Genomic DNA, 70140 nt, shown 5'->3' with positions numbered 1-70140 from the left:
TACAATTCAAAAGTGAGTCCAGCCCTGGGTGTGGCTGCACACACACGGGTCTGACCTGCCTTGCAGCATTTAGGGAACAGTGAGAAAGGATGGAGAGTTTGAGGCCAGCCTGGGCTACATAGTGAGATCCTGTCTTCAAAAAGAAGAAAAAAAAAAAAAAAAAAAAGAATCCAGAGTCTGAGGATGTAGCCTAGTAATAGTGTTTGTGTAGTATTTATAAGCCCTGGGTTTAATCCCATTGTTGTACAACAAAAGATCAAGGAAAACCACAATTACTGACATACTAAAATAAGAGTAACTTCTACAAAGTTAATAACGTAAGTTTTATTTTATTCTCTACAGAGATAAATCACAGCATGCTATAATAATGTATCTTTACATCTGCCTCCTTTGCTAAACTATGAATCTCTTTTAACTACAGTTCCAACTCCTAGTATCTCTATGGTAAGCAGTAAATAGTCGACAAATGTTTAATGAGTAAACTGAATAGATAAAAATATAGAAGCAGACATCAGTAATTCAAATTATTATATTAAAACATTATATTAATATACTGGAAAGCCAAAACACACCAGGAGCAATGGCATATGCCAGTAATCTTAACATTAAGAAAACTGAGGCAGGAGAACTATAATGATCAAGGTCATTTTAGACTCAAGTTCCAGGTCAACCAGAGCTACATAAAATACTGCTTTCTCAAAAAGGGGCTATGTGTAAAAGCAAATTATTGGCATTTCAAGACTACATGTTCGCTCAGTTTAGCAGTACCTCCTAGAGAGGTGTGTTGAAGTCCTGGCTCTGGTACACACTAATTGTGTGATCTGAGATTCATTTTACCCCCCCACCCCCACAACACCTTGGTTTTTCGAGACAGGGTTTCTCTGTGTAGCTCTGGCTGTCCCAGAACTCAGAAATACTCCTGCTTCTGCCTCCCTAGTGCTGGAAATAAAGGTGTGTTGCCACCACCATCCAGCAAGACATCTTTCCTTGAAGGTTCCTATTCCTTCTAGAATTCAAAGTTACTAAATTTAGGCAAAAATGTTTATATTGGGAGATAAAAATAGTTTCATTAAGCTGGGCAGTGGTGTTTGCTTTTATTCTCAGCACTCAGGAGGCAGATCTCTGATTCAAGAGGCCAGCCTGGTCTACATTTGTAGCCAGAGCTACACAGAGAAACCCTGTCTCAAAAAACAAACAAAAGTTTTATTATTTTTGAAAGTTTTAAATTGGAAACTGCAAAATAGAATTCAATGCTAGCCCTGTAATGGCCCAAGAAAAAAAAATATGGGCAATATCTTATTAATGGTAGGCAATTAGAGCTTGCAGAAGAGAACAAAAGCATAATCACAGCACCAATTGCTCAGAGAAGAATTCCAGGCATGACTTGGCAACAAGCAAGTGCCCTGTACAGGACTAATTAAAACATTCTCCACCCCACCCCACCCCTTTTGAGACAGGGTCTCTTTACAGAACCTTGGCTGTCATGAACTTGAAATATAGACCAGGCTGCCAGGCTGACATCTACCTTACAGATGCCTGTGCTTCCAGAATTTGGGGATGTAAAGGGCATATGCAAATGCCCTTAGTAAAGCATTCTTTTTCTTTCTCTCTTCCTTCCTTCTTTCTCTCTCTCTTTCTCTTTGTATAGCCCTGGCTGTCCTGTAACTCACTCTGTAGGCCAGGCTGGCCTTATTACTCAAGAGATCTGGCTGAGTGCTGCCTCCCAAGTGCTGGGATTGAAGGCATGTGCCATCACAGTTGGGCATTAATAATGCATTCTTAAATAACAAGCACCATTCCTGAATATGACAAGAAGCAGAAATCCATTTCCCCTAGTTAAACATCTTACTAACACCAGGGGCTCAGGCAGATGCAGCTCATTTATTAATAAGAGTGCTTGTCCAGCATGCAGATACTCTGGGGGTACAAACAGAATACGATGTTCAAGGTTTACCCACATAGTAAGTTCAAAGCCAGTTACAACACCCAGTACACATGTACTATTGAAAAAGCACAATATAAATGATGGAGGAGGACTTGGCCATTACTGTCCCTGAAGGAGTTCAACTTCTAAATGCTAGTAAGACTGACAAAGCACACAAGAGCATAAACAATATCACAAACAGCACGTGGAAAATGGAAACACCTCTCTCCTACAGTGTCTAATCTAGTTGAAACAGGATAAGTGTCTAAATCTTCCCATCTAAGAAGACTTAGTAAGAGAGAAAAGGGCAAAAGAGATTATTCCTGAAATAGTAACAAAATCAGCTGATTAGATTAGTACAAGGATGAAGGGGAGACAGTCTCTGCTTTCCTTTCCCCAAAACGGTATTTGAGAGAGGCATGTACTGAAGAAACTAAAGACACACAATGAAAACAGGGTAAGCATGCCAACATGGGACTCAGCCAAGGTGCTGCACTTACCATGGAATGTGATCCAGGCTTCAAAATAATTCTGGTAAGGCCATCCCCAGCAAGTGGTGCAAACAACAACTGCTTCACCTAACCAAATCTCCTCAAATTCCACACTACTGTCCAAACTAGGGAATTTTGGCTGGGAATAGTGAAGCATGCGTTTAATCCCAGGATTTAGAGGAGTCAGAGGCAGGTGAATCTCTCTGATTTCAAGAACACACTGGTCTACATAGTGAATTCCAGGACAGCTAGAGCTATAGAGTGAGAATCTGTCTCAGAATAAAATTAAATTTAAAAACAATAACCAACCAACCAAACAAAAGTAACTACTACTGATTTGAGACATATCCTGAAATAAGACATAAATTAGTTCATGGCATCTTTGGAGTAGCTAGTTAATGGTAAAATAACAAAAACAAATCCAACAAATCTCAAGTCCCTTTTATGTTGTTTTGATAACCTAAGGCTTTGCCTGTAAGAGACACCAAAGTGACTGTGGCTATTAAGTTCCTTTAAGCCAGACAGATTTTTCATTAGTTAGTAAAACAATGAAAAGTTTAATGTATTCTAAATGCTTACCCCACCCCCCAAAAAAAAAACAGAAAAGGGGAAACAGCCAATTGTCCTTGTGAAAATTTACTAGAACTAATTTTTCATTAAATAGAATCACTCAAACTTTCAGAGCAGTAAACTTTAACTTTTTTTTAAAATGAGGTCAATGGAACATTTCCCCCTATATTTTCATATTTCCTAACATCCTTCCTCTTTTTGTTTCTGTAACTTACACACACACAGAGAGAGAGAGAGAGCTGTATTTTTCCATGTGATTTTTCCCAGTCTCACAGAACACCAGCTAGCACCAGTAATAACAGGTAATAAATAGTCAGCAAAATTATTTTGCTTAAGAAGCCAACTGGATAAAAATACTAGACAAGTATTGAGAGATTTGATTTCAGTACCAGAGAGATGTTGAGGGGAGAGGAGAGAACCACCTCACACTTGCCCCTAAGCCTGAAGAGCTGCGTTTGATCCCAGGTTTCCACATAGCAGAAGAAATAACTATGTATTGTTCTTTGACCTCCACACAAAGGTTGTAGTGTTCAAAAGTAATACTCCCCACATGAATAAATAAATAAATAAATGTAATAAAAATATAAACTGAGAAAGATCTAATTTCACTTGGGCAAGGTAGCTCATGCCTGTAATCTCAGCACTCACTCAGGAGGAGTGTTCCTAGTTTGAGGCTAGTGTAGGTTATATAGGGAGTTTCCAGCCAGCCTAAGCTATAGAGTAAGAACCTGACTTGTGTTTGTGTGTGTGTACGATCCTAACAAAATTATTTCTATAGCTGATGCACCAATGATTCAGAGTTATTTCATAAGGTTAAATAAGATTACTTAGATTGTACTTGATAAGATGTACACTCATATGCTCTTTTCTTTTGAGACATACAGTCTAAGCAGTCCTAGCTTTCCTAGACCTTACTATGTAGACCAGGTTGGCTCAAACTCAGCGATCCTCCTGCCTCTGCCTTCTGAGTGTTTGGTTAAAGGCAAGCACCACCATACCTAGTCTGTAAAATATTCTTTGGCCGGGCAGTGGTGGCGCACGCCTTTAATCCCGGCACTTGGGAGGCAGAGGCAGGCGGATTTCTGAGTTCGAGGCCAGCCTGGTCTACAGAGTGAGTTCCAGGACAGCCAGGGCTACACAGAGAAACCCTGTCTCAAAACAAAACAAAACAAAAAAAATTCTTAAGCACCAAAAGGCTAGAAAGCAAAACTATAATCTTCTCACTATATAGAATCCGAAGCATGTAAGAAAAGCACACTCTGCGGCTCCAAATTGACTCCACACACCTGCATCCTCGTTTTCTCTCCAACAAGAAACTAAAGTATACACCTGAAATCCCAACACTGGGGAGGCCAAAGCAGGAGAACTACAAGTTCAAGGCTAACCTGGGCAAATAATGGACAGGTCCTACCTCAAAAATCTGAGGGGAACACAAAAGACCGAACAGAAGAGAACACTAAGAATTACCAAAACAGCTTTCATGCTTTAATGTTTGCATAAACAGGACTGCTTGTGATTATGTCTTTAAACCGTGTTTAAGAAAGTCTTCTTTTGTCTACAACCAACCCTCAACACCCTCGACCTTGTTAAAAGCCATCTTTCTTGCTAGGAAGATAGTTCTTAAGAGAGACTAGCATTTTCCCCAGTTCTTAAGAGAGACTAGTTTTCAAATCAGTATTGCACAATTTGCAACTTAGCATATGGGTATTACATAGCAAATAGGTTACAATATAAACATTACTCTTTTCTCAGTTTTTGTTTGTTTTTCAATAGTGTTTCTCTGTGTAGTCCTGAAACTCTTTGTAGACCAGGTTGGCCTTGAACTCTGGCCCCTTCTACTTCCCAAAGTGCTGGGATTTGAGTGTGAGCCACCATGCTCAACTCTACTCTCATTTTTAATGTAAGATCAAAAACAAAAAATGTAAAACAGGTTCTCTCCTTGTTTAAGAAATATCTAGAATAAACTAGTCTTGGTTCCTGAAATCACGGTTTATAATGGGGGGTGTGAGGTGGAGAGGTAAGGAGCACAATTTGAGACTATCTGTTTAGAAGGAATATAGAAACACTGTAATGTAAAAGCATTTTCCTTCTAAGATTGTCTAATATTTATCAAGTCTCAGAACTACAGGTTAACAAAAATAAATCAATGCCAATGGGCTTTTCCACAGACAAAGCCTAATGGTACAGTATTCGAAGAGTTCTAAAGCAGTAAAAATCTAAACTAACTCTTACAGGTTAGAATATCCAGGCCACTGCTTTGTGCACACAGACAAAATCCCTCCCAGCTTCTTGAATGTGCCAAGACACAAGTCACAATGACAGTGGGCTGTCCGCGCAAAGCCCGAGTCCCATCTGGATTGCAGTCATTTTATAAATGGCATGCTACATCTCTCTCTCTCTCTCTCTCTCTCTCTCACACACACACACACACACACACACACAAGCTTATTTTAAACCCTGTTTTGAATTTGCATTTTTCTGGGTACATTGATTGCCCGAAAAAATGGCCTGTATACCTCAGAGATCTAATTTGTTTTTGGAATATTTTCTTTAGTGCCCTACTACCCATTCGAAGTCGTCTCTCTTGTGGTTATTTTTAACCTGACAAATGGATTTAACAGGCATGGGGGCAATAACGTGGGTTGCTAAAATGGGTTCAATCTATTGCATCGTCACTCAAAAGACCACTGGGCAAACGGGGCACTGACAACAGGTCGGGCCACAAGGTGCCCACCAACCTCCCGCCCAGGCCCACTCCTCTCTACCGAACAGGAACGCCACTGCAGCCAAGAGGCTCACCTCTGCAACTCCTCCTCCTGGATCCTCTCTTCCTCCCAGACGAAAACACCGGAGAGCGCCGCCATCAAGGCAGAGGCATGGCCGGGGCGGCCGCGCAGCCGGCGCCAGAAGCGTCCGAGTAGGGCGCAGCGCGAGCTCTCCGAATACAGGCGGCCGTAGAGCTGCGCGATCTGCTGCGCTCGCCGCACGCGCAGGCCCGTCACGAAGCGGCACTGATTGGCCAGCGCGGCCAGCAGGCCCCCGCCCCGCGCGCCCGCCAGCCAGGCGGCCAGGGTGGCCGGCGGCCTCCTCGGGAACATGTCGGCCTCTGTGGATTCCCGCGCCCGCCGCTAGGCCCCGGAGTAGAAGAGATGGGGGAGGTTGACCGGGCCGTCCGCGTAGTCTCCTTAACTGGTTGACCCCGAGCCCACCTCACGCTCCAGAAGCCAGGAGCCGCCCCTCATGCCTCTCTGCAGAAGCTGCTGAAGAAGAGTGGATTCTGAGGAGAGCGCCTCTGCACGAGGCCTTCTCGGTCCTGGCGGCCCGCCGGTCTGTGTATACGGCGGAAACTCGCGGCCCCCGCGTCCGGTGCGCGGGAAGCAGAGCGGTGGACGTCCCGGGCCGCAGCAGGAGAGGTCCCGTGCACCCGCGTCCGCCTCTCGCGCCGAGTGCGCGCAACCTAACATGTTTGTTCTACCCGCACTCTGATTGGACGCATCTCAGAACCCTGGGCGCTCATTGGCTAAGACAAAGTGCTCCTCCGCCCTTGCTCTGCCTATTAGCAAGCTAGGTGGCATGGTGCGAGGGCCTGTCAAGGGCGCCTGGAGAGTGACCCTCGGACCCCGGCGTTGCAGCCATTTAGGGACGTCCCACCCCGTCCGGAGGAGAGGCATGATCAGGTGCAGTGTTCCGTTGTGCTGAGAGGTCCGGCCTGTTTTACTATTCTCTACACTTCACGGAGGGGCGGGTTTGAGCTGGGTGGAGGGCGGTGCACGCCCTGTGTGAACCCGCACCTATCGCAGGCAAGGGGTCAGCTGTCGGGCCCTTCCTTGGTCCCCTTGCCCTGATTTCCTGCGCCCTCCTGAGTATCTGCAGCAGGGAGGCGGTTCTGGGTTCCGGCTCCGAGAGAGGACCGGTGGCCCATCCTTAGAGACGAGGAACACCTTGTAGAGAACTCCACAAGGGCGGGTGACCCATTGCAATCTGAAAATGCGTTAGGCCTGAGCAGTCTCTGTTTGACTCGAAGGAAGCAGCAGGGTAGGAGAGTAAACAGGGTTCCCAAAACCTATCTTGCCATGTGTAACCTAATGGTTGCTAAATGGAGTCTTAGGATAAATCACTATTCTAAACCAGGGCCTGGTGGCTCATGCCTGTAATCCCAGCGCTCCGGAGACTGAGACCGGAGCATTGCTTCGAGGAGCAACAGTGTGTCTCAAAAATATATGAATAGATAAAAATTCTCTGTCATAAGGTGGAAATAATAGCTGCCCCTCAAGTGAAGAATCAGCCTGCCTCCATTTTAGTCTTAAAAGTCATCTTATAGTAAAGACAAGCTAGGTTCATTCCTTTTTATGATTAAACCTGTTTCTCAAGGATTGAGCTATGCCCCACCTGTAACCTTAACTACACATAGTTCTGTACTGTCTGTTCCTAGAATGGTAATCATTTCTTTGTTTCAAAAAGTTGTTTATAACCATCTTGCAACCCTACCTTTGTTTCGAAAGGTTACACACCCACACATGACTGCCTTGCTATGCCCACCTTGCAACCATGTTTTGTTTCAAGGGGCCTTGTAGAACTAACGTGTTATACTTACAGTGTGCTCCTGTAACCCGGCCCCACCAAGTCTCCCATTTGGAAACTCCCTGCCCCTGAGCTATAAAAGCCTTGTCTTCCTTCCTTAGAGGCAGGCAGCCCAGGTACATGAATTAATTTGACCATGATGATTTGGGTCAGTGGTCTCCTCCCATGTTTGCTATTAACACAAGAAACTTTAAATTGTTTCTGTATCTTTTTTTTATTTATTTAAACTTAAGAATCTTAGCAGGGCATGTTGGCACACGTCTTTAATATCAGCACTCCAGGGGCAGAGGCAGACTGGATCTGTGAGTACATGAGGCCAGTCTGGTCCTTTACTCACTGCTCTATTATGTGGGCGACTCCTTTTCCCCTTCCTCTATTTCCTGTGTCCCAGTTCTTTTCCATTAGTCAGTTGCACAAGATCGTGAGGTTGGCCCCCAGCCAATGGGGAAAAGACACAGCCACCATCTGAGTTAGAAGAAAAACCAAGTGCACCTCCTAGGTTGCCTTGTTTAGACACTTCAATTTGAGTGGCAGTCATTTTCTTTTCGACCCTAAGCATTTCTAACAAGGAGAACCTGCAGACAGCTTCCAAAGCAGTTTTCTTCAAACAAGGAAATTGGGGGTGGGGGAGGGAGACTTATGCATAATTATACTGGAGAGTCTTGCCATTCCCTCTGTAGATGGGCAAGTTCTCAAAGTGCCCATTCATGCCTTTTCACACAGAACAAGTTTTAAAATGTCAGAGAGGTCTGGTGTGGTGGCTTCTGCCTGTAATCAACCCCCGGCACTCAGAAGGACTGCTTCCAGTCCTAGGCCATCCTGGGCTAGGATGTGAGACCCTGTTGCAAAAGATGCAAAACAAAGCTGTTGGAGAGCACAGCCTAGAAGCAGAGAATCTAATGGGACAAGGAACAAAATTTACTGTAAGTTGCCTAGGACCAAGCACCTTTCTAGTCTACTCTGCTGCCAGTAGGAGGCAGCGGTTTCTCCCTGTCAACAATAAAGTTCCTTGCATGGGATTTAGACTTTTACGTATACCTTCACTAGTGTCTGCCATCTTAGATACTTGTACTAAGATAAAATTTTCTCTAAAGGTTCATGGTGGAGGATAAATTTTTCTCCAAAGATTCAAAGGAAAGGGTAATTTCTGACTGAAATTTAGGTTTCTCCTGCCCTATCTAGGCTGAATTTATTGTAGAAATCGGTAATGTGTTTATTTTTCTTGAGAGAAAATTACAGAGAAATTTGTAAGCAATAGAAAATAGTACTGATCTCTTTAGCAATGAGAGGATTGTACTTTGCTGGTAACTGCTTCCTGAACCATTGAGGTCTGTGCCAACCTGAAACCTAGCTATGATTTGAAGTTGCTATCTGCCTTATCAAACAGAGTAGAGGAATTGTCCTCTGGAAAGACAGAGTTGTCTTCACCTCTGAAAACCTCCCACATCATCAGCTTTGATGTTTTCCAGGAAAATGAGGCGTTATGAGGAGTCAGGGTTTTTACAGTTGAGGTCGGGAGAACACAACAACCACAACTAGCAAATCCTGAGTATACTCACCTCCTAAACATAGCACTGAGGGCTTCACTGAGACTGGATAATCTATCCCAGCGGTCCTAGAACTAAAAATTGAGGGGCCTGGAAAGAGCCGAGTGGTTAAGAATGTTTCCTGGTCTTCCGGAGTTCATTTCACCATATTGGGCAGCTTACAACCTGTAACTCCAGCTCCAGGAGATCTGATGCCATCTTATGGTTTCTGGGGCATTCACACACACGTGGCATATTATCATACACTCACACGTATGAAATAGTAGTGAATCAAGAGGCTTGCTGGGCAGGCAGAACTTTTGAGTTCTTCTGTTTGGGGACCCACTCAGAACCATAACTTGTTGGAGTGTTCAGAAAATGAATCAAAGAATCCAATGAACTGTATGCTGCCTCCAAATCCAAACTTACTAGGCAATGTGCTTAGGAGTGGGCCACAGTAACCTGCCCTTCACCTTGAAAGGGATAGCTTAGGTCATCAAGATGACTTGGAGAGGCCAGGTGTGGTGGTGCACAACAACTTTAGTCCCAACACTTGGAAGGCAGAAGCCAGCCTGGTTGACAAAGCGAGTTCCAGGACAACCAGGGTTACACAGAGAAACCCTTGAAAAACAAAACAAAACAAAACAGATGTCTTGGACACCTCCTACCAAGGCCAGTGATATGAATTCAATGCCCAGGACCCAAATGGTGAAAGGAGAAAACTGACTCCTAAAAGTTGTCCTCTAACGGCACATGCCATGGTGTGTGTACCCCCCCCCCACACACACACACAAAAATAAAAATGTAAAAGAAAGGGATAGCTTACTACACTCTAGGATCAGTGGCTCTCAACCTGTGGGCCGAATGGCCCTTTCACAGGGCTCACTAAGACCACAGGAAAACATAGAAATTTACATTACAATTCATAACAGTAGCAAAACTACAGCTATGAAGTAACAACAAAAGTAATTTTATGATTGGGGGTCACCACAACCTGAGGAACTGTATTAAAAGGGTCACAACATTCGGAAGGTTGAGGACCACTGCTCTACCTGGACCATTAGGACCCTAGAAGACTTGTGGAGGAAGTTCCCCTTTCAACATTTTCTATCAAGATAGCTGGAATAGTTGCTAATTCCAATCAGCCTGCTAGCAGTGTGATAGACCAGTGTGGGACAAAGAACAAGGTATCTTGGAGACAAGGCTGTGACAGGTACCGGGGTTGATAAGAGTTGAGAATGAACCTTTCTAGTAGTCCTGACAGTTGCAAGGAGCAAACTGGGTGTTTTTTTTTCCATTTTTATTTTATGTGTTTTGCCTACATTATTTGTGTGTGAGAGTATCAATCCCCTAGAACTAGAGTTACAGACAGTTGTGAGCTGCCACGTGGGTGCTGGGAATTGAACTCAAATCTTTTGGGACAGCAACCAGTGCTCTTAACTTCTGAGCCAGGAGGTAGAGGCAGGAGGATCATGAATAAACAGTTCTTGATGGTCTTGACTGGAAGTTGTGGAGGGCAAAGACATTTACATCGCTAATTACACATTCATTAGAGAATACACTGACTTGCTCCAGCAACCAAACCACATCCGGAACAACTGCTGCAATTAGATTGTGACCTAATTAACTGACTGATAATCTACTCCATTTCTGAGATCTGGGCCAGCTAGCAGAAGCAAAGGGGCACATGGAAGGAGCCATAAGTTCCAACTTAAACAGTGCTTGCCAGGCATGGCAGTGCCGGTCTTGGTTTCCTGACTGCATGGAGAAAGGACAGAGATTTGATGGAGGATCTTCTTCCATCCTTTAGTTTATATCCCTTCTCTAAGAACTGCAGTTAAAGCCTAAACACAGCTAAGGATGCAGCTCTACCTGTGTTTGTGGGTTGTGAGGCACAGATGAGATTATATAAGCTAAAGTGCCTTGAGGGCAGCAGAGATGGCTCAGAGGTTAAACACTTGATGTTTGTAGTGACATTTCTGAGAATTCTGAGATTTTGGTTTCATTAAAAATACAGAATTAATATAAGGTTTTTTCATTGTAATCCCAGGTGTAGGGATTAGGGCTGCTTTAGATTGCCCACAGCAGCTGACTATGATTTGCCTCATGCTCTACCAGATGCATGGTTTTGCCAACAGCAGATGATTTCTGCAATTGTGTGACATTTGGAATTCTGGGAACTTTCAGCAGGTACATAAATTGGAGGGCCTTGAGAGATGTGGTAGGTGGTGGTTGTCATTTAGGAAGGTTTATTGCTGCTTGTTAGTAGCTATGTTCAAAGAAGAAATGAAAGAAATTAGATTCAGGGATCCCTTTGTCTCTCCCTTCCCTTCTATTTTTGTTTCTCTCCTATTTTAGGGGGTAAAACCTAGGGGATAAAGGGTGGGAAACAGAAGAACCCACAAAATAGCAAAGACCAGCTACAGATGTTTTTTCAGAGGACCCAGGTTCAATTCCCAGCACCCATATCAGGCCACTCACAACCTTCAGTAATTCCAGCTCCAGGGAATATGACTTCAGGCCCTTAAGGGCACCTGCACTTACATGGCATATACTTGCACACAGACACATATACTTTAAAATACATTTTAAAATACATTGTAAAGAGGATATAAGGAATAATGGCTACCTTTACCCACCTCCTTCTCTCCCTTTTTAAAAAAATGTATTTATTTAATGTATGAGTGTTCTGCTTCATATATATCTATATCTATATTTATATCTATATCTGCAGGCCAGAAAAGGGCATCAGATCCCCTTATTGGTGGTTGTGAGCCACCATGTAGTTGCTGGGAATTGAACTCAGGACCTCTGAAAGAGCAGCCAATGCTCTTAACTACTGAGCCATCTCACTGGTCCTTTCTCTCTCTTAAGTAGAAAAAAAAGAGAGGACCAGAAGGATGGCTCAGTGTTAACAGCACTTGCTGTTCTTTCAGAGGACCAGAGTTCAGTTTCAGCACCTAAATGATGCTCTCAACTGTCCTCCAGCCTGTCATCTCTCACCAAGCTTAATCATTCTTCCAAACCTGAAGCTCCCTTTCCATCAAGAAGCCTTCCCTTTTTGAGACTGCCTCATCCTATAGCCTAGATTTTATTGGACACCTATGTAGCCCAGGCTGCTTTCAAACTTACGGCATTCCTCCTACCTCAGCCTCCTGAGTGCTGGGGTCACAGGACTGAGTCACTACACTGGGTAGAGCTTTCCTTGACTGCCAGGTTTCAGTCTCATCAGGTTTTTGCTTTCCTGGCTGCTGGTCTAGAAAGCCTTCAGGGCAAGAACTGTATGGATTAACACTTTTGTTTGTGGCACTGTAGCTTAAAGCCAAGGCTTTGTCCATGCAAAGGAAAGCATTCTACCAACTATATACCTAGCCTATGTGTTAGTATTTTAGTATCCTCCACAAAACACTTTGGGTTCAAATATTTGCTGATGTTAATGTTAACAAAAATTAAAGAGCCAAGCATGGGTAGGCTTGGGTGGGTGGATCTCGGTGAGTCTAAAGTCAGTCTGGTCTACAAAGTGATTTCTAGCCAGAGTTTAATAGCAAAATCCTGTCTAAAGAAAGAAAGAAAGAAAAAAAAAAAGGTTGAGAATGTAGCTTAGTTGGTAGAGTGCTTGCTTAGCATTCACAACGTCCTGGATTTGATCTCAGTACTACCCACGTAAATAGCCTATAATCCCGGCACTCAGAACCGGAGGTAGGTGGATCAGGAGTTTACGATCATCCCTTCTATAGCCAGTAGGACTGCCTGGACTACATGAAATACTCTCAAAAACAGTAATAAACAACAGAACAGAAAAATACATGGAACCCTTCCCAAAAGCCAGGTGGTGGTGGTGCATGCCTTTAGCACACAGCACTCAAGAGGTAAAGGCAGAGAGATTTCTGAATTTAAAACCTACTTGGTCTACATAGTTCCAGGATAGCCAGGGCAGTTATACATCAAAACCCTGTATCAAAAACAAACCAAACAAACAAATAAACAAACAAGAAGTATGACTTTCTGGCCTAGTGAAATTAACTCTTAAGCCTGTCAACAAAATAGAAATACGTCTGTATGCATGTGCAAATTTTCTTTGCCCTTATTTAAGACTGTAAGGAGACAAATTATGGGAATAAGGGGCATTCATTATTGTTCATACAAAAACCCATCCCCCACCCTGACGTTTTTACAAAAGAAAATCCCAACAAAAATAGTGCAGTTAAAGATGCCATTTCCAAGAAGGCAGCAGAACAGACCAACACATGGGGTACACTGTCTACCTCACCACAGGGTGTTCTCTTAGGAAGCAGGTTGCCATTGTCTAGAGATAGGTGCAAGATGGTTCAAATGAAGACAACTGCAGATCCTGCACTCTGAGAGAGCCATGTAAAGAGTGGACTGGAAACAGCCTCTTTAGAAGTTCTTTTATTATCTAACTCCTCAGACACATGGTTGGGCAGAGAAGGCCTCTACCTCCCCTTCAGCATCTTTGGAAAAGGCACCTCACCAGGCACTGGGTTTTCCCACCTCAGTATAGCAGACAAGCCAGTCCACTATGACTCTGTCCTGAAGAAAGAGCCTTCTTTCCCAGTGTTGAAGTCAAGTGTTTTCCCCACAGCTCATAAGGAACTGATATCCCTAAAGAGTTTGTCTCACTTTAGGCAGACTCATCCTGCCTGAGCTAGTCACAATGGCACTCCCACAAGAAAGGCACAGGAAGACTGCAGGCTATTTGAAAACAAAGGCTATAAAGTTTATTAGTTCTTTTTTGTCTTCCCACAGAACCTTGTATTTTATACTATCCTGGCCCTGGGCACAGGCACCTCTGAGTGAGAAACCAGCTAAAGATTTTGGGGTTATCTAGAGACAATGAATGGCCTTTCCTCCAGGTATAACAGCCACTGTGTGTTTTCAAAGGCCTCTTTTTGCTGTCCTTACCCAACACAGCTCTCTTGCGGCACACTTGAGCCTACAAGGCTGATCCCATCTTCTAGTGCATATGACAAGGATGGAGTTCCTAGGCTCCCTACCCCAGCACCTACCTGGCTGTGATCATTCTCTCCACCTCCTACCAGGCCTGAGGGTCCTCTACACAAGGTATATCTGTCCCCCAATTCTCACACTCTCAGGTGCTTTACTTAACATCAACAGCCCCTCCACATTACCATAAAACTGGATCCCTTTCTTTTAGTGTTCTCCCATGGCTTCCCATATCAGATGGGCCTTGGCCATCCCACTTCACACTACATCCTGACCACTACTGCCATTCCCTCATAGGGAATGGCCCCTCCCTGGAATGCTCTCCCATACCAACCAAACTCCATCTGCTCCCCACCTGAAAGATGTTGGTAATTATTCTAGTTAGATCCAGCTTCCCATTTCCAGCATTTCCCAAGGTGTCCAGGAGACTACTCATTTCACCGTTTCTTTGTGGTTGAGTCCATCTCCTGAGCTAAGGAAAGACAATCCTAGAAGGTTCTGTCAGGCATCCTATTTCTTGCACGGGCTCAGTGTTTTGTGCATAATCCAATAGACCCTTCCTAGAAATGTGTGAATGGAAACGTAATGAGATTATCAGTTTCCAGGAAAGACATGCATCCTGCTAGGAATGGGACATTTCCCAAAGAGAGCCCTAGATGTCGTCACACATGTGGGGTCCAGTGCGTGAGCTGAGAATGAATGAACGAAGAGTATGGGTAGCATCAAAGTCTCACCCGTCAACTGCCTGGAAGAGTTTTGCTCCCAGAGTCATTTTTATTTTCAGGCTTCTCCCAGGAAGTACCAGTAGAGGTCTGAAACAGCTCTTCTGCAGCTAATCAGGACATGCAGAGAGAGGCAGCTCAAGGTCTCTAGTTGAGATTTGGGGTACTGCCACCTACTGTTTCTAGCTGTAGGCTTTGAGAACTTCCTCTGTGAAAGGTGTCAGGAATGGGAGGTCCCAAGGATCAAAATGTCGTGTGTGGTGCAGGTGCATGCCAACTCTCTCCTAACTGTGCTCCATATTACAAGCTCCATCAGTGAATGCCTTCTGCTTCTCTGGGAGAAAAAGAACAAACATCTGGAAAGTTGTGACAAAAATGATAGGCAGCCACTGGCATTTGTGTTCTCATTTGTAGTTCCTGGGTTTTGTTTTGCCTTTTAATTTTTTCCCTAGAAAAGAAAAACAGAACCAGGGACATTTATATGACAACTAACAGTGTCAGAATGGCAGGGAAAAGAGAAAGAAAGGTCCCAGGAACGGGAAGCTAGTAAAAAGTGGGTTCCAAATCACAAGGAACTGTCCACAGGGTCAAGTCCTCATTCACTTTGGCATGCATGGTTGGTGCTTGGTCTTCTGGCCTGCTCCCTCAGGTGCCATGTTAGAGAGAGCTGGCTACACTCTTCAGAAACCTGTCAATGATGAGCTCAGAACCTCACAGAAAGGTAGTCTTAATTTAGCTCCTTGACTTTGTGCTCCAGCATCACCTGGCAGCCTTTCTTGCCTCAGAGACACGTCTGGAACAATGGGAGAGTCATACTGGGGCACACTTTGGCATCACAGCAGGGAAGTCCAAGCAGATGCTTTCTTATGGGCACACTTGGTCTTCATCTGCATAGGCATTTGTCCACTCTTTCTAGCCAAAGAATGGGGAGTTGACAGTCTTCTTGTAGACACAGTTCTACAACTGTATTCATTCTCCATTCTTGTGCAAAATGTCTGTTGCCTTATGGGTGGGAGGAGATTGGAATTCATCTTCCCTTCAGCTAGCACTAGACTCTTACTCCAGAGAAGCTCATAACTGAACAAGAACAGCTTGCCTACCTGGATCCATGCTGCAGGCCTCTCAGGTCTCACCTACCTTATGCCCCAGATCTCCAAGGGGGGAAAAAAAAAACAACCCTGTTCCCCCCCCCGCCCCCCCCCCAAAAAAAAAACTGGACCCAAGGGCAAACAGAATAGCTAGAGTAACAGCCCAGTAGCACACCACAAGACTAGCATACATTCCAGAATGGAAGGGGGCATGCAGCAAGCTGTAGCCCCAAGTCACAGTCTAGGGCCACATTGACTCTGAAGGCTACAGCCAGGCCTGCACATCTTACAGGGTCCTGACACCAACCTGGTGGGCCTCTGCGTGGAGTACCTATGTGGAGAGTGGAGGGTCCTGCCCTGCTTAGCCCATGTCCCTGAACTGAGGCCAGGTTACATCTCAGTGCCACAGTTCTGAGGAGCACCATGCTGGCCAGCCAGCCAGGCCATAGTTCTCAGCCCCGTGGGGGCCATGTGGCCCTAGTTCCACAGAAAGGCCCCAGGGAGCCACAGCTGCCTGGAAGAAGGGGCCAGGACAGAAAGCCTGCATTCTGTTGGAGATTGGGAGGCGTGACTATAGGCTCAAAGGGTGCTATGGTCCAAAATATTGCAGAGCCATTAGGGATGAGCTACATTTCTGAACAACAACAGCCTTATCCCTGTTTTAGAAAGACAGTATGGCTGCTATTGCTTGGTTTTGTTTCCTTTCAAAACCACTCACATTAAAAGGTGAAGGGGCTAGGGCACTCAGTCCCCTTCACTGGGGTCCTCGATAAGATCAGTCTCCTGTCTGGTTCTGCTTCCTTGCCTGGTTCTAACCACAGGAAGTCAGGGCAGGGCAGGAGAACAGCTGTATTGCTCCCCAGCAGCTTTTCCTTCTCTCCAGAAATCCAGAACACATATGAGGAGTGCCTGGAGACTAAAGTGCAGAGAATCCACAACGTGGATGGCTGGGCCTGGGGCACTCTAGAAGGAATAAGGGTCAGCCCAGAGATACACAAGTGGCATAAATGCTGGGCCTGGCAAAGTGAACTTGCATGGCACAGTCCCTTCCCTTGTGCTCTGCTGGTACCTCCCTCAGGGACTGACCACTACCAGCAACAACCCAAGGAAAGTCCCAGTCCCAAAGACAGTGGCCCACAGAGAGAGGAAACTTATCTGACCATCCCTGGTTGGAAGGAGCTAGTGAATAGGAAAGGAGCAGAGGATGCTGGGAGGGGAAAGAGTACATTATATGAAATCAGAGTCCCGGCTCTGCAGAGCAGGACACATGGACAAACCTAAAGGCATAGTGTCTCCTGGGGAAGGTTTGGTGAAGATGGTCAGGGTCCTACTGGTGAGACCTGCTGGGGGAAGTGGCTCCTCTGGGTGTAAGAGGAGCTGTGGCACTGGGGGAAGGGCTGCTGAGGAAAAGAGCCCCGTCTAGCATTAGGGTGTATACGCCGGGGGTGGCTGGAATTGGTTGATGACCTCATACTCTGCTGGGTAGGGGTCATTCTCCTCCATCTCAGATAGTAGCTCCAGTGCTTGTTCTTCTTCCTCTGTTGGATAGTGGCGCAGGAGGTTGGCTGCTGTAGCCAGGATTGAGGCTCCGCCAGCTCCTGCCACCAGGTAGAAGCTAACAGCAAAGGTGACATAAACTTGGGAGCCGTGGAACTTCTTATGCTGTTGCTGCTGGGCCAGGATGAGCTCAGAAGCCCAGTAGGAAAAGCCAATGACGGTAGCACACTGTAGGACTGGGAGACAGAGGGACAGCACAGAAGAGGATCAGCAGATAGGATGCTTAAGGAGCTAATCACAGCTTCTCACCCAGGTCTCAAAGGACTTGCCCAGCCAAGGCCCTCAGAACTTTAGTGGCTATATGACTCTTGCCTTGAGGCTGACCCATCCAGAGTAGATGGGGTCTATCTTAAGGATTACTGTTCATTGGTAGACAGCTTGCTTAACACATACAAGGCCCTACGTTCAATCTCTAGCACTACCACATGACCCCAAAAAAGGAAAAGAAAAGAAAGAACACAACCATATAATAAGGCTCTTGGATGGTTCTGGGCCTGAGAAGGAACAGACAAGATTGTGAAGATTTAGAAATTGAGCTAGGACTGAAGTCAGTCACTAACAAAAGACAAATCAACACATCAGCCCAGGCCTGGCTGAGGAAAGTGGCTGGACATAGCACAGGAAGCAGGCCTGGCAAGAGATTGGGGAGAAACTGACTGTGCACACCAGGCGTACTCTGATGGCGTACACACTCCAGGCAAGACGGCCTGGCTCTTTCCATGATTACACCAAGCCCTGAATGTCTATGAACTTAAATTATCATTTTTACAGAGTCATGAGATTCCTGTGGAATTCTAACATTCCCTCTAATACTGGGCAAATTACTCACAAATGACAGACACCAACACTAAGGCACCCCAGGCCCTGAAAAGCTAAAGCTTATCACACAAGCTTTCCACAGAGAAACAGTCCCATGTACCACCATTCTTCAGAACAGGGCCTCTCCCATGTGAGTAGACCCTGGGCTTACCAGTGAGGATATGAGCGAAGGCATATCGACGAGTAATCTTCAGAGCTGGATGCTTGGGCCCAAAGACATCCAAAAGGAATGCAGAGAGACTACACAGGATGCCCAGGAAGCAGAAGGCAGCAATGACCCTCAGGAGCAGCACTGTCTGGGGGTTCATGCAGAAATCTGTGGACAGAGAATGGTGGCTTCATCCCCAAGAAACACCCTGAGGCAAGCAGTGTACCCAAAAGGATCTTGGTTCCCCTTCCCCGGGGGTCTCTGGGAGACAGAAGTCCTGGAGTACACAGTATGTGCTCCTGCCACCCTGCTGCAAACTGGAGTTTATCTGTACACCTCAAGTTCATTTCCAGCGAGACTAGTCTAGGCTGACTGTGTTTCACTGCACTTGTCATGTTCTTCAGTTTTAATTTCTTTGTGAGACAGGATCTCATGTATCTCAGGCTGACCTCAAATTTGCTGAGCAGGGATGGAAGCTGACCTTGAACTTGTGACCTTCCTATCTCCACCTCTGGAGGGCTAGAGTCACAGGCATGCACCACCACACATAATTTTATGGCACCAACCAAAAACCTTCCTGTATGCCAGGCACTCTACAGACTGACAGTGCCCACTCCCACAGCCCTTTTGCTTTTGGTATAGTCTCATTGTGTAGCTCAGGCTGGCTCCAAACTCTTTGCTTCAGTCTCCTGAGTACTAGAAGTACAGGTGTGTGCCACCAGACCTAGCTTCAAACTGTGTTTCAATATCCTGACAATGAATTAAGCTGGCACATTAAGCTATTTTGCTAAAGGATGCTTTGGGCCAGACAGGAAAGACCATTGATTTCGAAACAGCCAGAGAGAGCAAGGCCAGAGGTCAGTAAATGCTCATCCTCCACTTACTCACTCATTCCTTCTTTTTCATTCCAAAATAGACATAGAACTTGGAGACACTGAGGTAGTGAAGTAAGTTAAGTCAAACACAGAAGGCCAAAAACTATATGATTATTTATGTTCATGAGATGCCAAGAAGTCAGTCATTGACACAGAGAGATGACAGCTGCCAGAAGCTGGAGAAAGAGAGGCAGTGTGTTAGTGAATTTTGAGTTTTCAGCTTGGGATCATAAAATGGTTCTGGAATAGACAGCGGTCGAGACTAACAAGGATATGAATCCATGCTGCTGAGCTGGCCAGTAGCGCTCACCCTTGTAATCACAGCAGTTGGGAGGTGTTGCCAGGAGGTTCAGGAGTTCAAAGCCAGTTTTTTTACTCAGAAATCTGAGGCCAGCCTGAGCTTCACAAGATCCTGACTCAATCCCCACTCCCAGAAGCAACACCACAAAAAAAGGGAGAGAAAACTCGGTTAGTACTAGACAGCTGAAATGTAAGCCAGCAAAGAAAAATCTAGGAAGTCGTACCACAAGGCCCTGGAAGATTCAGAAATGACAGCATGTATATGCTACCAAAATAGGGGAGTAAACCAAGGAAAAGTGCTAAAACAGGAGAGACAACATTCGGGAGTCCCCAGGATGACAAACACGTACCAAAACAGAACAACTTTATTTCCTTACAGAATTTAAATATCTTTCTAAAATTTTTTCAATTAAATAATACAGTCAATCTCCTTTGAAAGGTAGGCAAACTGTGATGGCCCTAGGAGAGAATAAAGGCTGATAGAAAAAGGACCCAAAGGCAGGGTTTGTTTTATTGCCAAGTGTAAGTTTGAGCTGGTCAAACTTACAGGCTACAGACTGCTTTCTTGAGCTTTATTATCAAATGCAGAATCTGAAAGAAACAATTTCAGTTTCTAGTACATCCTAACCAAGGTGCTGCTGCCATTGTGTACCAAGCTCCTAGAGGTCTGGAAGCCTAGAAATTCCCCATACAAGTAGTCCAAGTCTCCAGTCCCAAGGAACACCAGTACCAAACACAAGAATGTAGACAGATGGAAGAAAGACCGAGAAGCTAAGTGGTACACTCACTGCCAACAAAAAAGAATCAGTCCAGCAGATGCAGGCCATCATGGATCTTGGGCAGTGGGAGATGCCAAGCATTTTATGACTGACACATATATACAACCTCACACTCAGAATTCTCCAGGTCGATGCTGGCTGGGCCCAGACAAGACTCAAATGGCTCCACCTGGCTGCCTTCAGAGCTATCTCTCATGATCTTAACTGCTGAGCATGTGCTTGGGACCAACCATCCAGCATGGGTGATTACCTACTGCCATGGAGCTCGCCTGTCCATGAGTTCTGCCTGAAGCTGGTGGAATAATGAAGGGGCCTAGAAAGAAAGGCTTGAAGAATGAAGGGCTAATTCCTGGTTCTGATTTGAACATTGGAAACTGAACCAGTTCTTTTGCGGGTCTGCATGGCATGTGGGAATGCTGTGGCAAAACATAAGTGTTCTAGTGCCACCAAGAATTCCTGCCAGAGTCAGGGTGTAAGAGCTGATGTCACAGCCACATTGCAGCAGTTTACTTGCATTACTCAGTGTAGCCAGGCACTGTGTAAACAAGGGGACATATACATTTCAAATACACTGTTTTTTTGATGATGGTTGAACACAGGATGTTCTTTTTATTATCCTTGAAAATATGCACCTGATATATTCACACCTATGTGCTTTTCAATTTTAAAACACTTTTATTGTGATAAACAAGATATGCACATGATAGAGAACTTCGAGAAAGACACCTCTTCGCCTGCCCTTCCCAAATGCAAACATGGCTGGAGGTACAGGAGCCTGTGCACACAGATGGTCAAGCATTACCTTTGCTAAGCCTGACTGCCACCCTGGAAATCATGTGACTCCTCAAGGAATCAGAGGCTTCAGAAGATTAAGTGACTTCCTTCAGGTCACACAGTGACCCCCAGACACTGCATCATACAGCTCAGATGAGGACTCAGAGGCTCCAGAAGGTTAGATGACTTCCTCCAGATGACACAATGACCCCCAGACACTGCACTGTGCTTCTTGGAAACCACTAAGCACTCACTGGAAGCTTTTGTTATTTCCTTGATGGAAATAATCAATCAAACTCTAAAGAGGTATATTGAAAAGAAAGGTCAGATGGACCAGTATGAATGCTGTCCAAGACAGCAGCTGCTGAGCTCATGAAAAGTAGTGTAAGGACTCAAACCCACTGCAGCAGGAGCAGCAACAGAACAAAAAGGCATAAAGCTGTGGGTCACTGAGTGATGAGCAGGCCTCACACAGGGACTGAAGACAAAACTGGCTTCATGTGGTGTTTAAGCCTCTGCAGCACCAAGGGCATCTGAGGACATCTGACCAGAGACACAAAGCCCCCAAAGGCTAGGTAGGTAGGTACCTGTGACTTACTGTGGGAGAGAGAAAGGGCATGTGCGGTGGGGCTAGTCTAGCCTCACTAGGGTGACTCTGGCACAGAGGATGAACCTCTGACACCAGATTCGAGCATGTTTGTTTCAACTGCCCTTCTCTACTACAGAGCTGCAGTGGTCCTCACCCTTCCTAACGCTGAAGCTCTTTCATACAGCTTCTCATGTTGTAAGGACCCCCACCTGCAAAATTACTTTGTTGCTACTTCATAACTGTAATTTCCTGTGTCTTATGATGGTCTTAGGTGACCCATATGAAAAGGTTGGTTGACTCCCAAAGGGGTTGTGATCCACAGGTTGAGAACCACTAACTTAAAGGGAAAGCCAAATGTGAAGTTCCCTTTGGGTAATACTAACATTCCCTGAGAATGGTGGCAGGGGGTGGGGGTATCTTAGCATGAGGTAAGACCAGAAGTTAGCCCTGATCAAGAGCATCTCCTAGAGTGAGAAATCTTAAAGTCTTTCTGGCTTCCCTTCCTCAAACAACAGTACAGCAGGGAGGGTAAATAACACTCCTTTCCCTAAGAGGCCTTCTAGAGACAAAAGCCCCCGAGGCCAGGTAGGTAGATACATTCAACTTACTGTGGAAGAGTTAAGGGCCATGTGGGGTTGGGGCTTGACTTTAAATTTGACCAGTGGTTTGGTACACTACATTTTACAGTATGCTGTGTCTTCCCTTCAGTTGTGTTCTGGCCTGTTTATTTTGGTAAACACTGCTTGACTACCCCTTCTAGTCACCACAGAAGAAGGCAGCTGCTATGTAATAAGATCCTAAGGAACTGACTTTGACCAAGGTCATTGGTGAGTCACAGGGCTGGATTTGTTTTGAATGCTCAGTCTCTTCCGGTCTACCTGTCAGTGGTTGACCTCCTCCTGACGCACATGTGCTGATGGCAGTAAAGCTAAAGTGGCTTTAGACCAGCTGCGTGCTGTTCTTCCTTTCCTCCTTCCAAAAGGGTTTCCAGTGGGCTAGAGGAATCCCCACTGCCCCATTCCCTCCGATTACCTTCTCCCAGCTTGGCACCCCCTCACTGCAACTCTTGGCTTTCAGCCAATCCTGACATGGACCACCAACAGCGTGCTCTAGTATTCAGATTGGTCATCTTACAGATGTCAATGGTGGCAGCCAAGCCACCTGAGGACAAACCCCAAGGGCCTGGTGGTGGTGGCAGTATCTGTCACCACCCATCAGGTGCACAGGCCCTCCCTGGAAGATCCTTAGTTCTCCAGTGGCTGTTGTCAGCCTTGAATCACTTGACATCAAATCCCAAACTTCCTGATTCTCCAAAACTGCTTCCTGAAGCTGGTGGTGGGGTTGCCCTTTGCTGGCCATACTAGAGAGGCAGAGAGGGCTTTCAGGGTCTCTATCCCTGACACCAAAAAATCTGGGTATTTCTAAGCTTTCTCTGGACTTAAGCCCAGAGAAGCTATGTGAGAGGATTCAGAACCGAATCTGTTGTGCTGGCATTTGTTAAAGCCTTCACCGATCTGGTCACATGGCAAGGGTGAGTGTTAAAGCCTTCACCGATCTGGTCACATGGCAAGGGTGAGTGGCTCTGCCTCAGGTTCACTAAGTTGAAATCTGAGAGACACAGTTGAAATCTAAAAAGCATAGGTCTGCCTGGGCTTCTGATAAAACTCAACTGCAGCAGTTTTAGTTTCCCAAATCTCCTTTGTGCTTCGAAAAGGGTCTTTTTCTTTGTATGCCTTGTTATGTGTGTGTGCATTTCCTCACCCCTAATAAAAGCTTTTCTTTACTGGCAAAAGACTAAAAACAAAAAAACAATGCCCACCCCCCAAAACAAAAACCAATGAACAGTAAATGGTAAATTGAACATAGCTCTAACAGAAAGGAAAAGAAGCTTAGAGGGCACTGGGTGTAGTGGTAATAAGAGTGTGGACTTCAGAGTCACCACTTGGATAGGCTGTGTCTCTGAGTAGATTACTTGAGCATTTGTGAATAAGAAATTAAGGCAAATGTGAAGTGTGCTTAGCTCCATGCCTGGCACTGCTTGCATTGGAACCTTCTAGCCCACCTCAATCTGTTACCTGCAGAGTCCTGGCAGGGAGAGTCTCAGTCTGTCTGTCTCTGTCTCTGTCTCTGTCTCTGTCTCTGTCTCTGTCTCTGTCTCTGTCTCTGTCTCTCTCTCTCTCTCTCTCTCTCTCTCTCTCTCTCTCTCTCTCTCTCTGCAGGTATCAATACGCATCACATTTGCCCAGCATAGCTCTACTCCTTCCTAGGACTGGACTATAGGAAGGTCTGGACTATTCCAGGCTCCTGGTAGATCATATGGTAGGCCAAAAAAAAAAAAAAATCACCAGTCACACAGGATACCACATGCCTGAAAGTCTACTAGACACCCCAAAATACAGAGGTAGAGAGCAGTAGACAGAAGCTCCACGGGACCAGATTCCTTGCCTTCTGCAATGGCTCACAAGGCCCCACTGTCAATGTTCCTATTTATAGACAGGAACCAAGTGATCCTGGCTTACCCCAAGGAGATGAGCAGAGAAGCCAACTACACATAGGCTAAGAGATCCAAACATGTAACAAATGCAATGTAATGGTTAAGACAACATGTTGGAAAAGGACAAAATCTGGTATGAATAATTTCTTAGAAAGGGCAAATATATCTGTGAACAAACAAAACCTTGCACAAGAACTGATTTTATTTTAACATGCCTCTGATGGCGATATACACCCAGGCAGGGTATCATGATACCCTTCTTTACAACAGATGAAAAACAAAAGATAAACATAATTAAGGAGACAGCCCCACTTTGTTCTGGCATCAACTGATGGAAGGCAGTATCAAGTGATGCCACACTGCAGGGCAAGCCTGGAGAGCTCACTTCTCTTTTCTTCTTGGATTTCTGAAACAAGGATGAAAGATCAGACTGCCCCTCTTGCCACCACTTGAATGCTATTACCCTCCCATCCCAGGGATGACCTGCAAGGACAAGCATCATAAACTCTTTACCAGTTTGTATGTGACACTCAGCTTCTGAAACACAAACACCATGGTATCAAATACAAAAGTCCTGAATGAAGGCTAGGGCAAAGAAATGGGAAGTCATCCAGATTCAGACTGCACAGCTTTTGTGCCATCAGGTACATGCTAAAGAAGATGTCCATCCAGTGTAGAATCTTGGTCTTAGAAAGCCAAACTCAGAAAAGGGTAAAAAAATATCTCAAGCCAGAAGCCTTCATCCTGTTTTCTATAAAAACCATCCTAAAGCCTTGGGTGTGCAAATATGCAAAGAGAAGCAAACTGTACATAAACTCACAGAGAAAGACAACACCAGGCGACAGGATAGGGCTTCTCAGCCTAGACCTACAGCAGGGTTTTTATTTCAGTGCAGAGGGGAGCACTGACCTTTTCACCAAATCCTAGGGCCTGAGCCCTTCATGAGACACCTTGCACATATCTAACAGGAATGTACTAGAATTAAAGAGAGTCAAAGAAGAAAGGTGAGGACTCTTGAGACTAGTCCAAAGGACTTGAGGGCAACAAGATGTGACCATTTGGGTCCCACTGACCACTTTTAGGTTAAAAATCAGGAAGTACATTTCTGCTTTCACACTGTACAGCCTTTCTCCTCACTCCTAGAAACCTAGGAGTTATGAGGCTCCTGAGTCAGGCCCTCCTCTAAGCTCTAGACTCCTATTCTCATCCAATAAACAGATCAGATGCTTTCTTCTGCCTGCTGGTCTGGGAAATCCGTTGATGAATAAAGCAACTGTCTCAATCAGGTATATCTATAAAGGCATGGAAAACCAGATTCCAACTGTTGAGAGTGTTAAAAACTGACATCTGATGACCTGGGATGCCACAAGTCCCCTCTATTGTAATTGCAATGATCATAGAATACTAAAATGTCTTTTACAATTAGTCATATTAACAGTTCTGATTTCTCCATCAATCAAGCTACCCCAAACAACTTTTCTGCATCTCACATGTCTGTTAGAAAGGGGCGGCTAATTGTGATACCTGACAAACATCCGTTTTTCTTCTACCTACCTCTGGCAGAAACCTAAAATAGCAACAGTCTGAATTAGCATGACGGTGAGGAGTAGATGCTTGGCTGAATAACATCAAAATTAATGAGGGGCTAGACCCCTAAACAGAGCCACCTGGTGGGCATGAACACCAAGCAAGAATGGGGCTATTTCCTTTGACTAATGACTGCTTCTGGTTATCTATACTTCAGCCAGCTCCATATCTGTTCTGCACCGCCCCTCAAGCCAGGAGAGCAGGGGCTCAGCGCTCTCACCTTTTAGCAGATCCGGGTTCACATAGCCCAGCACGTCTGAGACCCCCAGCTCCTGGCGGGAACAAGTGCCTCCATGGATGTGCAACCAAGCAGGCTCCGCGAGGGCAGTGCACAGCGCCGTGATGGACAGGGCGCCAGGCAGGGCCGAAGCCAAGCTCCGCTCCGGCTGCTTGGGAAGAGCGCTGCTTCCCGGGCTTCTCCGCCGGCGCCCTCCCGGCAGCCCGGCGCCTCCAGGGGCATACATGCCCGGGGCTGCCCGCTGTAGCTCTGCGGTCGCTGGTAGTGGCCGCCGACCTCAGCGGGGCGCGCAGAGCCTGTCTGTACCCGGGTGGAGAGCAATGCAATGGGCGGCTGGCCCGGAGCTGTAAGGGCCCGCACTAGAGACTGCGGGGTGGGACCCAGGGCTTAGCACAGACCAAAGGACTGCGGGAATTCGGGGGGCGGGGACCGAGGGCTCTGGATGAGGGTTGCTGGATCAGGGCTCGGAAACGGCAGGGGACTACATAGGCTGAGGACATGCCCGGATGAACGGGCGGAGGTACTGGGGGGTTGGCTAATGGCAAGGGGACCGGAGGAGACTTGGACCCGGGTTATCAGACAGAGGGGTGCTGAGGGGCGGAGGATGCCGCTGGGCCGCCGAGATCGGGAATCCGCACTTTGAGGTGCGACCTAAGCCACAGTAACCCTCCCTACTCTACTCCCTGCTCCTCACCGGTCAGCAGGCCTCAGGGCTGGGATGGCGCCGCTCCACCCCGTCACAGGCTTCTTAGCTGCCCGGGCCAAGGGATCCCAGGCCCCAATCCCGCAACGCCCAGACGGACCCTGGCCGATGCACTTCCGGCTTCCTCCAACCCCACCCCACCCCCGCCTCCTCCTCCTCCTGCCCTCCGTGCGCGTCACTATGTGCGCGCGCCGCCTGTTCTAGCGCAGGGCATCAAGGGACTGGTAGTTCCGGACTGTCCCGCGAGGCTTCCAGTTATGGAGGATGAGGGGAGTGACTACAAGTCCCAGAAGGTCGCGCGGCATCAACAGCGGGCACGTCAATTCCTAGGGCGACATATTTTGCAGAAGCTGTGCAGCTGACGGTCTCGAGGTCCTATAGTGCCCAGCGCGTTTGGCGTGTTGCTTCTCTCGCCATCCTCCTTCCTCACCCTAAAGCAGTTGCCATGAAGGATTCACTGGTACTGCAGAGCCGCGTCCCCGCTCACCCGGATTCCCGATGCTGGTTCCTGGCCTGGAACCCCACGGGGACCTTGTTGGCCTCATGCGGAGGCGACCGTAAAATTCGCATCTGGGGCACCGAGGGTAAGGACTGGCTTGGCTTTGTGGCCCTGGTGCCGAGGAAAGCGCTACTCTGAAAAGTGTCGGGGGAAGGAGTGTGCAAGCGTCAACAGACAGGCTGGAATTGTTGCGGGAACTGGGATATTTGCTGAGATAGAAAGATAAGTCTGAAGAGCAGTTTAACAGTTTTAGGACCCCTTCCAGAGGAAGCAGTCGATTGCATCGCTGTAATAATGGTGACTGACTTTGGCCCCGCAACAGGGGCCCACTTTTAGTACCAGTTATTGAATGGCATTGATGATGCTCCAAAGCCTAGCCTGTACTCTGCTTGCAGGTGACAGCTGGATTTGCAAGTCTGTCCTTTCTGAAGGCCATCAGCGCACTGTTAGGAAAGTGGCCTGGTCCCCGTGTGGAAATTACCTGGCATCTGCCAGCTTTGATGCTACCACTTGCATTTGGAAGAAGAACCAGGATGACTTTGAGGTAACCAAGCTGGATGGGAGTGGATTATTTCCTGTTTGCACCCCAGGGCTTGGTCAACCTGAACCAGTTGGGCTGATTAGTTACAGCCTTTACTTAGTTTTTATACTAGCTGAATATGGTAGTTCATGACTGTAATCCCAGCATTTGGGACACTGAAGCAGGAGGATTTCCATAAGTCCGCTAAGGTCATCCTGGGCTATAGAATGAGACCCTTTTTCAAACAACAACAAAATTGCTATCTTAGATATTTTACTAGGGCCTAGGACTCTTAGCTGCCATTAACTCATAATCTTTTCCCTTTCCAGTGTGTGACCACTCTTGAAGGTCATGAAAATGAGGTTAAGTCAGTGGCTTGGGCCCCATCTGGCAACCTCTTGGCTACCTGCAGCAGAGATAAGAGTGTGTGGGTCTGGGAAGGTGAGTCCAGGTGCCTCTGGGTACAGCAGAAAACCAGCTCACTAACTTTCAGCTTTGTCCCTGACAGGTCGCCTCTGGGTCTAATTTGTTTCTCCCACAGTTGATGAAGAGGATGAGTATGAATGTGTCAGTGTCCTCAACTCTCATACACAGGATGTTAAACATGTGGTTTGGCACCCAAGCCAGGAGGTAAGAGCGAGACAAGGTAGGAAAGAACCTCATGTGGAGGTTTGTGCCCAGCCTGCCTCCACTCTTCAAAACCACCCTCGTTTTTATAGGGATCTCTGAGACTGTCCTGCTCTGACAGGGTTTGATATTGGAACCATTGTGTCTTATTTGGGTTTTATTGCTGTGAAGAGACACCATGACCAAGGCAACTCTTATAAAGGGAAACATTTAATTGAGGCTGCCTCACAGTTCAGAGCTTCGGTCTACTTTCATCACAGCAGGAAGCATGGCAACTTGCAGGCAGACATGTTACTGGAGAGGGAGCTGAGAGTTCTGCATCTTGATCTGAAGGCAACCAAGAGACTGGCATCCAGGCTGCTAGGAGAGGGTCTCAAAGTCTACACACTTTGACAAAGTGACACACTTCCTCCAACAAGGCCACACCTCCTAATAGTGCCACTCTCTAAGCAAGCATAGTCAAACCATAGGTACCTCCTGGACTATACAGACAAATGCTGGATCTCCTTTTTTACTCTTTCAGCTTTTAGCTTCTGCTAGCTATGATGATACTGTGAAGCTATACCAGGAAGAAGGGGATGACTGGGTCTGCTGTGCCACCCTTGAAGGTCATGAGTCCACTGTATGGAGCATAGCCTTTGATCCCAGCGGCCAGCGTCTGGCATCTTGCAGTGATGACCGAACTGTGCGCATATGGCGCCAGTATCTACCAGGCAATGAACAAGGTGAGGGCCTGGGAGTTAAAGGAGACTCCTTTCCATAGAGTTTTTTAGTTTGCCAGATATATGATCTAAAAGATACAGTCTGCCATGAATCACAAATTGGATTCAGTTTGTTAGTCCCTAGAGAAGCACTGAAAGAACTAGGGATAGCTTTGTGGAACAAGAGGCAGGTGGCTTGAGTTTGAGGCTAGCCTGGTCTACATGGTGAAGTCTAGGACATAGTGGGCAGGCTACACAGAGAAACCCTATCTCTAAAAAAATTTAAAAAAAATTTTTTTTAAAAAGCTGGCTGTGGTGGTACATGCATTTAATCTTAGTACTTGGAGACTAAGGCAGCTGAATGTCTGTGAGTTTAAGGCCAACCTGAGTTCCAGAGCTGCAGAGTGAGACCCTGACTCAAAAAACAAACACCCAACAGTGTGAGTTAATGAGCTGGCTGATGGTGGGAATATCTAAACTGAATGTGAAGAATGGGATTTCTTGAAGCAAGACAGGCAAGGAAGGGAGGAGTAAAGCTGATGGGGTTGGGTTGGCTAGTGGGTGGCCTTAGAAGAAAGCCTAACTGGTGAGATCTAGCCTGAAGTGGAACACAGATGCTTTCTTCTCTGAAGTCTTGAGTGGCTCCAGTATGTAAGGCAGATAAGCAGAGTGAGAACTCAGTTGGTACAAGGACTCTGATTGGCAAGGGGATGAGGACAGGCATGTGAGGGTCTCCTTTGTAATAGAGATACTCAAGACATAGGATGCCTTGGGTTTAAGAAAAGTCTGTTACACAGGGGTGGCATGCAGTGGCTCTGACCCCAGCTGGAAATGTATCTGCACTCTGTCGGGCTTCCACACCAGGACCATTTACGACGTTGCTTGGTAAGACTTGCATCCATCCCCATAGCAGGGCCTCTGCTGCTCTGCATTTCTCCATATTAAAACTTACATGCTGGCTTGCAACTGTCCGGCCAGTGGTTCTAGGAGCAGGAAGTTGACTATATCTAACACTTTCTGGAATAAGACCCCAGGCTTTGGCAGCACTAGCCCTTAGGATTCACATACCTTTGAACCATTCTGAGATGATCATGGAATATGTGCATTTGTGACTAGAGTTTGTGGTTTGATAACTGACTCTTACTGAAACTAGAAAAGCTGGCCCATTTTTAGGAGAGAGAGGACGTTAGAGGCAACTCTGGACCTGAGTCTTGGATCTCAGAAATAATTCCAAACCGTGAAAAAAAAGTGTTGCATATTCAAGCTTTATTTATAGTAAACATTTGGGAGTATCTATCCCATGAAAATGGACTCAACAGGAGCAGAGGCTGACAGATCTCTAAGGCCAGCCTGGTCTACAGATGGAGTTCTAGGACAGCCAGGGCTACACAGATAAATTCTGTCTCAGAAAAACAAAAACAACAAAACAAAGAAAATGGACTCAAGAATTTTGACTTCACAGAAAATCAAAACACACACACCTATTAAGTAAAAGATAAGTTTATGACATTTTCTATGCTAAAACTAAAATTTACTTTTAGCTAAGGAGGTTGGTCTCTCTTTTTTTTTTTTTTTTTGGTAGGTATTTAACTACTTAAAATTAAATTTATTTAAAGCTGGAAATATATGCCTTAGCAGTTAAAAGCACTGGCTACTCTTCCAGAGGACCTGGTTCAATTCCCAGCTCCTGCATGGCACCTAACAGTCTTCTGTAACTCCAGTTCCAGGGGATATGACAACCTTTCAGCCTCAGTGGGCACTACTGTGTACACCTGGTACACAGACATACATATAGACAAAAACAAATTCAAACATTCATTGCTAGACAATTGGAATTTTTGCTGCTTTTATAATTTACTAAAATGAATAGGCAGTTGAACATTTCAGGTTCAAAAGTTTTTATACAATGATGGGTAATGGGAGACTCTTCAGTGCTTATAAAGTTCTTGACTTTAGGAAAGCTTTTCTGAGACACTTAGCTGAGGCCTGAGGTTTAGGAAGAAACTAGGCCAGGGACTGTTGGACACTTCTAATTTGCCAGGTTGGAGAGGCAGGAGTCATCTGCTAACCCCCTGACATGTGTGTACCTCTCTCAGGTGTCAGCTGACAGGGGCTCTGGCTACAGCTTGTGGAGATGATGCCATCCGAGTGTTTGAGGAAGATCCAGGCTCAGACCCACAGCAGCCTACCTTCTCTCTGACAGCCCATCTTCGTCAGGCCCATTCCCAGGATGTCAACTGTGTGGCTTGGAATCCCAAGGAGCCAGGGCTCCTGGCTTCTTGTAGTGATGATGGGGAAGTAGCCTTCTGGGAGTATCACCAACCTGCAGGTCTCTGAACTATAGCTTGACTTGGGAGCCTTGGTTCCCACAGAAAATGTCCTAAGACTATTCCTAGTCATCCAGAAGACCTGAAGTACCCTTGACCTTCATTTAGCTCAGGACCATTCACTGTTTCCCTTCCTTGACATGAGGAAGCCGTTGGACAGAGCCACAGAACTGCAGTATATTGTATTAAAGTTTTGCTTGATTCAAGGCATGGTGTTACATTTTGAGGGTAAATATATTTATAATCAGTAAATAAATATATATATGAATGTGAGCTTTATAGCAATTGTGAGCTTTATAGAAATAACCCATCTGTGCTCCACTTCTGTTTTATAAGTAAGGTCATTTATCATCTTAAATTATAAACTACTTGGAATGTTCCATCTTCCCAAATCCTTGCATTTAAGACATGCAAGCTAGCTATAGTGTTTTTCTAGCATTCAATCAGAAAGAGGGATTATCCTTGGCTGCATAGTAAGTTCGAAGCCAGCCTGGGATATGAGACTCTTTCTCAAAAAACAATTTTTTTCTTTGTAAGGGTTCATTTCTTTTCATATCCTCAGATGCCCTCAGCATAATGCCTCAAAAGGCATGGGAGGGTTTTAAGGAAAGCTAGGGAGACAGTGACCAAAAAAAAAAAAAAAAAAAAAAAACAACTTAGACAATAGCATGTGTGTATGCTGCCAACTCTGTAGTGTTTCTCAGGGCGGAGAGTAGTTAAGATGTCTGGTTAGCCTGATTGGGCAAAACACTGAGAAATGCTTGTGGGTTTGGGTGTGAACAGGCTCCAAAACTGGAGTCTTCACTTATTTTTTTACACTGTACAATTGTGACCTTAGGTTTTTACAAAGACAGTAGAGGCAGTATCCAGAGCAGTGGTGACTAGTGATCTGCAGATTCCTGGGAATCTTAGGACCCTTTCAGGGTCAACACTGTAACATGATCAAGAATAGCACCAGTTAAGTAGCTGTCTGTCTTCACTATCTTGTGGCCACAGTATTAATGGAGCCAGCTTCACTTAGACAACAGTGATGACTAAACACTGACCATTGAAAACACTTCTGGCCAGTTGTGGTGGCGCACGCCGGTAGGATTTGCTGAAGGAGGCAGAGGCAGGAGGATCACGAGTTCGAGGCCAGCCTGGGCTACACATGTTAAAGGTTTTTTTTTTTTTTTTTTTTTTTTTTTAAAAAAAAAGAAACACTTCTGATACTGACAAATGAAAAAATTCCATCCAGCCCTTCTGTAATGAAGGTGGTCTTGGAAAAGTTGGACAGTTGCTACAAACCAAATTAGCTATTCATAGCATGCCTTTTTAAAATCAGAACTAGAAAATTAACATTTAGGCTTGTATATTTAGCTGTGTTCCTGAAAAATGAACATACTGAACCTTTCACTGATAGTGTTCACTGCTGATGGTAAATGTTTAAAAGAGAAAATTAGAATTTTTGAAAACTTGGGTTGCAACAAACTTTAGTGGTAATGAAATCAGCAAATATATGGATATTTTGAGATCTGTGAAATTTTGTCAGTCATTGTTGAAATGACCAATACAGTGGCGTTACAAAAACATTCAGATAGTGACTCTAGGGTGGAGCAGTGGGTTTAATAGTACAAGATATATGGGTACAGCTCAAGAGCCTGCATTGCCTTTAGGAAACTTCCACATATAGTACAGCCCGTTATCTGAAGACTCTTCTTTCCCAGCCCAGAAGCTGACATGCTCAGCTCAACCACACAACAGACTGAGCACAGACATAGCTAAAGGTCCTAACTGACTTCTATTAAGCTAGATGTAAAGTGATTGTAACACTATATCATGCTACTCTTCCCCCAGAATTTATTTTTCCTAGAATATGTTACTGAAATTTTTTTTTTAAACATACTGCTTTAATTTTTAATGTTAACAAGTATCAATGAATAGTAGATAATAAAAGCTTTTGGGGCTGTGCTTTTAAGTTTTCTGAAGGGGAATGGGATCTTGACACCACTGTTTTTTTAAAACAGCAGGCCTAGGGGAAAACGAATCACCTTTCAGAGTTGTTCAAGTTGTTCACACTGTCCCAAAGAACAAAAAGTGTACATTTGAAGTAGCATGATAGGCTGTTTTAAGGAGACTAGAGTCAATCTGCCTGCTGTATCTTAACCACCCTAGTGCTGCCTCCTGGGAGGGAAGGCTACAGAATTTCACAACACAGATCAAGGTCTCTGGCCAAGATGGGAGTCAGCTCCAGCTATGACACTAACTTTGCCATCATTCAGCAACATCTATAAAAGAGGCTGCGGTCATTAGCATGACTAAAAAGGAGCTATTTCCTATTGTTTTGTCCTTCAGACTAAACCCAAGTAGAGGACAAGTTTGTTGTTCATGTACTCCACAGGAAGGTTAAGTGCCAAAAGGGTTTATTTTTTCTGGCCAGGACCTTTGATTGAGGAAAATTTAGCATCACTATTAAGGACATGCAGTTTTTTCAAATTATTTATTAGAATGTCTGACTCAAGGAACTAAAAAACCATGCCTCCAAATATTGTACAGTTCACGCTTGACATGACACTTAAAAATGCTGGACCCAGACCTTGAACTAAGGTCCAAAGTAGGAAAGGAACTGGATGTGGACTGGGGACAGCAGCAGCCTGAATGGCCAGACCTCAGGCTGACAGACCTGGTCTCCAAAACCAGTTCCCCCTGAACTGTCCACATTCATGTTTTCAGGTTCAATGCCTCAGACTCAATCTGAATCACTGTCTGTCTCAGCTTCTTTCACATCCACACTGAATTTATACTCCTGGTCACATCCCATGTATGCATCACTCATGAAGTACAGGGTATAGTTGTGGCCACCTGTGGCTGGGGCCACAAAGTCTAGCTTCACCTAGAGAGAACAGGCAGAAGCCAGGTTAGTGGGGACCTGGGAGAAGGCAATCCCCCTGTGCAACTCTAGGGATAGATACAGGGGTGATTGCATACACACTCACCTTGGCTTTCTGCTGCAGGGTCAGCCTCTTGATGGAGATGAGGCTGTTGGACTTGGCGTCTCCAATCACAACCCACCAGCCCTCTTCACGTTTCTACAGGGACCAAAAACCAACAACTTGAACATGTAAACGTTGATGGACACAAACAACTGTGAAAGTGCTTATGAAATAGAGTAACAACTCAGATTAAAACTCCAAAGTTGCTGAAACACCTTGAAAAGGTTTTGTTTTGTTTTTTTTTTTTTAATGTAGGTGTACTCTGTCCACATGTACACCTACATGCCAGAAGATGGTTATGAGCTACCATGTGGTTGCTGGGAATTGAACTCAGAACCCCTGGAAGAACAGCCAATGTTCCTAACGACTGAACTGTCTCATCAGCCCACCTTAAGAGTTTTTAAGCAGTCTGAAGATGTCCCCAAAGGGCTTAGTCTTCAAATACATAGACTAATTTTCTAGTTCTATCTTATTTCCATAACCCAGGGCACCTTTTTATTTAATGTCTGTCACTGAATCTAAGACGCATTATTAGAGAGTTAGCTTTGGAGCATATAAGCTTCAAGTTCTTAAGAAACTTATGTACAAGGCAAGCTAGCTGAAATCTTGAAATGGAGATGACTCTGCAACACTTGAGAATACAAAGCAAGCTTGTGGAGCCCCTTCTAACATCTTGTCACTCTGGAGAAGCCCTCTTTGTTGGCCACAGTTGAGCCCATGTACCTCAGTGGCACTTTCCTTAGGACCTTGAATATCTTGTCTATAGAAGTACCAGAAGTTTATCTAGCATTTGTACCCAACTTTCAATTCTCCCACATAAAGAAGATGAGATTTCCTTCTGTTCATTTAAACTACAACTAGAACCAGAATGAAATATAGTTGAGAAAAGAGCGACTAGAAAAGTCCAAGAGTCCTGGAGCCATTTGTAAATGAATGTATCTTAAAAGTCAGAGAGATATTAACATTGCCTGACGTTAACAACCAGCTGTCTAAAGTATTTCAAAACAAAACAAAAAAATATAATCCATGGTTACAAGATTAATACTATGCCTTGTAAGTTCACTACCTCTAGACTACCCTCCCCTCGTGTAAAATGTATCCTGTGTCCAAGACCTAGCCAGTTAACAGGGCCTCAAATAGACTCATGACAAAGCCAGCTACCAGGACATACCTGTGGGAAGAGAGGTGCAATAACAGGGCCCGTAACTTCCTCTTCTCGCTCCAGTTGCACTAGCACCACAACTGGCCCGCCACTGAAAACAAAGCAGTATGTGAGCACTGTGGCTGTACGCGGGCAGAGACCCCAGGGCAGGACTCGCACTGGCTGCTCACCTGCGGATGCTGTCTTTATCCACCACTTCATAGGACAGTTCAATATTCGGGTAGCGGTTACAGAAGCGGGCCACATCTGCGATCTGGCTGTCAGTCAACTGAAGCAATGCATTCCGTTCTTCATCCTCCATTTCCATGATGTCAAAAACACTCTCCACTCCCTACAGTAGATATGCAGAGGTTAGGAGAGCAGAGAATACAGGCCACAAGCAAGTTAACACTAGCTCCAAACAACTGTTCATCTTACTTCCCACACTGCCAGAGTCATCTAAAAACAGCTTTAGAAAGAATGCAGACTACTTCTGGCACCTCTCAGCATTGAGATTCAGATGGAACTCCCTCAAAGCAACCAATTACTCCTGCTAATATTTGCTGCCCACAATCCACCTGCAGATTAGGACCAATGTTCTGAAGCTCATCACCCAGCACTCCAGGTCTTAGCTCACCTTATCTGTGCAACGTTTGATATGCTCTGAGGTGAAGTGTGGCAGCTGCTTCAGGTAAGAGTCCTTAGACCACATGGCTTGGGTGACCATCTGAGCCAGTTCCATGGCTGCTAGAGCAGGGCTGAGCCACCCATTGCTGGAGAGTACATCCACACAGGCCTGAATGAGCCGGATTGCCTGCATGAAGAGGGAGTACAAGAGCAGGTGGGCTGGGAAGCCAGCCTTCTGAGCACCCACTGGCCAGTGAGCCTTCAAACCCCACCCCACGCTACCTTACTAAGGATCTCCTCTGTGTCTGACTGTAGTTCAGCACTTAGCTGCATGCGGGACAGGTGAGCCTGCAGCAGCAGATTAGTCTTCACATGTGGATCATTGAACTTGGGGTTATTCAGCTTGTGGGGTACCTTCTGAGCCAACTAGAATGTGAAAGAAAAAGAGCTTGTGATAAACAGAGGACCCTACCTGAGATCCATTCAGGCCAAACACACCAAGTGGCCCAGCCAGACTCTGAGGAAGGGATTGAGAATTGTAGGTAAGTGTAGGAAGGATGTATGAGGTTAAGAGTGGTATGAGAAATGTATGAGGGTATTGGTGACAGAAAGCCATGTGCAAATGAGACAAATTTTCACTCCTGAATGGTCTACTAAAGCCAATGCCCTCACCTGGCGCAGGAGGTTGTCTTCATGATGCCTGATTGGAATGTTCTCATATTCTGCTGCATTGGAAATAATCTCAATAAGTCCTCGAACCTTGGTTTTGGCATTCAAAGACATGCTGAAGAGCTCTGAAAGAAAATAAAGGAATGTGAGAAGAGTCAATGTGGGGAGAGGGCACTGTGAGGAGCAGAATAACAACTGCCTGGGCTGCACTGCTTTCCTGCACTATCGTCTCTTTGACAAATACTGGCTAGCACATCTCATCCCAACGACTCCAGAAGCCATGCACCGCTGGTCCTCACCAATGGTGGTGTAGTTTATGTAATAGTAGGCAGCAATCATGCCCAGGTTCAGAGGGGCCACATCCATCTCGTCCTCAATACTGATGCACTTGGACTGTTCCAGGTCACTGAGGGTCTGCTCCACCAGCTCTGACAAATGGTCAGACAAATGACGATGGGATATCCCTGTGGAGATAGAAGAGGGAAGTCTCAGGACACTGCCTAGCTAGGGATATGAAAACTCCTCGGGGGCAGTGTGCGCTCTTCAGTTCACTAACCCTGCAGGTTGTAGTAATTGGGGTTCTGTGTCATTCGGCGATACAGAAAGGTCCAGGTGAGGTAGTCCACAGCATCCTGCTTGTTCTCAATGGTCTTAGTGACAATCTCAGCATTGAAGTGGTCATGCATACAGTGGTCCAGGTGAGACTCTACTGGCAATGGTTCATATAAAAATTTTTTGAAAAAATCCTGTGGATTGGGAGAGGGGAGGCATTAGAAAGAATAAATGGCAACATGGTAATAAAGGGTCAAGGGCAATCCAGCAGGGAATGGCCTCTGTGTGATATATAGAATAGCCAAACAGAAGCAACATTTAGAAAACAGTGTCATATAACACAAAGCAGGAGTGGGCCATGCCAAGCTACATAGACAGAGCAATAAGCAGTGAATGAAGAAAGACAGCTAACAGGTGATGGACGACATCATGAAATCACTAGTAGCAGAAACGAGCAAAATTCTGTGTGGTTCCAGCTTATTATAAAAGTAACTGGCAGAAAGAAGTGAAAAGTCTACCTTAAAATAAAGAGATTCAAGAATCTGTTCAAAAGATCAAAGTTTCCTATAACTGACCTTTTTAGAGCCCTGACACATGATGACACAGCGCCCCTCGTCATCCTGCAGGGGCCGGTTGGCATGGCCCACCATCTGAAGCACATCGTAGATAGGGTAATCCACATAGCTGGTGGCAGAACAGAAAAATGAGGAAACACGTCAGGAAGCCTGCCTGCTTCAGTCACAGGGACAGAAGATGCAAAGGCAGGGAGATAAGGTCAAACTACAGCCAAACTGGACAGAAACTTGTGTGCTTTGTAATTCATTTCACTTGCTTACCACACATTATTTTAGTTTCAGAGTGAAAGAGCCATGAATGTGTTACTCAAGGAACCTGAACCAAAGCCACAAACCCAAATAAGGCCAGAAGCAAAATAACATCTATTTTTAAAGGACCAAACTTGAAGTTAAACTTCAGGTCTGTGTGTTTCTCAGGTTAAAAAGTAATCTAAAATCTAAAGCAAGAGCCAGATTCAGATATTTTAAACTCACAAAATTAATTTCAAAATAATCTACAATGACCATAAAGCAAATAGAAGAGCAGGCCCTGGGATCTGACTAGCCCCACTCCAGTGGCACTCTGGCCTCTGTTTAGTTCTCTATACCCACACTTGTAGATTTACATTCACTTTAGGAGGGAGATCTGTTAATGCCCATAGCAACTATACTCACGCATGGATCTTGCCATTGTAGTACTGAGTATCCATGATGATCACCAGATGAGCAGCAACATTCATGCCCCAGCAGAGACTCCGAGAAGCTACCAGCACCTGGATAGCCCCTGAGCAGGGTAAAGGAGAGGAAGACTGAGGCAGGGTTCCCACAAAGTACCTGCTTACCTGGCAGGCACTGGCCAGCCTTATGCCACATCTCAGATATCAGACCGAGGCTGTCTGGGAACAAGGTCTGGGGAAGTGCTAGGAAAGGCAGTGCCACAATATTGGCGCCTTTTGCTCTGAGACTATCCTAGAAGAAACAAAGCAATTCAAGAGAACTCAAAGCCCAGGGAAAGTAAAACCTGCAATGCATGGTGGACTGACCCTCTGATGGTGAAAGCTAACACCAAACCAAATGTGGCTAGTTCAGGCCATGGCGGAAAAACCAAACTTCCCCTGAACAAATCCAAACCAGATTGATTCAGAGTCAAAGAGTGACAGTGACTCTGGCAGAGTTGGCTACACCAAGGCTCTGCCACAAGTGCCAGAATAGTGAAAAAAAGAATGCCACAGGTCAACAAAAGGCAGCAGGCAAGAGGCAACCAGCCTCTTAAGTTCCATAACCATCTCTTAAGTTCTAACTCCACCAGTCTGGGATCCACACAGAATTTAGGTCTACTGCCCAATGGCCCAATTCCAGAAAACCAAGTTCTGAAATGAGACCAGCTTTTATGCCTGTTTTCTAACCTAGCTGGTAGGAATATCTGTCCCAATGACATTGGAAGTATTTTAGAGGAACCTAATGAGCTAAGACATATACTAGTCTGCTGGCATTGTGAAATGAGGTCTATTCCTTAGAGAAATACCATCCACATCCTCAAGTTTAACACACACACAACCATGATAGCTTTGGATGTTCTGAGGTTTTCTTACCTGAGCTGAAGAGCTGCTCAACCAGGCGCCTCTCCATGGGGCTCAGTCCTTCATGTAGGTAGCCCACCCCATTTAACAATGTTTCTTTGAGTGTGCTGTCACTCAGCTTCTCCAGGTAAGGGATCAGATCCTTCTCGGTACAATGCAAGAACCTGGGCAGAATAGAACAAAGCACAAGTCAGAGGCATTTCAGTCTGTGACAGACCCCAGCCTTAGTTCCTGCCCTTCCTAGGACATCCAGGGCAGGGGCAACTTCACTTAACATGATCTTCATGCACCCACTCATCCCAGAAACTAGACCACACCCCACCTCTGCCGCTGGATATCTGCTGCACAAGTAGTGAGGATGTCTATTGCAGTGAGACGGGTCTGCTTGCGAGATGGGACAAAAACGATGACAGGCTTCTTAGGTGAGTGTTTGGTGATAGCATGGTACACAGGCTTAGCCATAGAGAGCAGGCGAGTCTGTGTATGACTGATGTTGAAGCCCTGGACACAAAGGGGGAAGATACTGAGGTTACTAGACCTGGGTAACTAGGGATCCCTGAGATCATGGAGGAATGAAGACTGTCCTACCTGGATGTGCAGTTCCAAAGGTACAGGGCGCACATTCGGGTGGAAGTTGAAGGTGGAGGTGGCACTGCAGCCCAACCAGTGAGCCACATCCTTGGCATTGGAGAGTGAGGAGCTAAGTGCCACAATACGAATGGGCCGCTCAATCTGGGAGGAGATGTAGCGCATCCGGGAGCAGATCACTTCCAAGACAGGCTGGGAAGAAGAGAAAGAGTCACTTCAGGCACAGGCTCCCCACCCTCTGCCCGAGTTTCCCTTTGTGAACCCCTCTGCCAGTCCCAATTATGGTTCCCCTGCCTCAAAGAGACAACCTTCACTAAGCAACATTATATATAAACTCAAGTCACCCTTTTGAAATAAGGTAATAGTCGGAGATCTTTGTGAAGACCCTAGTCCCTAGTTTCAGGCCCAACATAAACTGGGTGGGGCCCAGTGTTTCTCTGTGCTACAAAGCCAGGCATACCCCATTCTCGCCCCCAATGAGGTGGACCTCATCCACCACAAAGAGGTTAATGTTCTGGACATTCTTGCGCTGCTTCCACCTCCGAGAGAGGATGTCCCACTTCTCAGGGGTACTGATGATGATATTGCCTTTGCCCAGGAGCTTCAGGTCTGTGCTGGTCTCTCCGGTCAGCAGCACTACCTTCTTGTTGAGCCTGTCCTGAAACTTCTCATACCAGTCCATGTACACCTGACAGGCAGGGGAGGGAAACATAAGAACAGTTAAGTCACATGTTCAGAAATGATAATGCCGTTGTCAGAGATGAGAAAACCTCCACCTGGAGTCATATATAGAGTGGCTTCTGGGAAATTTGCAGTCCCACAGCATATTCCACACCTGCTCTGCCAGCGCCTCCATAGGGGTAATGTAGACACAGCGTCCCTCAGAATTCTGCAGCAGCATCCGGAGGATGGCAAACTCCGCACAGATGGTCTTCCCGCTGCCCGTGGGGGCCCCCACAAACACGTTATCATCACTGTTGTACACAGTATTAAACACTGGAAACCAAAGTGTAGAGTAAACATGGGGGTGGGGGTGGAAGAATAAAACAGATCATTCGTGAAGATTATGAACACCATGAGCCACAAAGTCAATCCACTATTCAGTACACAAAGAAGCCTGAAACACTAGTCCAGCTGGCTGTGTCTCACAATACTTTCTCCTGCAAAGCAGGAAAGGAAAAAGAGTCTGAGATCAAGCTCAAGTCTCTTAGAGATTTATAGAAAGAAAGAACAAGCAAAGGAAATCCAGCATCTTTGTATTTCAGGGATCAGGCCACAGTACAAAATTGACAGGATACCTTTCTCTGCCCTATCAGCAAGTCCCCTTATAATCTCTAGAAATAGTCAAATATTGAAGGTGAGCCCTGGCATCAAGCCTGGGTTAAAAACCCAAGCTCAGCTATTTGCAAGTTGGTTTAATTAGGGTTCCTTCCTATGCCTCAGTTTCCTCATCATAAAATGCAAATTAACTTTGACGCTAAGTAGTAACCCCTTTACAGGATTGATGGAAGAAGAGAGAAAACACTGGTCCTGTGCTCAGCCAAGTTCTTAGGACACAGTGCTTGCTCTGTGAACAGTCATTCTTTATAATGATGAAATGAGGTCCCATTCAAAGTCACACTCTGGTTGAACACCAAAGCATCAGGAACAGGCATTAGCACCCAGAGCAGGAGTAATAACAATGCAACATGGAAAGACCTTACTCTTCTAACCCTCCTCAGGGAGATATGCAGAGCAGCAAAGCGCTGGCTTCACAACACAATTATCACTAGGGAACCTTAAAAAGGCAGGCCTGGATGTCGGGGAAGGGCAGAGAAGGAGCACAATTTTAATCCCAGCACTCAGGAAGCAGAAGCAGGTGGATCGCTGTTGAGCTGAAGGCCAGCCAGGTCTACAGAGTGAGTTACAGCACAACCAGGACTATTATATAGAGAAACCCTGTCTAAGGAAGAGAAGAAAAGGCAAACACAGGAAATGAGATTCAGATACTTACCTTGAGTCTGGATGGGATTGAAGAAAGGAAATTTATCTTGGTAAAGGCTCTCAAAAGCACTGTTTCTCAGAGCAGATACAGGCAATGGCTGCAGGTCCAACAGTTCAGTTGGAGGTGGGTACTTCTCTGGTAGGATCAGGTGCCGGAAGGAGACAGGCAGCTGGGTCTCACAAGCTGTCAGGAAAGAAATGGAAGGCTAGGAAGCAACCCTCCAGCAGACCTCCACAGCTCATCTGTGAACAGTGGAGACCTTAGCTTGTGTCTGTATCATTCTTCCAACAGAGACACGGCTACAACAAAGCAAGAATCCCTCTCCCATCTTTGGAAGGTATGTTTCTAGGAGACACAGAGAAGAGACACTCACAGAGCCAGCGATCAGACACCACTCGAATGAAGTACTGAGGAGGTAGTGGTTCAAAAACTGGAACAAAGAATGTGATGAGGTGCTCATCCTGGGCATACTTGGCCTTCAGGAGAAAATACTCATGGTGCAGAATCACCTCGCTGTCCACATCCTCCACTAGAATCCAAAATGCCTCTGACGAACCATGGACCTGCCAACCCAAGCATGGTTGAAATAATGACGAGCCAGTGAGGGGGACTCAGTAACTCCAACTCCACCCCTCTGACCAACAAGCCTTGCCTTTTCATCCCACTGGAAATCTGGTGTAATAGTCAGCTCTACTTTCAGTGTAGAGCGGGTAATAGGCTGCAGGTGCACTGACAACTCCAACTTGGGGAAAAGATGGACATACTTGTGGATGGTCTTCCCCATCTTCGGCATTCGAATAAGCTCACCTATGAGAAATAACAGCATTGGAAGGGCCCAAGGCAACTGTGGAAAGGAACAGATTCTATGCCAGTGGACAGGCTCCCCACTTCAGCCTCAGTACAGTACTAATGGTTCAAAATCCTCAGTATGAGAGTGAGCTGATACAATAGTAGGATGTAAACACAGTACCAGTGCCCAGGGCCTAAGAACAGGAAGTAGGAGGCTGACAAAGAAAGATGCCTGGGCGGCGGGACAGGACAAGACTTTCACGCACCTATCTCATTATGATTCAAGTCATACAGCCGCTCAAAGGGGAAGTTCTTTTTCTCAATCTTCTTCACTACTTCCTCAGGAAGTTTACGGAACTGGCGGAGAGGACACATGGACTGCCACCTATTCAGAAAGGACATAGAGCTGTCACCTTTTTTGTAGCACTGTAAATAAACTGCCTTCCCCACTTGTCTCATCACTGCTGCCAGCAGTTAGGAATAACCACACAGACCCTACCATTAGAGGAAGATGTCTGAAACTGACAGCAGGAAGACTGGAAAGCCAATACCAGCTGTTGCTCCCCGAGCCCTACATTCTACAGGGGCCTTCCACTTCCCAACATTCACCTAGGTTCATGCCACATCTCAGTCACCAGGACTGAACATCAAATGCACTGAGGCCCAAACTCACAGCAACCAGCTCTAGCTCACTGAGCCCTTACATGCGTTTGTCAATCATCTTGCAGAGATTCAGGGTCTTATCTGTAAGCTGTGCCCAACCTCGGTTCAGGACAATTTCGAAGATTGCTCGCATCAACCGGCCAGCAGACTGGGGAAAGACAAGTATTCCTGTTGTGAAATCTCCACGTCTTATCTACCACAATTTGATGAGCTGCTCAAGAGCTGATGAATCACTCACACCAATTCAGAAACAAGAGTTTTTCTGCCTCCTACCTTTTTAGATTAAGACAGAGAAATTAATAAAATATTTGTCATATTTTTTATGAACACGAAGCTAGGTGGGAAGTCACTTTTCTTGAAGAAGGTGACATGCCCTGTGGATCTCTCTCTACAAGGACCTACAGAGCCTCTTAGCACTTTGTAAGGCCTGCCTTTCCTGCACACTCAAGACCAGCACAGCAAAGTGGTGAATTGAAGTGGTGGTAGGCAGCTGGCCTGCCAGCCATGTCAGGTCACCTTTCTTTGAGGCACACAGCACAAAGGCACAGGAACTATTTGGACTCTGCTCACTGCTCAGTGCAACTCCTCACCTGTGTCACATATACCATGTCAGCCATCAGCGCAAAGCCTTCGAGTTTCAGCTGTGAGATGAAGGCCTGGAGAAGCACATTGATCTGCAAAGAAACAAGGGAGCTAGCAAAGGCCAGTCATGGACGAACTAGTCAAAGAAATTATCTGCATTTCTGTTCTGGGAACATGTTCCAGACAAGATCTTCCATAGTTTCTGATTTACACATTAAATAATTATTATTCCATATGAAACATATGTGAGAAGGAAGCAGAGTAAGAAAATTGGGAAGTGGAGATCTGACCAGTGGTACAGCACATAACAGGTCAACCTCTAACACTCCCCAAGAGTAGAAAGAATTGTACGTGTTACCATGTGTGAAACCAAGTTCGAGATTCATCTCACAGTGAAGACGTACTTACTTTAGCACTGGGTTCTTCGATGCTCTCCTTTACCGGGATGGGCACTCTCTCCAGCAACTTCTGCAGCTCTAGCTTCTCCTCCTGCCTCAAGAAAAGACAGGGCATGGAAAATCCACAGGGCAAGGATGAAGGAAAGAAGAATCCAGAAGCCTGGCAGGGGTCCTAACTCCTGGCCTGGCAGGCTCATAGGCTCACCTCTCTTACAGTGATGTTTTTGAACTCGGAGGACAAGGAGAACACTCGGAAAAGCTCAATCTCACTTAGAGTAGGCTTCAGCAGCTGGTTGTAGGTCTGCACAGTATCATTAGTGATATAGTAGTGACTTGCTATCCGTCCAAGTTCTGTCACCTAGAAAGAAAGAAGACTCAGTACAAGGCTGACCAGAGATCTGCCCCCAACTTCTAACATCAAGTGACTGTCCTATGAGGACATGTGGATGAACTTGTGGTACAACTACTGATCAATCCAAGTAACTCGGCACAATAAGAAAGATGGTACAACAGTGACCTATGGAGAACTAATGCTCATGGAAACCAAATGGCTGAATGACCTAACTCAATGTGAACTCCGAAAACTTAACTACCATGTTTTAAACCTAAGAGAGACGGTTTAGTGAGAGGTGGCTGCTCATCCAGTTGACCTGTGGTTCAATTCCCAGCACCCACATGGTGGCTCATAAGCATCTCTAGTCCCAGGCAGCCACTACCCAATTCTGGTCTATGTGGGGATATGTGCTACACAGACAAAACACTCATACACATAAAATAAGTAATAAAAATTTTAAAGAAAATAAATATTTGAAAGTTAAGTTCATAGCTCAAAGGGTGCAGTTTAATCCCAAACTAGACAACAGGTAATTAGACAGGCAATACATAAATCGAGGCTCTAAACTTTTGCTAAAATTTTCTCCAAATCACATGCTAATCACCTGGAAATTTCCTGTCTTCTTGTCATACTTGACAAGATTGTTCTTGTCCAGCATCAAGGCAGCAGTGTGAACAAGATCAAGTCGGCGCTGGTCCAGCAAGGGATCTCCCTTGAGGTCATCATGAGAAATGCCATAGAGGGTAGGGGACCGGAGCATTCGGATGTATAGGTAGGCATAGCCCAGCCAGTTCACTGCATCCTGCAAGACAGCTTATGGTGGTTAGCATGACGACCTGCTCATATCCAAACAAAAGCACCACAGACAGCTTGGACATTAATTATTAAGTACAAGGACACACATTGTAATGTCTTCTAAATGTTTTCAGTATTTCAATTTTAAAAACTCTTTCAAATATCTTAAACATAAAAAGGAACTATCTACCACAAGCCCATGAAGCTTGTCCTGCATGAGATGCGGTCCACAGCTTAAGACACTGCTGGATCCAAACATCCTCCACAGGATTCCTGTCACTCCAAGTCTCTGGACCAGCTAGTCCAAGCTGGAAGGTTGTGAGTCACTGAGGAAAGTGCAAAGCTCTGAAGACAAGGTTTTCCCTACCTTTGCATTCTGGACGTTCCCCAGCACAATTTCCGCATTGAGCATGTCAGGCAGCTTTGATACCATCTGGCTCTCAATAGGAAGCTGCTGGTTGAGGAGGGAGAGGTAGTACTGGAGCTCCCCATGAGATGTGATGAGTATACCTTCACCTTTGGTGTCATACTGGGGCCGTCCAGCACGACCCAGCATCTAACACAGAAGCAATAAAAGAAAATATTACGGCAGAGCTTTCGACTCAACAAGTTCCATACTTTAGAACTTAGCCTTGAACTGCCATCTTTCCAACATCCTTGCATCCCAGGCACAGGATGCTCATGCCATTGAGAATCATCTTAGAGGCTCTGTACCTGCAGAATGTCCAGTGCTCCCAGCTCTGTCCAACGCCCCTTCTCTGGACTGTACACTTGGGTACCTTTAATGATGACTGTATGTGCAGGAAGATTTACACCCCAAGCCAGAGTTGCTGTGGAAACTAAAACCTGCAGAGGTAAAGGAGTGTAATAAGGACAACAGATAAGGACCCACCATAGCAGGGTCATATTCTTGGCTTGTTTGGCTCCTGAGTTTAACTGGAGGCAGGAGTGGATGTATGTTTCAGTACTCAATGTGACACTGGAGCAAAAAGGAAAGAGTTTCTTTAGTCTCTTACATGTTTGAGAATTAACATAACAAAGTTCCAGAGACATAAGTCAGAGCTTAACTCAGTTATAAAACATTCAAAAATCTACCACCCTGAAAGAGGGAAAGAATGTGGTCCTGACCCTGTGAATTACAGTGCAGAGATCTATGAAGTATCCATCTTCCCTTATACAGTATATAAAGTATTGGGAGAGAGAACATAACTATCACAACCTTCTAGCTTGGACTAGCTGGTCCAGATCTCAAAACGTCTAGAGATGGAGAGTGGCTCAGTGGCTGGAGCATGTACTACTCTTGCAGAGAACTAGGCTTCAGGTCCCAGAACCCACATATGAATATGCTGACAAGAATATGTAACTTCAGTTCCAAGGGATCTAGTGCCCTCTTCTGTCTTCTGGCCTCTGAGAGCATCTGCATGCAAGTGGTGCACATAAACTCAGGCAAGCCACACATACATACATATAAAAAGACATATAAATGACTCTTAAAAAAAAAAAAAGCCAGGCAGTGGTGGCACACGCCTTTAATCCCAGCACTTGGGAGGCAGAGGCAGGTAGATTTCTGAGTCTGAGGCCAGCCTAGTCCACAGACTGAGTTCCAAGACAGCCAGAGCTACACAGAGAAACCCTGTCTTGAAAAACAAAATAAAGGGTTATAGATCCCACTCAGGGGAGAGCTACTGACATCTCAGATGTTCTAAAGCCTACATCACCTGGTCCTATTACGTTTGCCCCTCCTCACCTGAATATGTTTGTCAGCAAAAAGATCTTCTACAAGTGTTCGGTCAACTCTAGTCATGCCTGCATGATGAATAGCAAAGCCATAGGGCAAAAGATCCTTCAGCTCCAAGTTCTGTGAAGAGAAACAGGGTGAGGCCGGCCTCCTGGTGGGACTCCTCCAAGGTCAAAGAAAGCCCCCATAACCAAGCAGTCATTTTAACAGAAACTTTTTATGTTTGTATATACGCCTGTGTATGGCATGTATGTGGAAGTCAGTTCTCTTCTTCCTCTATGTGGGTCCCAGAGATTGAACTCAGGCCATTAGGATTGGTACAGGCACCTTTATCTGTGGAGTCATCTCCCTAGCCCGAAGAAAATTACTTTTAACCTGCCTGAAACAGAAGCACTCAGTATGTATGGTCCCAAAGGAATCTACCCAACAGGATGGAACCAGTCATCAGAGAAGCAAGTGGTCCCTTCTTACCTTGCACTGCTCTGCTTCTGTACGAAGGACTTCAGTGGAGGCAGAACCCTCACGAAGAAACAGACCCAAGGTGTCCTTCTCCAGACACATGTCACGGATTGCCCTTGCTGTCTTCCCAGTTTCTTTTCGAGAGTGGACAAACACGAGCACCTAAGGAGAATCAGGCTATAGCTATAAGATGTACCTTCAGCAGACGCTCTCATAGCACCAAGGCACCAGCTACAGGAAGCAGAGGCTGCTCCACTATCACCAGAAGCCATAAGTTAGAAAAAGTGTCAATTGTAAAAATACATGCTAGTGTGGAAAAAAGTCTAATAGGGCTGACAGTACCCAAAGGGAAGCCGGGCATGGAAACTCCAGCTATAATTCCTGCACTCAAGAACATAGCTAAATTCCAGTCTAGTCATCTACACAGAGTTCAAGCCCAGCCCAGGATACACAGGGGAAGGAATGTACCAAGGATAGTGGCACAGTCTCACAGCTAAAAAACTAAAACTAACCCTAGAATTCTACCTTGACCAATACATTTAAATACAGTGTATCAGGATTCAGAGACCTCAATTAAGAATATGTTCAGAGCCTTACCAAGTCTAAGCTAAATAAAGGTGTATTTACAAGATAATGCCAAAACTATTACATTATTTATAAAAATATTTACGAAGTACGTTTGAAACTAGTTTCAAATTATAAAAAACACAGTTCTCCTAAGATCTAGTGTCCTAGAGTTTTACCCTATCATATAAAGTCCTGTGCTTTTTATCAGAAAAAGAAATTCATAGCTTCTTACTGCCTGCATTATTTAATACTGCTAACTAAAAATTTTTATCAAAGTAATATACAAAAGAAAACAAATAAATAAATGAATGAATAAATGAATGAATGAAATTATTCGTTGGGCAGTAGTGGCATACACCTTTAATCCTCAGGAGGCAGAGGCAGATCTTTGAGTTCAAGGCCAACCTGCTCTACAGAGTTCCAGAACAGCCAGAGCTACACAGAGATGCCCAATCTTGAAAAAACAACAACAAATAAATAATATAACATAAAGTAAGATAAAATATGCAATCACATCTAGTGTTAGAGATAGGGTTTTACTATGTATCCCGCTGGCCTGGAACTCATTATGCAGAGCATGCTGGCCTAGAACTCAAAAAACTGGGATTAAAGGCATGCACTAACATGCCCCACATTATGGGTTTTGTTTTTTATTAATCATTTATCTGTTTTGTGTGTGTCAGAGTAGTGATCAACTCTTTCCTTCTGCCAAGTATGTTCTAGGGATCAAACTCAGATCACAAGTCTTGGGAGCAAGCGTCACTCATTACCTGCAGAATCATCTTGCTGGCCTGATTTCAGTAGGTTCTAATAATTTTCAGCTATTGTTCTGCTATCTTCTAAACAGTCTGATTGTTCTAGTTCCACCAATTTGGAGGAGGGGAGTATTAACTATAAAGTTATCATTTATGATCACAGGACTATTCAGATTATCTTTCATCTAGGCTAGTAATAGCTGTTTTCAGGAAATGACCCAATTCTTCTAAGTTACAAGTTTATTTATTTATTGTTAATTTTTGTTTATTTTATGAAGTAAATGCTTTGTATGTGTGTATGTCTGTGCAATATATATATGCCTGATGTTCACAGAGGCCAGGAGAGGTCAGATCCCCTGGACCTGGAGTTAACAGACTGGTCTGAGCTTCTATGTGGGAGCTAAGAATGGAACCTGGGTCCTTTGTGAGTAGCCAATGCTTTTAACCACTGAGCCATCTCTCCACCCCATAAACGGGCCAGTTCATGCGTAACTGTTCACAGTATTCCATTACCTACTTATGCAGTGAGGGAACTGAACCCAGGGTTCATACATGCTATGTGTATGCTCTACCACTGAGTCCCATCCCATGTCCCCAACCATTTTTGTTTTTTTGTTTTGTTTTGTTTTGTTTTGGGGGGGGGTAGGGGTAGGGGTAGGAGGTGGGGTATTACTGTATAACCCAAACTGGCTTCCAGCTGGCTTGAGGTCCTCCTGCCTCAGCATCCTAAGCTATGGAACTAGAGGCATGTGCTGGCTCTCCTAGCTCCTGATCATCTTTTAAAGCAAGTTCTGTAGTAATAACTCATGTCATTTCTGATCATTGGTGTTTCATACTGTTAGTTTGTTAGTTAGCTTAAGTCAAAAATGGAAAAAGTTCAAGAACCATCAACAGACCTGATTTTTTCCAGCATGTTCCATGATCTTCTCATAGACTATTTCATTCATGATCTGGAAACGTTTGATAGCTTTTTTCTCTGTGATGCCCACATATGTCTGTTCCAGAGGCACTGGGCGGAAGCTACAAGTTCAACAGTTAAACAAATGAGATTTCTGGCAGAGAACACTGTGGGGAAAGTTACTTTCCATTGACTTAGAAACAATAATGCTTTCTAAAGTACACAGAGGAACCCTAAAATTTGATAGTGCGCTCCTTAGAGAAGGGTAGGGAACAGAGAGACTGCCTTGGTAACAAGCTTCCAGTTTCTTCTTATACCTGTTATCAAAGTAGAAGAGGCCCTTAGCAGGGTCAACACGCAGAAAGGTGGCCACATCTTCATAGTTGGGGAGGGTAGCACTGAGACCAATGAGTCGGACATCTTCTTGGGTCATCTCAATGTTTCGGATGGCCCTGGCCACCAAAGCTTCTAAGACAGGACCTCTGTCATCATGTAGAAGATGGATCTCATCCTAAGGAACAGAAAGATTCAAACTGTACTTTCTCCCTTGAGACTAGTTCACTGCACACGTATACAATCTTAAGATGCCTAATGAAGACAAGAGAGGGAACCTTAAGCCAAGGAGTCCTAAAGAACAAAGACAGCTTTTAGAATTTACACTTCGTGTAAACTGCTTAACATTTGTGAGTGAGTCCTACACTCTACCACAAATCTCCTTACAAATACATGATGGTTATGACCAGGTTAGAGCAAAAAAGCCTTCCCTTTTGGGCAGGTTTCTTTAATCAAGATCAAAAACTACTGGGCTTTACTTACAGTAAGTTTACATTGCCAACAGCAATGCTTCTGAGATACAGTAAGCACTGGAAGAACTGGAGATGATATAGAAATGAAAATGGGATTCAAAAGTGTGGGCAGGCCAGGAACTTAGCACCCCTAGGAGCAGCTGTGGCAAAGGCATGGAGTAGCAAGGCTCTAAAAAAGAAGTTAGCAAACTTTTCTTAAAGGGCTGAATATCCGGTACTGCATGTGCAATACTGTAGGCTTATGAGCCATGTAACCAACCCTCAATTCTGCGACAGCTACAGCGGGACAAGAATAGCTATAAAAAGTACATAAGCCAATCTACATAACTGTGTTCAATAAAACAAAAACTTATAACCATAGTTTTGCCAACTTCCACTTTGAACACAGAACATGAACTACTTTCTTGCTTTCATAGACAGCTTAAAGAATTAACCCTCAGAAGCCAGTGAGACTGCTCAAAGAGTAAAGGCACTTTGCTGCCAACCCTGATGGCTTGAGCTTGATCCAAGAACATACATGATGGAAGGAGAACTGACTTTCACAAGCTTTCCTCTGACTTACACACACACACACACACACACACACACAGTGCAACATCACATAAAATAAACAAATGCAATTAATTAAAAAAAAAAAAAAAAAACAGATTCAACTGCCAAGTTCGAAGTCTACTTCCTGTGAATACTTCTATGTAAATGAAATGCAAAGTCCCAATTCCTTACTTGTCTTTTGTGACAATGGATTATTTATAAAGAAATAGTTCAATGCTCTTGAAGGACAAAATTATTTTTGTGTTTCCATTTGATTCAAAATATTTCATATTCTACAGAACAAGTTCCAAGATAGCCAGGACTACATAGAGAGTCTTTCCCAAAAAGCCAAAAAAAAAAAAAAAATCAGATATAAAGAGCAAGCAACGGGGCATGTGGCAAACACCATGCATGGATAGGAAGCCTTTGTTACATGCAGATTTAGGTTTTAATGGCAACAGTTAAGCTCACAATGACTCTTATGAAGAAAGTGCATGTACAAGGGTCTTTAGAAAAGCCAGGCATGGTGGCACACACCTTAATCCCAGCACTCGGGAGGCAGAGGCAGGTGGATCTCAGTGAGTTCGAGGCCAGCCTGGTCTACAAAGAGAACAGCCATGGCTATACAGATAAACCCTCTCACAAAAAAAAAAAAAAACAAAAACAAAAAACAAAAAACAAAAAAGAAAAAAGAAAAAAAGAAAAAAGAAAAAAAAAAAAGAAAAAGAAAAAGAAAGGTGTTAAGAAACAGAACCAAAAAACACAATCTTCCCTTGTTATAACATAGCCCAAGAATAGTCATGTGAGAATTAATGCGTGCTTGTGAGAAAGTTCCAAGAAAAAAAGACCACTCTTACGATCCTTGTTCCTGGAACATGTGAACAACTTCCCAGGTGTGGTGCATAGAACTGAGTTTATATCACTATTGTTATTCATATGCCTCTATGGAAAAACATTTGCCATGTGTGGCGTTGTCCTTGTAATTGAACACCTTACTCACGTGATTCTTCTTAACCCTCAGAGTATAAATTGCCTGACACTCTGAATAAAGCTGGCTACTGCATGAGACTTTAGTCTGCCTCATGTTTAGGCCTGGCTCTCCTAGGTTCACGTCAGCAACTAGAACACCAAACACTCTGACCACAGTTGTTTTCTCCTTCCTACCACTCTCCCACTCACCAAGACAATGAGCCGCACCAGCTGGGTGTAGGTGCGCTCCCCGCCCTTGCGTGTGATGATGTCCCACTTCTCAGGGGTGCAGACAATGATCTGTGTGGCACTGATTTCTTCTTTACATAGCTGGTGATCCCCAGTCAGCTCAGCAACAGTGATGCCGTATGTAGCCAGGCGCTGGGGAAAGAAAGGGTCATCAGCAATACTGAGTGATGGGGCTGGAGTGCAGCTCAGTGGCAGGGAGTTTGCCTAAGTTCTAAGAACGGTAGATGGTGCCTGAAGGGCCTGGCAGCCATTTCTCTGCTGTAGACAAAGAGAAGTTAAGTATCTGGGAGGCCAGCCTGGTCTACAGAGTGAGTGCCAGGACAGCCAGGGCTACACAGAGAAACCCTGTCTCGAAAAAAACCAAAAAAAAAAAAAAAAAAGTATCTGGTTATCTGGTGACTCAGGAAAGATGAACAAATATTACTTAAGCTCTAGTCATGTAGATGAGGCAAAGGATCTATGGGAGCCCTACATGGAGCAAGAAAGCCAACACCTAGGAACGTGGAACTAGAGTGACAATCCACAAGCTAGAAACCATATTCATTTGCCAGAAATACTACAATACAGTGACTCCACTAAGAAGACCCAAGAAAGATGGAGTCATGTAAGAAAGGTCAAGACATTTTTGCTTCAGAAATTACATGGATCAAATTCAACCTTGGAAATGGCAAAAAAATATCTAGAGATTCCCTAACAAAAGCAGTAATGCATAGGTCCCTCCCTACCACATGGACAGCTACAGCCAGTATCTTCTGGAGAAGTTATATGACTTACCTTCCCAAAACTGCCCACCATCTCCTGGACCAGGGACCGCATAGGAGCTATGTAGATGATCTTGAAGTCATCCACATTGATAGTGCCATCCATGTTGATGTGTTTCCCTATCTCTCGGAGCATACACATGAGAGCCACATTGGTCTTCCCGGCACCCTAGAGAGGGGTCAGAGACAAATCCTGTTCATCTGCTATGGGCTATCACCAAAACAGAACTGACCCTGGGATTATCCCATGTAACACTACCCCAGTGGGTTACATCACAGAGCAGAGAATATCGAGAGGTGTAATGCTATACCTTTAAGCCCAGCAATTGGGAGGCAGAGGCAGGTAGATCTCTGTGAGTTTAAGGGCAGCCTGATCTACACAGGACAGCCAAGGCTACATAGAGAGACCCTGACTCAACTGAAAAGAAGAAGGCCTAGTTTAAGGATTAGAATTCGACTTGCTACCAAAACATTTCAGGAGGAAAAAGGAGGCAGGCCAGTACTTACAGTAGGAGCACACAACAGCAGATTCTCATCTGTCTCCAGGGCAGCACGGTAGAGTTTACTCTGAATCCGGTTCAGCGTTTTGAAGCCCTCAAATCCTGCCTGGGCATACTTTGGCAGCTTCTCCACTGGGAGCAGTTGCTAAAGGAAGAAACATCCCATACATTGTGCTACTGGATCCTTCAGCAGGCTGCCACTCTTACAAGATTACTATGATTTCACTTTGATTTCCCCATGATTTCATTCCCTGGAAAACACCATTCATAATTCTCCATTCTAAACTTGCCCAGAGAGATCACTACTGCTTCCTTGTCTTGGAATGGGAAAACTTTGGAACAGTTTCCACTCCAAGAATAAATTATCTTTGAGACAAGGTAACATTTTAGTTAATGGCTAAAAGCCAAACTGGGAGAAGCAGAAAACTGAAAAGGTGATTCACTCACTTCTTCTGAGCCAAAGGGCTTGGGCTTTAGAGCAGGGACATGCACTTCTTCATAGCCCTTACGCTGGCGTCGGAAGGACCCATCAGGAAGCTGGCACCGCTTATTGGCCATGAAGTGGCTTCCTTGGGTAAAAACAAGGTCCTCCAAATCCAGAACCTGCCTTGGAGCCAGAGCCTGGAAACAGGTCAAACAGAAACAGGCTGAGCAGATGAGCTTCCCAGCCACCACAGCCTGGGAACAGCCCGGCACTCACTTCTCCACCCTGGTCCAAATCCATGGTTTCCAGATCTGTGTCCATTCGGGACTGACGGACTCTTTCTCTCCGGGACCTTTCTTCCTGCAGCAGGGAAAAAGAAAAAGCACAATCATCTACATCATTCTCCTGGGTTCTGGTCCCTTCCAGTCCCTTTTGGGTTGGGCTTCATTTATGGGTGCTAAATCATGTGTCCCTAAACCCAAAGAAATCACTTTGAGTCCTGCCAGAGACTATAAAGATAAATAAATAAATAAATAAATAAATAAATAAATAAATCAGAGATAGCAAACACAGTGACGATGCAGTGTTCTAAAGACGGATGTCAGAAGTAGACAGCCTACAATTAACCACTAAGGGCAGGGAGGAACGGTGCTCTACATTAAGCACACATGCTCTTTTCTGGGGTGTAGTAAACAGGTCCCCATGGCCCTAGAGGAAGACAGTATCTCAACCACAGCAGTGAGTGCGCTGATTCTAATTTGTACCCTGACAAATTCCAGAGAACGCAGAGATATGTTTTATTACCTCAAGCACTGAAAGAGGAACGAGACAGACAGACTAAACCAGTCCTTACCCTGATCAGGTCTTCCTTCTCAGTCTCATGGAGCTGATAGAGGAATTTGGAAAGCTCTGGATCAGCTTCCATCTTTCCCATGATCCTCTCCTTTTCAGCTTCACTCTGAGCACTGGCCAACAAGGTACAATATAAAACTGTCAAACACAATAGGGGGAGGGAGGGAGGAAGGGAGGGAGGGAGGGAGAGAGAGAGACCAACTTTTATTCTTGAGCAAATAGAAGGTAATTAGATACTGAAGCCAAAGAAACAACACAATACAGCAGACATGTGCACACACACACAGCAAGAAAAGTGCATGGTCTACTCACTCATCATCCTGTGCTGCCGCAATACTTTAATGAAGTCAAAAGTGTTGAAACCAAGGAGCAGAACTAGTTGGTTCTCACATTCTCGGTCATCACTTGCTGTCTGAAGAGAGAAAATAGACCACCAGTCTGAATACAGCCATCTGCTACCTCAAACACTGTCCCTGCACTGGCAGTACTGCAGTAAGCATAGCTGCCTTCCAAACGCTGACCCTTTCTGATGAGACACATGGAAGACAAGTACTATCTATCTTGAATATACCTTCAAAATCTCCAACACCTCATCTGCCTTCTTCTGTGACACAATGGCATCATCATAGAAACGACTGAGCTGTCGCTGCAGCCAGAACGCGTCGATATCCCGAGGGTGCAAATCCTTCTTCTTAGAACTCATCAGTTCGCCTGAGGCCACAAGCTAAAAAGGAAATCAGGCATGTGCCTCACTAGGTCTCTTCATCACGCTCCACCCAAGTTACCTGTCATCTCATAGGCTACCTTCTGAGGCCTTTCCAGAAAGAAGCAGCTCTATTACACTGAATTCAGGAGCACACCAAACTAAGATTTCATTAACATATGTCTTTGGGAAGAGTAACAACAGACTAATGTCCTAAGAAAATCAAAACACTGTTTAATAAGGCTCAAACTGGGCTTGGTGGAACATCTGGAATCCCAGCCCTGAAGAGGCTGGTGCAGGAGATTCCAAATTCGAGGACAGTCTGAGCTGCCCAGCAAGTTTTATGTCAGAAAAAAAAAAACAAAGAAACACACACCCAGGGCTACTGGCACAGGTCTGTAAATTTACCCCACTATTTAGAAAGCAGAACTGACAGAGCTGCAAGACCTGCATGAGCTATAGGGTAAGTTTGAGTCCAGCCCAGACAACTTTGTGAGGCCCTTTCTCAAAACAAAAATTGTTTTAGTCTCTTTAAATCCTGGTATTATAACTCAGTGCTAGAGCATTCACCATGCACAAGACAGCAAGTTCAACCCCAAGACAACAAACAAAAATAAAATACTCAGCAGGGCAGTGGTGATGCATGCCTTAATCCCACCACTCGGGAAGCAGAGACAGGTGAATCTCTGAATTCAAGGACAGGCTGTTCTACAGATCAAGTTCCAGGACAGCCAGGGTTACACAGGGAAACCCTACCTTAAAAACAAACAAATAAACAAACCACTCTAATATTCTTGTCATTGCAATGTTATCTATGTATCAAATTTTAAAAACAACCCAAATACCCATGAAAAGGAAATCTGGAAGGCAGGCACAGTGGTCCATGCTGTTAATCACAGCACTTGAGAGGAAGGATGAGCAAGACATCAAAAGTTTGACGCCTGCCTGGGCAACAACAGCAAAACTCCAAACAACCCCAAAAGCTAAGAATGATAAGAATAGCTCAGTGGTGAGCACTAGCCCACCATGCTGGAAGCTGGGTTCAATCCACAGTAGCCCCCACCCAGAAAAACCAACCATGGCTCAGTGAGTATCTTAATGAGAGGAAGTGCTTCATTCAGAAGTTAAGTTGTCTACACCAAGACAGAGACTGAACTTACATTTGCAGAGAGGGTACAGCGCACAACAGCTTCATCCCCTTCCATGTCATCATCTGAAGCTTCTTCTCGGACTTCCCCATACACATCTTCATCACCTTCCTATGGAGCCAACCCCAATCTCAGTACAGATGTAGAACTTGTCCTATGCCATACAGACCCTGTCTTTAATCACTCTAAGTAAGCGCCATGCTTAGAACACCAGCTTTAGGGTAAAGCCAATAGTGTATCAACCATATTCCAGGAACATCATGGAATGACCATTTGGAATGGGCTTAGTAGATGTATCTGTCCTGTCTGCTTCTCACCTTAGCTGCTAAATATTAAACACCAGGATCATATGCTCCTTTTGACACACAGATAATCTCAAATTAAGACTACTGGCTAACAGAGGAGCTATGAAGATGCATACACAGGATAGACTGTGACCCAGAAATGTAGACAACATACTTAGTTTGCATAATCTCAATTGTGGACTGTGTACTTAAACAGTATCGTGTTCAATAATTAGCATTTGTTAAATAAGTTGCTATGAGTAAGGAAATCTGTGTCAGGCTGTTCCTAATTAAAACTACCAATTAACAGCTGGGCAGTGGTGGCATATGCTTTTAATCACAGCATTCAGGAAGCAGAGGCAGGTGGATCTCAGTGAGTTTGAGGCTAGCCTGGTCTAAGAAGCTAGTCCTAGGACTGCCAACGCTACACCAAAAAAAAAAAAAAAAAAAAAAAAGAAGAAGAAAAGAAAAGAAAAAAGCTCTCTACCAATTAACTATACTGTAGAAAGTAGCATTTTGTTTTACTAAAACAGAAACTGAAACAAAATGACCTGCCCAAGATACAAGCTCAAACTCAAGATTCCTTGGCTCTCAGTTCAGTAGTTCAGAGATCACCCTAACTCCAGTAACATCTTCTCTTTCTGTCACAAGAAAACATTTTAGGACTGGTACTTCTTTTTCAGAACAAAAACTCACTTAGAGAATTTCCCTATGTAGCCCAGTTGGCCTCAACTCCTGATTGTTGGGATTGTAGGTACTGTGTTACCATTCCTGGTTCAACTTTTATTTTTCAATTGTTCCACTATTCCTATTTAGTTATAATCTAGAAGTGGCAAGCTTTAACCCCAGGAGTTGCTACAACTGCTAAATAGCCCAGTACAATTACATCCATACTCCTAAGTGAATATGCATTCTTCAACTAGCAATTAGCACACAGTACTAAAACCATAGTAGATTACTATAATATGGTTAAAACACTATAGCAGGGCACATCATCACTAACAATGTGCTTTATCTTTTTTCCTTTATTGATTCCTTAAATGATAAACGTGTTCTGACTTGATGCACATACACAATGCATACCAATGTCTCTTACTGCCACTCTCGTCTCCTTCCCACCTCCATGGGGCCTCCTCTTCCCTACACATCTATTTCTCACATTCATGCCTACTTGTGTTATTTGTGACCCACTGAATTTAACCATCAGAGACCAGACGGCTCAGAAGTGGTTACAGGACTGAAGATAATGACCTCCTTTTCATTATCTATCAATAACCAATAGTTAGGCAACAGGGAGAAGGGACTCCTCTCCAATCCCTGACTGGGTGTTGACAGGGCCAGTCTTGTACAGGCCCACAGTAAGTAAGTGCAGCTGCTTGAGTCCATGATTACAATAACTGTGCTGTGCCTACAGAATGGTATTTCTCAGTCCTTCTTCCTAACTTCCTTGGTCTATCTGGTTTATGATTAAACTGTCAATGTGCACCTACTAGTTTAAATTAGCTTCTAAAAGAACCTAAAGTGAACCATAATAACTTTTTAAGCTGAATAACACAAAATCTGTAAGTCTACCACAAACACTGTAAAATGTATTTAGCTAGGAATTTCAATTTCTGAGACAAGCTCCCATACCTTGTAACATCACAAAACAAAACAGAAGAGATCCACTTAAAGCCACTCACCTCCTCATCAGACTCAAACTGCACATTCACACCATAGGTCTCATCAATGTTGTCATCTGAGGTGATGTGGGATTACAAAAAGAGAGCAGTGGTTAATGTGAAGACACTCAAGCCCATTTCCTCAGCTGCCTGGCTTGCTTATTCTCAGGCCAGAGCACACAGACTTAACATGAAAACCAACACCAAGGTCTCTCGAACCTGCCAACCTGGATCCTACCCTGCTCTGCTTCTTCAGCTCCTACACCCTCCCTGCTCTCTCTCACCATCTACACAATAAGTCTCAATTTTAAAAATGGCTGCCAGGGCTGGAGAAATAGCTCAGCTATTATAGGATAAAGCTCACAACCAAACGTCAAGAGATAATTATCCTCTTTATTTTTTTTTAGATGAGACTTGCTATGCAGACCAAGCTGACTTGTTGGGATAAGCCTGAGCCAGAACACCTGCAGATTAGCCATTCTCTTGAAGCAACACACCATAAGTTATGGAAATAATGCTCTTCTAAAATGCTAACAACAGAAAGGCTAACAACAGAACAGTCAGGACACAAAGAGCTCAGGTACCCATATTCTGGATCTCCTTGTCACCACCGTAGTCTGTGATCTTCTTGCCTAAGTTTACCAACACATGGTATCTGGTATCATCTGTCTGACCCAGCAGCAGGTCAATCTCCCTTCTTCTCTCCTTGTCTCGAAGCTTTTCATTCTTCAGCACAGCCAGAACTTCATCAGCTGCCCCACAAAGAATATCTCGAGGCTGAAGAAAAAATACAAATAACATATACAACAATAATATGTAAAGGACACTGGCCAGCTTTGTGACAATAGAAAGTAAAGAAGCATAAATCTTCAAAACTACAGGAGTGGGAGATGTGGCTCAAAAGTTAAGAGTACTTGTTGCTCTTGCAAAGGACCTGGGTTCAATTTCCAGCACCCACATGATGGCTCAAAAGAATCACAACTCTAATTCCAGGAGATCTGAAGCCTTCTTCTATCACCAAGGGTACCAGGGAAACTTAGTGTGCATACACACATGTAGGCAAGAGAGTTATACATATAAAAAACAAGCAAGCAAATCTGCAGCAGCCTAGGCTTTGAACATTCATTAATGGAACACAGTGGCACATGCCTGTAATCCTAGCACTTGGGAAGCAGCAACAAGACCAAAGTTCAAGACCATTCTTGCAACTATAGTAAATTGGATGTCGGCTTGAGCTACAGGAGACCTTGTCTCACACAAACAAACAAAATAAAACTTCAAGACTAGAGGGAGCTGCTGAGGATTTAACAAAGTGTTGCCACATGTGCTTAAAATTCATGAGGTCCTGAAGTCAGTTGGAACACTTAGAGGTGGAGTAGGTAGGTGGTCTTCTGAAGCAGAGTACAACTTGCACAACAGCTTGCCACACTTTTCAAGGTGGAAGAAGCACTCAGCAGCCTGCCTCTGTCCTGTCACATTTCCACTGATTCTTTGTTCACACATCCTCTATTCCTCACCTCACCAGAGAACTCATAAAGGCTTGCGATCTAATCAGAAACATGCAGTGATTCAGGGCAGATATGGGGTATGGATCACTTGGATTCACATTTTGACAAATACTATCTCCTTGACTTAGGTATCTCCTGTCTCTCTTCTATTATACTGAAAATGAATGCCAACAGCACCTATTCATAGTTAACATGCTGTTCTATATATACTAAGTGCTAATTTCTGCAAAGTGGTATTGACCTCCCCATCCTGCTGGGAAAATCTAGAGATAAGATTCTTCTGGTTGGACTAGCAAGATAGCTCCTCAGGTAAGAGTACTTCCACCAAGCCCAATTGTTTGATCCCTGAGTACCCAACAAAGACAGAACAAACTATTAAAGTTGTCCTGACTTCCATAAGTGCAGGCGCGCGCACGCACACGCACACGCACACGCACACGCGCGCACACACACACACACAGAGAGAGAGAGAGAGAGAGAGAGAGAGAGAGAGAGAGAGAGAGAGAATATAAATATATGTAACTAATAATTCAGCCAAAATTCTTATTCTTCCATACTCTTTCTCTTTCCTCCTCTGGTTGCCTCACCTGATCTCCGAGAGCAGCCTGGATGAAGCTTAGCAGCACCTCATAGGTCTCCCGGGTCTCTTTAGTTTTGGGCTTATAGATGATGCCTACCATTTCATCAATGCCCTCTGACAGAAGAGTATAACCTTTCATCTTGTTGATGTCGTGCCGGTCCTCATCACGTTTTCTCCTCCTAAAGGACATACAACATGATGCTGAATGGGAGAACTTTCCATTCCCAAGCCAAGTTTACCCTTTCTATATATCTAATATGTGAAGGCAGGGACATGAATCAAAATAAAAAACTCCTACCCGACCTTAATTATTTGAAGAAGCACTTCTTTATGGGGCATATTTATAGAAAGAAAATCTGTCATCCTCTGATATGGTGTTACAATGAGACACAGTCTCCATTATCTTAAAATGTACACCTTCTTATATCCACAAGATTTTATAGTATTATTTAGCCTTTTTTTTTTAACCTTAGATGCATCCATCACCTTTTAGTAGTGAGAGAAACTAGGCTCCAGTGGAATCTACCTCTAATGACTCCCAGTAAATAACTACAAAAGACAGGCTGAAAACTGAAGGACCAAGGAACAATATTTAAGCTCTTCTAAAACACAACCACTCAAACCAAGCAGGGCCTGGGGATTGTTATGACTTCATAGTAAGAAAGAAGAGAGGGCTGGAGAGATGGCTCAGTGGTTATAAGCACTAACTGCTCTTCCAAAGGTCCTGAGTTCAGTTCCCAGCAACCACATGGTGGCTCACGACCATCTGTAACTGATGACTTCTGGTGTGTCTGAAGACAGCTACAGTCTGAAGATGAGCTACAGTGTACTCATATAAAACAAAATAAAATAAATCTTTAAAAAGAGATTGAGAGAGGCGGGGGAGGGGAGGGGGGGTGGGCAGGCAGGCAGGCAGACAGACAAGACAAACAGACAGACACAGGAGAAAGAAAACACAATTTTCCAGGAGGTGGTAGGAAACAAAGGATGGTGGATCTCTAAGTTTAAGGCTAGCCTGGTCTACAGATAAAATATCCTGTTTTGAAGAAAGAAAAGAAACAAAACTAAAAGAAAAGCAAGGCAAGCAGGCAAAATAAAATTAGTATTTAACTTTTGAAATGAATCCACTAACATGAAAAGACAACAGAAACCATTAGGAAGTAATGGGCAACAAAAGAAGAAAGAAGTTGGGGAGAGAAGTTTGTAACAATGTGGTGGAGCTGAATTACTGAGAGGAGATTAACCAGAGTCCTGAAAACAGTTAGGGATGGGGTTGGAGAGAAGGCTCAAGTAGTTTGGCCCAATACCGCTTTCCAAGAGGACCCAAGTTCGGACCCAAGTTCGGTTTTCAGCCCCACACTGGGTAACTCAAAACTTCCCATAACTCAAGCTCCAGGGGATCTCAAACCATCTTCTGGCCTCTACATAGGCACTTGCATGCATGTGCACAAACCCACACAAGCATACACATGCACATAATTAAACATAAAACAGATCTTTTAAAAAAATAGCCCGAAAAAAATTAACATCTATGAATCAGAAATATGTCAGAAAAGCTATCAGTAGATTTTGTTCCACTTCATTACACCTAAATCCAAAGAAGCTTTAACCCTTGAAGAGGTTTTTGCTATGTTGTGCACACACCACTGATCTTCCATACAAACTTGAGCAAAACTACTGCTCTAATGCTAAAGATGGGCTTTACATTAGATGGAAAAAATTGCATCCCCTTAGTACTTACTTGGCCCGTCTTTCCTCCTGCATCTGTGGTTTGGTCCGTTGAGCCTTATCTCCCATTCGGGTTCCCTCCAACTTCCCAACCAGGGACAGAACCTCTCCGGTCGGTTCATCCCGGCGGGTCCGGTCAATGAGAGAGCGGTCAGCTTGGAGCACAAGATTTGAGTTCTGAAAAGATCATACTTTATCAAAACTTTGATACATAGTTTTGAATCCTGTTATTACAGTGACACCCGAAGATGGAAAAACACTGGGATAAAATAATGCTTTTTGTTTGTTTGTTTTGGTTTTGTTTTTGTTTTTTGAGACAGGGTTTCTCTGTATAGTTCTGGCCGTCCTGGAACTCACTCTGTAGACCAGGCTGGCCTCGAACTCAGAAATCCGCCTGCCTCTGCCTCCCAAGTGCTGGGATTAAAGGCGTGCGCCACCACTGCCCGGCAAAATAATGCTTTTAAGAAGAAACAGTATAACATTACACTATGCACGAGCACTATACTGTCTGATAAGGTGAACGACCAGCGTTCCTAACAGCATCCACAATAGCCCACATTTGGGTAAAATATTGGGCAGATTGAGGGTAACAAGAAGAAGGAGAGAGTTTGGCGCTGAGGAGACTGGAAACAAAAACCAAGTCGGGTTATTCCTTCGTGTTTTAATCCATCCTTCACCCAGCTCTGATTTCCCTCTCAAGTGTTATGGCTATCCACGACTTCACCTTGCCCGCAACCCTCCTCCGAGACTACACGCACCGCCTTGTACTCGTACTGCAAACTGCGGGCAGTCACATCCGCCATAGCTGCCGATGCTCCGGGAACTCAGGGTTCCACTCTTCCTCACGGTGCGAACCGGGAACTGAGGGTTCCACTCTTCCTCACGCAGCGAACCGTCTCTGCAAACCGCTCTGGCCCAACACGTACAACGCAGGGCAAACGTACGGGACAGAGAAAAGAGACGGACTCTTTTCCGCTTCCGGGTCGCTCGATTAAAATTGAGACTTTCCGGTTACTACGCACGGCTTCTGGGCGGAGTTTGCGGACGATAGTACATCCGGGTCAAGGATTCCAGTGGCCGACGAGACACACGGGCGTGCAAACTGTGGTTCCAGGCATCTATATGTGCTACAGAGCCAAGGCCGAACCCCATAAGAGTATGATGTTAAAAGTCCCTTTCTGTAATACTTTTGATTTCTCATACCAGCCGTCCTATGAGGCAGGCAGACATGCAGGCAAACGGAAACTAAAGAGCTCCATTTCTGGATAAGGAAGCTGAAGGTTCAAGCAAGTTAGCATGTGTCTAGTAACTGACTAGATTTCTGTTCTGTATTGAGAAATTGAGGGAACGCTCCCTGACCTATTCAACTCACCCCAAACCCGTTTCCGCAAGACTCTCTCCTATGTCAACTGACTAACGGTAGAAGAAGAAATATTTGTGCCCAATCATTTGTCACAGCCTATGTCAGGATTTAGGCATGCGGATTATAGCGTGTGTGTGTGTGTGTGTGTGTGTGTGTGTGTGTGTGTGTGTGTAATTTTGTCCTCAATGTGTCACGAATGCTTTACTAAAGAGATATGAAAAATAGATCATATGTATGGAAATACTATTCAGTTTTAGTAAGTAGTAGTGGTACCTTTTTTGTAAAGGTCGTATTTAATAATTATTAAATTTTTTTAATAATTTTTAATAATTATTAAATTATTTAATAATTCTCTACATAACACTATAAGCAAAACAGCAAGTTCTGCTTTCCCTTTATGTTTAATAAGCATTAATGAACCTTAAGTCTGTGTCTTAATCCATCCAGCCATTATGCTGGCAATTTTTTATTTGGTTTATCATTTAAAATTTATTCTATGTATATGGGTAGTTTTGGCTACATGTATGTTTGTGTATCATGTACACGCAGACCTCCAAGAAGTCCAGAAGAGGGTGTTAGATCATTTGAGACTGGAACTACAGATAGGTTGTGAGTTGCCAAGTGCATGGCGGGGTTGGAGCCAAGGTCTTCTCAAAGAGTAGCCAGTGTTCATAACCATTAAGCCATCTCTCTAGCCCTTACCTGGTTTTTGAGAAAAGATCTCCTGGAGTCCAGGGAGGCTTCAAACTTGCTATCCAAAGACTTCTCTTGTGCTCTGGATCCTCCTGCCACCAACTCATAGACACTGTGGCTGCAGCTATGGACTGCTGTGAGCAGCTGCATCTTATCATATTTAACAGTAATAGCAGCATAGTAACACTAGTTGGACTCAGTTACTTCTTTTCTTCTTTATTAGTAGGAAGAAGTTTTATCATTTAGGGGCCTAAACATAGTTACCTTCCCAAATGGAATTCCACTTGGAAGATATAAAATAAATCCTTGTCAATTTAAAAACTGAATGTTATACTGAAAATAAGAGAATTATTTTATGAAAGTTTTGATAGTTTTGAATAATTTTTAAAGTTATGATGTTTTTGTATGTATGTATGTATGTATTTAATATATGTGAGTACATTGTCACTCTCTTTTTTCTAATTTTGTAATTATATTTATGTACAGAAAACTCAAGTGTACATTTTTAACCCAGTTTAGTGGCGAGTTCTTTAGCCTTTGCCTTTTCCAGCTTGGCAATGCGAGCCACAGACTTAGGACCCAAGACATTGCCCCCAGCCTGGCCTTTCCCTTGATGATACAGTAATGCACCCCCATCCTTCGACACAGGGCAGGCAGGAAAACCACCAGCTCAATGGGGTCTACATCATGGACAATCACCACCAGCTGAGCCTTCTTGTTCTCCACCAAGGTGGTGACTTTATTGACTCCTGCTCGGAGGACAGGTGGTCCCTTAGTTGGAACGTCCCCTTTGCCAGCAGCTTTCTTCTCAGCACGGGAGAGTAGCCTTTGCTTCTTCTCTTGCTTTGTCACTGGCCTGTACTTGTGGGCAAACTTAAGCAGATGAGTAGCTGTTTACCTGTCGAGGGCCTGGGTGAACTGGTTAGTGGCAGGAGGTACTTTGAGCCGCTTATAGAGGATGGCTCTTTGCCGCTGCAGCTGCAGCCTGATGTATCAGGGCCACTTAATGAAGCCTCTTAGATCTCTTTTGGGCTGGATGTCGTGCCCAATGCAGAAGTTCTTGGCCCTTTTCTCCAACAATGGATTGACCAACTTTTTGGCCTCCTGTTTCTTGAGGATGGCAGGGGCCGCGGCCACCTTCTTCCCCTTGGCCTTCTTTCCTTTGGGCATCTTGCTCAGCTGGAGGAGAGAACACTGTCACTCTCTTTAGACACACCAGAAGAGGGCATCAGATCCCATTACAGTTGTGATGGTTGTGAGCCACCATGTAGTTGCTGGGAATTGAACTCAGGACCTCTGGAAGAGGAGTCAGTACTCTTAACCATTAAGCCATCTCTTTATCCCCTCTGAATAATATTTTTAAAGTATTTGCTTGTATTTTCTGTTGTATGGGTGTTTTTTCTGCCATCTATGTAACACCACCACACCAGTGCCTGGTGTCCATGAAGGTCACACAAGAGCACCAGAGTCCCTGTAACTAAAGTTATAGTTGTTAACTGCCATGTGGGTGCTGATTATTGAGCCTAGGCATTGCGCAGGAGCAGCAAGTGCTCTTCACAGCAGAGCCATCTCTCCAGCCCTATTTTTTATTATTATTATTATTATTATTATTATTATTATTATTATTATTATAGGTTGGAGAGTTGGTTTAAGGAAAGGATATCTAGATAAGCAAGTAATGATAACAAAAGCATGGTGAGAGATAATATCTTCTTCATATGTAGTTACACTAAAACTAAGATTAGTTTTATCTAATTTTAATGGGTGTCCATGTATGATGTGTGCAAGGCAGAGTATGACTTGTGTGGTGGTGTAGCCGCCCACGGCCACAAGTCAACTGGATTCACCTGAAAGGGGGGCTGGGAATGAAAGGGGAAGGACGGCGAGAAGAGATGAGGCCAAGACAAAGTTCTCTGATCAAGGCCCAAAGCTTTAATGTTCAGCTCTCAATTTAAAGGGGAAGACCCAACCCACAACCCCTCCTGGTTTCAGATGGGTGGGATAATCCATAGTCCATTCCAGGTCACGGTCGGAGATGTCTCAAGGCAAGCCCAGGGGCAGTTCTGCTGTGTTCCGGGCAGCCAAGGTGGGTAACTCCACCTAGATCCCATCACTTGACCTTGCTGTGGCAACCAAGGTCTCTCAGTCCTGCTCATGGTGGGGGGAAGGTACATGGTGGGATGCAAATGCCACAGTGTATGTTTAGCAGTCAGAGGACAACTCTATGACATCAGTTCTCCCATTTCACTTTTATTGTATGTGGCCTCTGGTAATTGAACTCAGATTTGTGCAGCAAGCACCTTTAGCCACTGAGCCAGCCCACTGTCCCTGCGTTATTTCTTATCATTTAGGAAACACACCAAGGAAAATTCCAGGTAACTTAGACAATTTTTAAAAATATATAAATGTAAAAAGATTTGAGAGGTATGGGAAGAGAGATGTATAAATGTTGTGAGGGGGGTTGAGCTCTGTTTGTATGGCGCTCAATTGCCACTGTGATTGAAGCTGAGACTCAGCTCTCCTGGAGTCCATTTGGGTGTGTCCTCAGAAGTGGGCAAAAGCTTGAGTTGGGAAATATAAATCTAAGATTTAGCTCTTGAAGTTTTGCAAAACAAGTGGTTAGAGGTACCTGAGAGAGAGGTCTCTTTTCTATCCAGGGTTAAGGGACTCTTTGATGTGGTGTCATTTGTAAATTGATGAGGTCACCATCATTCACTTTTCCCCCTTCCCTTCTCCCTCTTGCTTCAGCCCTGGTCCCTCTTCCTCTGGCCTATTTATTGATTATTTATTATATGTAAGTACACTGTAGCTGTCTTCAGACACCCCATAAGAGGGCATCAGATCTCATTACAGATAGTTGTGAGCCACCATGTGGTTGCTGGGATTTGAACTCATGATCTCTAGAAGAGCAGTCTGTGCTCTTAACCGATGAGCCATCTCACCAGCCTTAGCGTTCAGTCTTGCTCATTATTAGTTACCTGTTTCTTAGGAAGCCACTGGGGGGAATCTAGAAAGAAGTTTGAATTCTTTTACATATGACAAAGATAATTTTTTTTATCCTTGAAAGTTATATTTTCAGCTGGGTGGTGATGGGACACGCCTTTAATCACAGCATTTGAGAGGTAAAGGCAAGTGGATCTCCGTGAGTTCAAGGCTAGCCTGGTATACAAAGCAAGTTCCAGAACAACCAAGGCTACACAGAGAGACCCTGTCTCAAAACAAAAAAGTTACATTTTTGCAGGGTATTGGTGATGCAAGCCTTTAATCCCAGCACTAGGGAGGCAGAGGCAGGTGGATCACTGTGAGTTCGAGGCCAGCCTGGTCTACAGGATGAGCTCTAGAACAGCCAGGGCTACACAGAGAAACCCTGTCTCCAAAAACAAAGTTCCATTTTAATTTTTGACCTGTGTAGAGGTCAAAAGAAAACTTTCCTCCTTTCACTTTGTGGGTTGTAAGGATTGAACTGGGGTCATCAGGCTGAGCAGTAAACACCTTGACATCTTGCTGTCGCCAGTTATGACTTTTTAAAAGCTCCTTATATAAGTATAGAAGGCCTCCCTTTAGCAGAAACTTCTGCAGAATACAAATATCTTCTGTACTCTTGTTTTTTTATATAACACTCAGTAATTATTTTACAAGGAGATGTTTCCCAAATAGTTGAGTTCTTACATTTAGAACACATGAAATTGAGATCTCAGAGTTTGTACTGCCTGTCTTCACAAGTGCCACTGAACAAAGGCAGAAACTGAATCTTTAAAAGTGGCCATTATGGTCTGTAGGGATGGCTCAGTGGCTATGAGCATTTACTGGTCTTCCAGAAGACCCTGGGTTCGATTCCCAGAACCCAGTTGGTGGCTCACAACCATTTGAAACTTTAGTCCCATGGGATCTGATGCCTTCTTCTGGCCCCTGAAGGCCCCAGGCATTTGTGAGGGTGCACAGATAAACATGCAGGTAAAAAGACCCATACACATAGAATAACATTTAAATAAAAAATAGAGCTTTATTCAGAGTGCCAGATATCTGGAGAAGCAATAGAACAACATCCCCCAAATTGGCTTTATCTCCCATCTGCAGCCAGCAAACTTTATGGAGGCAGTCAGTCATTCCAATGTTTATTCTTGCCCCTCTGGCTAGGTGGTCAGCCTTGGCATTGAGATCCATCATGTTGCACTTCTGTCCTTATTGTCTCCTGCTCCTGCCTGTTACTGTATTTCTCCATGCAGCATGGGCATGGACAACATGCTCTGAAGGTCTTGGTGACTTGCATTCTTCCTAGTACACCATCAGGGTTCCTGGTTAACACAGAACAAATATAGTTAGTAGTGTGTACATACTGAGTGACTTACATTTGTAAATGCAAGATTCTTTTCCACAATATGTAATGTAAAAGTACTTTTATAATGTATAATATGATAGCATCCTGGCCATCACCAATCTCACCTATCATTCTCCACAGTAAGTAGTAACTTTTCTGTCTAAGATCTTCATCATGTATGGATGGCATTCTGCCAGCATGTATTGATATCCTGGCTTTTTACCAGTAAGAGAATTTTCTGGCATAAAGGTGTAAGCTAAGGGAAACCATAAGCAATGCCAAGCAGTTGTACTGATTTAAATTTTTAAAGGGGGCTGGAGAGATGGCTCAAAGGTTAAGAGCATCTGTTGTTCTTGCAGACTGAGTTTAATTCCCAGCACCCACACAGTGGCTCACAAACCTCTGTGATTCTAATTCTATCAGATCTGTGGGCTTCCTGAGCACTATACGAACATGGTACATGGACATGCATGCAGTCAAAACACTCGTACACATGAAATAAAAATAAATCTAAATAAAAAGAGTCTACAGTCAGATGGTAGTGCATGCCCTTAATTCCAGCACGATGGAGGCGGGGCAAGTGGATTTCCATGAGTTCCAGGACAGCCAGGACTGATACACAGAGAAACCCTGTCTTGAAAAAACAAAACGAACAAATCTATGATAGGTATTTGTATTTCACCAGAGAATGTTTGAGGCTAAGAAGCAGGCTTGTAATAGATCCATGAGGAAAAGGCTGGCAGAGTTCTCAGCACCTGAGGAAGCTAACTTCACAAACAGCATCTAAAGCAATCAAGTAGGTAGAGCTAACAGGATTGTTTCTAGATCTAACTGGAGGGGACTGGACCATATCATTCTCTGAAATGGATACTCCTAGATGTTTGTATCGAGAAAGGACAGCTTTAAAAGGTTTTCTCTCCCATGTGTCACCAGAAAGTTGTTTTACCTTAAAAGGACCTAGGATAGCTACCAGAGAGGCAAAAGAGTAGCTCAAGAAGTTAGTGGATTGTTTT

The 70140-nt window shown here is 44.6% G+C and overlaps 4 protein-coding genes across 5 annotated transcripts in view; 1 reads left to right on the top strand and 3 right to left on the bottom strand.

The window, feature by feature from the left end:
• Stard7 (StAR related lipid transfer domain containing 7) overlaps positions 1-6439 on the bottom strand; it is a 28969-nt gene extending 22530 nt beyond the window's left edge. The window contains exon 1 of the mRNA XM_034494928.2: positions 5785-6439. Within this exon, the coding sequence (XP_034350819.1) occupies positions 5785-6083 (299 nt within the window). The 5' untranslated portion in view covers positions 6084-6439. The remainder of the gene's footprint in view (positions 1-5784) is intronic.
• A 7367-nt stretch (positions 6440-13806) lies between these two features.
• On the bottom strand, positions 13807-26953 carry Tmem127 (transmembrane protein 127). Of its 2 annotated transcripts, XM_034494539.2 has the most exons (4): positions 26722-26953; positions 26010-26327; positions 18395-18559; positions 13807-17600 (listed from the first exon to the last, which is right to left on the bottom strand). In XM_034494539.2, exons 2-4 carry the CDS (start codon positions 26251-26253, stop codon positions 17293-17295), a joined length of 717 nt encoding a protein of 238 aa, XP_034350430.1. In that variant the 5' UTR covers positions 26254-26327; positions 26722-26953; the 3' UTR covers positions 13807-17292. The 2 variants fall into 2 exon arrangements, with proteins under 2 accessions (XP_034350430.1, XP_076785818.1); XM_076929703.1 differs by lacking the exon at positions 26010-26327 and having other exon boundaries at positions 17143-17600; positions 26722-26861.
• Positions 26954-27040: 87 nt separating this feature from the next.
• On the top strand, positions 27041-31677 carry Ciao1 (cytosolic iron-sulfur assembly component 1). The gene is made up of 7 exons (XM_034496401.1): positions 27041-27314; positions 27625-27773; positions 28079-28190; positions 28291-28379; positions 28900-29101; positions 29875-29962; positions 31174-31677. The coding sequence occupies exons 1-7, from the start codon at positions 27176-27178 to the stop codon at positions 31412-31414; spliced, it is 1020 nt and encodes a 339-aa protein (XP_034352292.1). The 5' UTR covers positions 27041-27175; the 3' UTR covers positions 31415-31677.
• A 1311-nt stretch (positions 31678-32988) lies between these two features.
• Snrnp200 (small nuclear ribonucleoprotein U5 subunit 200) lies at positions 32989-63706 on the bottom strand. Its single transcript, XM_034494220.2, has 45 exons — positions 63512-63706; positions 62767-62930; positions 61033-61204; positions 59522-59714; positions 58959-59014; positions 57005-57103; positions 55713-55865; positions 55454-55553; positions 55143-55279; positions 54566-54649; positions 54313-54486; positions 53873-54010; positions 53379-53534; positions 52566-52736; positions 50367-50560; positions 50048-50171; positions 47842-47991; positions 47380-47490; positions 46347-46478; positions 46000-46188; positions 45442-45639; positions 44709-44861; positions 44514-44594; positions 44114-44197; positions 43565-43671; positions 43127-43245; positions 42724-42878; positions 42445-42634; positions 42081-42254; positions 40923-41083; positions 40548-40775; positions 40088-40279; positions 39822-40000; positions 39512-39663; positions 38595-38703; positions 37941-38049; positions 37370-37559; positions 37113-37277; positions 36817-36938; positions 36427-36570; positions 36155-36331; positions 35709-35869; positions 35548-35629; positions 34380-34472; positions 32989-34276 (listed from the first exon to the last, which is right to left on the bottom strand). Exons 1-45 carry the CDS (start codon positions 63554-63556, stop codon positions 34133-34135), a joined length of 6411 nt encoding a protein of 2136 aa, XP_034350111.1. The 5' UTR covers positions 63557-63706; the 3' UTR covers positions 32989-34132.
• Positions 63707-70140: the final 6434 nt, after the last annotated feature.

This window comes from Arvicanthis niloticus, chromosome 2 (assembly GCF_011762505.2).
Source record: "Arvicanthis niloticus isolate mArvNil1 chromosome 2, mArvNil1.pat.X, whole genome shotgun sequence".
NCBI classification, from domain to species: Eukaryota; Metazoa; Chordata; class Mammalia; order Rodentia; family Muridae; genus Arvicanthis; species Arvicanthis niloticus.
Note: the sequence above shows the minus strand (reverse complement) of the source record. Positions and strands in the feature narration are given on the sequence as shown.

Bases quoted from the DNA above. Each gene is read 5' to 3' on its own strand.
- Tmem127 (XM_034494539.2), bottom strand. From the start codon at position 26,253: ATGTATGCCCCTGGAGGCGCCGGGCTGCCGGGAGGGCGCCGGCGGAGA. The intron at 18,560-26,009 runs GTGAGAGCGCTG...CTCTGTCCACAG, and splicing joins GAACCCGGATCTGCTAAAAG to ATTTCTGCATGAACCCCCAG. The intron at 17,601-18,394 runs GTAAGCCCAGGG...TCTGTCTCCCAG, and splicing joins CTTCGCTCATATCCTCACTG to TCCTACAGTGTGCTACCGTC.
- Ciao1 (XM_034496401.1), top strand. From the start codon at position 27,176: ATGAAGGATTCACTGGTACTGCAGAGCCGCGTCCCCGCTCACCCGGAT. The intron at 28,191-28,290 runs GTGAGTCCAGGT...TTTCTCCCACAG, and splicing joins GAGTGTGTGGGTCTGGGAAG to TTGATGAAGAGGATGAGTAT. The intron at 29,963-31,173 runs GTAAGACTTGCA...TACCTCTCTCAG, and splicing joins ACCATTTACGACGTTGCTTG to GTGTCAGCTGACAGGGGCTC.
- Snrnp200 (XM_034494220.2), bottom strand. From the start codon at position 63,556: ATGGCGGATGTGACTGCCCGCAGTTTGCAGTACGAGTACAAGGCG. The intron at 44,595-44,708 runs GTGAGCCTATGA...TTCTTGAGGCAG, and splicing joins AAAACATCACTGTAAGAGAG to GAGGAGAAGCTAGAGCTGCA. The intron at 34,473-35,547 runs GTATGTCCTGGT...TGGTCCCTGTAG, and splicing joins TTGCACCTCTCTTCCCACAG to AAACGTGAAGAGGGCTGGTG.